Consider the following 60,948-nt stretch of genomic DNA (forward strand, 5'->3'; position numbering starts at 1 on the left):
TGCAGCTTACAGAATCTTAATTCCCCAGCCATGGCAGGGAAAGCACTGAGTCTTAACCACTGGACCTCCAGAGAAGTCCTGGGAATGAAACTTTTTCAAGGAAGATTTCCTGGATTGGAAAAGCAAGAAAGAGACAAGTGAGCAAGAGAAACTGAAACAACCATAAACAAAACTGAGAAATGGGTGACATCTGCTTGTGGTGACCCCCTTTCAAGCCCAAGTCATTACTTCTCTAATTTAGGTTTTTGCTGATACACACACACAGGCACCCATATTGTCTGCCAGTGCTCTAGAACCTTCCCCTCTCTTGTTCTCATCACTAAAACTCACTTGTTCTATATGTTCTAGACTCTTGGAAACCAATCGGGCCCTAATTTACTAACCTGGGGCGAGATGTTAACAGTCTGCTAATAGCTTCTTGTTTTCTCCCTGCACAGCACTTTTGTGCACCTTAACTTACAAGAGAGGCTGGCTTGTAAAAACTACCGGTCTGGGTGGAAGGGAGGGGGCAGAAGCAGGAAAGTGTTTGGGCAAAGAAAACTTTCCCATTTTGCACAGGCAACTGCTTACTTAGCCCTTGGATGGAGTGAATCTTGCAGAAGAAAAGGAAAATGAAGTGAAATAGGCTGGTCCTTCCCAATAAACAACTTTGATGCCCTCAAAGTGCTAGTGAAAGTGAAAGTGTTAGTGGCTTAGTGAGTACAACTCTTTGCAACCCCATGGACTGGAGCCCACCAGCTCCTCTGTCCATGGGATTTCCCAGGCAAGAATACTGGAGTCAGTCGCCATTCCCTTCTCCAGGGGATCTTCCTGACCCAGGGACTGAACCTGTATGTCCTGCTTTGAAGATAGATTCTTTATTCTCTGCGCCACCACAACCACAGTATACACCTCAAAGTTGCAGCCATCTCCTTTCCAATTCACACTCATTATCACTCTCACTGACATTACCGTTTCTGATCCTCTATCTTTTTAGGCTTTCCCAACCCTTGCTTGGGCTTTCTGGGTAGCTCAGCTGGTAAAGAATCTGCCTGCAATGCAGGAGACCTGGGTTCAGTCCCTGGGTTGGGAAGATCCCCTGGAGGAGGGCATGGCAAGCCACTCCAGTATTCCTCCCTGGAGAATTCCCATGGACAGAGGAGCCTGGTGGATTACAGTTCACGGGGTCACAAAGAGTCAGACATGACTGAGCGACTAAGCACAGAACAGCAGCGAGCCCTGCTTGCCTCAGATCCAGAGTCTGTTGCCACCTGCATTTGCCACCTACTTGTTTTTAGATAAAAGAACTGCCCACTGCTTACCTAGCATGACGTTAGGTACTGATGGGTTGCTTTCCAGGCCAGCCTTAAATGAATGGCAGGGAAAATGGTGTGCTAAGGCAGAAATGTGTTGGTAAAGTTTTAACTGATGGCTTAGATGGTCAAGAATCCACCTGCAATGCAGGAGACCCAGGTTTGATACCTGCGTTGGGAAAATCCCCTGGAGAAGAAATGGCTGCCCACTCCAGTATTCTTGCCTGGAGAATTCCATGGACAGAGGTGTCTGGCAGGCTACAGTCCATGGGGTCCCACAGAATCGGACATGACTGGGCACTAACACTCTAAAGTTTTAACAATCAGCTCTCTGAGGGAGGGGGAGGAGAGGAGGGCGATCCTTAATTTGTAGCATTTGCCTATTTCTATGTTGTAAACACACCCACTATGACCAATTTTAAGTTACCAAGGGGATGCAGAACAGAACACCATTATTTAACATTTCCACTATACAAATACAACAGATGTGAATTACCTCAAGAGCACAGATGATGATGTGATAAAAATAATTAGGACGTCATGTTCTACAATATTTATCTTTATTAAAATTTATTTAATTGCAGCTTTATATCATGTGGTTTTTTAAAAATGGCTTTAACAACTGACTTGAAAAATTCCTGAAAATGTAACCATCAACTTTCACCAGTATGAGCCAATTCTGGCACATCAGTGAAAGAACCCCGGAAGTCACTCCTTTTCATCATGCACATGTCTCCTTCCCACTTGTCTACCACAAAGGATTGGAAACAAACCGTTTGCAATGTACTCCTTTGATCTGAACTCTGCCTTTAGTGTACTAAAATGAGCAAGACCAGGAATAAGGACACAAGTTCTAATCCCAGTCTTAACATGAATTGGCTGTGACCTTGACCTCTTTGGATTCCAAGCTCCTTATCCATAGAAGAAGGGGCTTAGACAATTGGTGTTCTTAAATGACTCTTTCAGACACATTTGTGTGTGTGTGTGAGAGAGAGAGTGTTTACAACTCTATTGAGGTGCAATTCATATACAATAAACTAGATATATTTTAAAGAGTATAATTTGATGAGTTTTGTCTGAAATAATCACCACAAATAAGAGAAAGAGAACATCCATCACACCCAGCTGTTCTCTTGTGCACCCTTATGAATCCCTGCCTCTCAACCGTCACTAGGTACCAGTAATCTTTTGTCACTATAGAATACTTTGAATTTTCTATAATTTTATAAAAATGGAATCATACAGTATATATGTATTATGCTTTTTTTTCTGCTTACTTTGGATTAAATTTGATCTTCTTTTTCTAGTTGTTACAGAATCTGAGGTTATTGATTTAAGAGCTTTTCTAAAATAATGGTTCAGTGCTATAAACTTCCTTCTAAGTACTGCATTAGCTATATCCCACAAATTTGTATGTCTGTTTTCACTTTCATTCTTTTTAAAACACTAACTTCCCTTGAGACTCACTCTTGAGCCATGGATTATTTACACGTGTGTAAATTTTTCCAAATATTTGGAAGATTTTCCATACATCTTGCTTTACTGATTTTTAATTTAACTCCATTGTGGTCAGAGAATACATTTTATATGACTTAAATCCTTTAATATTGAGAGTTGTTATATGCTCCAGATATGGTAAATATTCAATGTGCATTTAGAAAGAATGTTTTCTATTGCTGTTGGGTTGAGTGTTGTACAGGTGTCAATTAAGTCAAATATATCGCTATTCAAATTTTCTATTTTCTTTTTAGTCTATTCATTATTGATAATGGCACCCCACTCCAGTACTCTTGCCTGGAAAATCCCATGGACGGAGGAGCCTGGTAGGCTGCAGTCCATGGGGTTGCTAAGAGTCGGACACAGCTGAGCAACTTCACTTTCACTTTTCACTTTGATGCATTGGAGAAGGAAATGGCAACCCACTCCAGTGTTCTTGCCTGGAGAATCCCAGGGATGGGGGAGCCTGGTGGGCTGCCGTCTATGGGGTCGCATAGAGTCGGAAATGACTGAAGTGACTCAGCAGCATTATTCATAAAATTATGGATTTGTCTCTCCTTATTAAGTCAGTTTTTCTTCATGTATTTTGAATTTGTTATTAAAATGCACATATATTTAGGGTTATTATGTTCTTATGATCAATTAGCCACTTTATTATGAAATAGCCCTCTTTATCTCTTTACATTCTTTCCTTTGCAATCTTTCTCTGATAATGTCATTCTAGCTTTTTAAAAATTAGAATTAACATAGTGTATCTTACTCTAGCTTGTATGTTTAACCTATTTGTGTTTTTATATTTAAAGTGGACTATCTATGAGCAGCATATGTCTGAGTCTTTTTTTCCATTCTACCAGTCTCAGCCTTTAATTTGGGTTGCTATAAAACCACTGACTTTAATATGACTCCTGATACAGTTCTGTTCAAAACTGCCATCTTGCTACTTTTTATTTGTCCCAACTCTGCCTGTTATCCAATGCGTAGAAATGGTTGTTTCCCATAATTTGCCCACTTTTGGAGTTGTTCATGTGAGAGAGCAAATCCATTCATTGTTACTTCATTATTGCTGGAAGTCAAAGTCCTCTATGTTATGTTTTTCATACTGATTTGTTATTTATATTTGGGTATTTGTTATTATATATGGATATTAATCTTATCTTTGTATGTGTACCAAATATGTTCCTCCAGTTTATCAATATTCTTTCAACGCTCTTTATGGTGATTTTTCCATGAAGCAATTTTTAATTTTGATTATCAAATATTTATCTTCCTTTGGGTTTTTATGTCATGTTTATAGATGCCCTATATTATCTTCTAAATTGTCACAGTTTAAAAGGAGAAAAATAACTTCTCAGTATGAATGAGTTTTATTTTTAACACCAAGTTTATTAATTATAAAAGTAATACATGCACATAGTAAAAATCTAGTAAAACAGACTACTAAAGATGAAAACGAAAAGTTCCTTTCCTATTCTCCCAATGCCCCTGCTTGCCAACTTCCTCTTGCCAGAAGTAACTCTTTTTAGAAATTTCTCATATATATCCTTCCTTACACACTCTGGACACATACATACATACGTATACTTATCCTTTTTGTACTCAAACAGGATACACACGTTAGTGCATGTGCACACACACACACAGGATTGTGCAAATTTTTCATTTAACATTGTATTTTTGAGTTCGTAATGTGACTGAGATTTATCAGATAGACTGACAGCGGGACCAGCGCAATCACAGAACATGGTAGGGAAGGCGCACGGTAAAAGGCAGATTCATCTCTGCAAACCCAACACTCAGCAAAAAACGCCTGACACATAATAAATCCTCAATAAATGTGTTAAACAACCGAAAGGAAAGAAGAACTTGAGAAAACTGGAAACAAATTGCTATCTTGACCATTCTCAGGCCAGACTGGGTCTCGTAACTGAGAGTTACCACCTCCAAGGGCAGCAGGGAACAGTACCCAATGACAGATGAGAACACGGAGTGGCTAGACCTCTTGTCTGCAATCACTTTCCACTGTGTGTCTCTCTCCCCACTAGATTTACCACCTTCAGCACACACATTTAGTTCAAACGCACAGTTCACACTAACTACACAGCAAGAAAATCTGGGAGCTCAAAGACTACACATGTCAGCTATATTACAGGTACAGGCTCATACAAACAGCTACCATTAATCAGTACCTACTGTGGGGTAGGTACTAGGCTGGAAACAACAGCGCTGCAAGGTTAATGTCAATCTACTCCCATTTTATAGATTAGAAAGCTTAAGGCTCCAAGAATCCCAGTGACTTATTCAGGGTCACACAGCTAGCAAGCAGCCTCCAGAGACAGCTCTACACCTTAATCAGGTAAGCCTACTTTTCTGTCAGTCTCACAGACTCTGTGATATTTTCCTTGCCTGGCATTCCCTTTCTCCATTTGTCTCATCTGGTGTTTTGTGGAAGCCAGGCAGAGATAGAAACATGTGGTTGTGGATCCATCCTAGGCTATGGAATATGTTGTGAAGGATGAGAGGTGTCAGTCGTAAGCAACCATGAAGAAGGACACACATGTGGGGTAGGTCTTGAAAGTTCAGAAGGAGGATGGAAACTGGGTACTGGAGAACACCTTCAGAAGCCTAAGATATGAATATCATGGCAGCGCAAGAAACTCTAACACAAATATTCTCCTCTTCCTAAGTGCTTTTGGTGAGCTACTTATGAACATGGCCCTTTTGTCTGCAGTCTCACAGCTGCCGGTCAGTATAATCCTTTCATTCTCAAGGCCCACATTAAGTCTTACCACCATGAAGCCTTTCCCTATTAATCCACTCATTCCTCTTACTTTCTTTTGTGAATTACAGTTTTACTTAAAATCAGCACCATAATATATAACATGTGTGTGTTTGTACACCCTCTTGTCCTTGAATCATTTCAGGTATTTTGTCTCTTTCGGTGGACTCCTTCATGGTTGGTTTTTTTTTTTTTTTCTATTGTTTCCCTGTCTGGTGTAAGTTTTGGGAATCCTGGTTGAAGGCTAGTCCCAACTCTCCCACTAATGAGCTGTGTGACTTGGAGCTCATCACACCCTCTCTGAGCCTTATTTTCCCACCTGAGGTTTTTGTAAAAACAGTAAATATTGTAACACAATATACTGATGTAAGGAATTATTGCTGAAGAGATTTCAACTAAGGTGCTTCCTTTCATCTGTTACATTCTATTTAGTGGATGGTTCTACATAAGGAATAGCAATCACTACTGCTTGTTTCACACTAGCATCCTCAGCAAAGGTTCCGAGCAAGAATACTGCACACCTGTTACAGATGGTGCCAGAGAGAGAGGAGGTCTCTATGCAGCTGATTCAGGGACTCTCCTTGGAAACTACCAGGTGATTCCAGGCTTGCTCACGTTTAAAGCTCCTATTTTTCTGAATGTTTCTTCGTGTAAATGATCTGTGTCAACGCTATGAAAAACAAAAAGAATCTTGTGTCAAGTCAAGCCGACAGACGCCTTTAGTACCTTTCTTAGTCTTTTAAGGATAAGATTCCCACTCACACTTGTGGCACATCACCACTCAGTCACTTCGCCCACCCTGGTATCTGCCTCCTCCCTTAGTCTTAACTCCTTTTCTTAGACTGAGAAAAGAAAATTCTTAACTTCCTCCTGAACTCGCACTTCTATCCCTCGCTTGCCTTTGCTGAAGGTCCTGTATCTATAACCTCTCTATGAGCTCTTTTCTCTCAGCCTACAAACTGGCCTATCCTTTAAAAAAAAAAAAAGAGAGAGACAAAAAGGAGAACTACTCCACCCTCTGCCAGCAGCTATGACCCGACATTTCCTCTCCTACTCACAAAAATCTTGAGAAACCAGTCTCCACTCCTTCTCTACTTCCTTATCTCCCATCTTCTCAAGGCACTGCAAGCTGATTTCCAACCCCATCACAGCACTAAAAGAGCCCTTAACAAGGTCATCTATGGCCTCTTAATTGCTAAATCCAAAGGACACTTTTCAGTACTCATCATTTTGCATTTGATACTGCTGAGCAATTCTTCCTTGAAACTCACTTTTACCAAAGCTTCCAGGACACCTTTCTCTCTTGGTTTTCTCTATGGGTTTTCCTTTCCAAGTGGTGGTTGCTTAGTCACTAAGTCATGTCCGACTCTTTCGACCCCATGGACTGTTTCCTTTCCATACTCACCTCTTAGAAGTTGGTACTGTCCAGGGCTAATTCCCCAGGGATGTTTCTCAGCAGTGCTTCTCTTCTCAATGTCTCTAGAGGAATCTCATCCACTGATATGGCTTCAGCTGTCACCTCCAGGGAACAATCCTATACCCAACTGCCTACCTACTAGAAAACTCCCCACGATATCCTACAGGTAATTCAAACTCCACAGGTGTATCCCCGATCAAAACCTACTGACTGTAAAAGAAGGTATAAACTCTTTCAAGTGTGTAGTGAGTTACAGATTTTAGTTTTTAATGGATAGAAGCTAATTTTTATCTAGCAAAGGCAAATGAGTAGCTCTGCTAGTTATGCAATTGTAGGGTAAGTAAACATTTAATGCCATGAAGTGTAACAAGATGTTTAGAATTTTTTGAATGACTTAGCAAAAGCTGTCTTACCTCCTGACATGTACAACTCACTGCTGGAGGAGAAGTAGGCCAATATGCTTAGGAATCCTGGAGGTCTCCTGAGACTAATGAGACCACCTACTCCGAACCCCTTCTTTCCAAATTTAGAATTAAGAACATGTGTCAGGGTGATTTGGGGGGCCTTTATCCAAGGCCCAGTGCCTAAGAAAGGCACCAAGGCACCAAAAATAAAATATCTTGAAGAAAGAAGAGGGCGTAAGTGAGGCTCCTGCCTCAACTCATGGGCTTACATTTTTGCTAGCAAGGACTGGCTTCACACATACATACCTGTGGCTGATGCAAGGAGCTCTTCTAGACCCAGATCTTCTGACACATATGGTATTTTAGAGAACAATGACTGCACATTTGGGTGAAGACTAAAATATATGTAAGCTAGGAGTCCAGATATATAACACTGCAGGGCTGGGAGGGATCCACACCAGTCAGAGCATCACTGTCCAGTCACCAAGCTTCTGTGGGATTGGGAAGATCAGTCCTCAAGATGAGCGCCATGTGGCAGTAAGAAAGAGAACCAGAAGTGGACTGATTTTCCAACCAGCTTTGGGAGCAAAAGTGGCTCCATTTTCAGGACCAGTTTTGGAAAGGTGAGGGAAGGCCCTTAAATGTACTACACTCAGATATGTGAGAAAGAAGAGTGACAGCTGAATCTGTACTCAGAATCCTGTAAACACATCTTACTAATCACACATGGAATACAAAGCCTTGCTTATACCCTCAGTTTCATTTCTTGACACATTCTGCTTTGCACTTTATGTTCCCATAATAGCAAACTTCCTAGACATTTCCCACCTGTATTCCTATCAAGTACTATAAAATATGTTGTTTATTCTCCACCTTTGCTCATGCTAGCTCCTGAGTATAGACTTACCCTTCTCCAAAGTTACCCCCATTTCCCTGGCTATAGTCCTGAGCCTCCTGAGCTGGGTGAGTTGTCCCCCGCCACGGTTCCCTTCAGTTCAGTTCAGTTCAGTCGCTCAGTCGTGTCCGACTCTTTGCGACCCCATGAATCGCAGCATGCCAGGCCTCCCTGTCCATCACCATCTCCCGGAGTTCACCCAGATCCACGTCCATCGAGTCTGTGATGCCATCCAGCCATCTCATCCTGGGTTGTCCCCTTCTCCTCCTGCCCCCAATCTCTCCCAGCATCACAGTCTTTTCCAATGAGTCAACTCTTCGCATGAGATGGCCAAAGTACTGTAGCTTCAGCTTTAGCATCATTCCTTCCAAAGAAATTCCAGGGCTGATCTCCTTCAGAACGGACTGGTTGGATCTCCTTGCAGTCCAAGGGACTCTCAAGAGTCTTCTCCAACACCACAATTCAAAAGCATCAATTCTTCGGCACTCAGCCTTCTTCACAGTCCAACTCTCACATCCATACATGACCACAGGAAAACCCATAGCCTTGACTAGATGGACCTTAGTGGGCAAAGTAATGTCTCTGCTTTTGCATATGCTATCTAGGTTGGTCATAACTTTTCTTCTAAGGAGTAAGCATCTTTTAATTTCATGGCTGCAGTCACCATCTGCAGTGATTTTGGAGCCCCCAAAAAATAAAGTCTGACACTGTTTCTACTGTTTCCCCGTCTATTTCCCATGAAGTGATGGGACCAGATGCCATGATCTCCGTTTTCTGAATGTTGAGCTTTAACCCAACTTTTTCACTCTCCTCTTTCACTTGCATCAAGAGGCTTTTTAGCTCCTCTTCACTTTCTGCCATAAGGGTGGTGTCATCTGCATATCTGAGGTTATTGATATTTCTCCCGGCAATCTTGATTCCAGCTTGTGTTTCTTCCAGTCAGGCGTTTCTCATGATGTACTCTGCATAGAAGTTAAATAAGATCTTGTAATTACCCTATTGCATTCATCACTTCATGTGTCTGTCTCTACCACTAAGTCTACGGTCCCAGAAGAGTACAAATCGAGTCTCAAGTTATTCATTCTTGTCTCCTAGCACCTGGCACATTTGCCTAGCACATAGTAGATATTCAGCAAATGCTTGCAGAATGAGTGAAGGTAAGCATGGTAACTCTGAGGCCACAACCTCTTTTTTTCCCCTCGATCTTCTGAATGTCTAGACACCTAGTCTATATTGAACACATCATTAACTGTTTCCTTGCCTTGCCCTCAGATGCTCAAAATTAATAACTGGCTTCCTGTATGTTTTTACTAAATGCAAAGGACTGAGCTAAAAATGTTTACAGGGGAAAATACAATGAGAAATAAATTCAGACCTCACACTCAAGCAGTTCTTAGAAAGCAAACTGCTTCATTCAGCTTTTACCATTTCCAGACAGGACTCCCCTTTAAAGAGGCTCTCCTGGACTTATCCCCTATCTAGCCTACCACATTAAATGATCAAGTTTTCCTCTCACCTTACTTGGGTAAGTATATATTTCTACTGATTTCAGTGTTGTCTGTCTATATACACTCTAATGTTTAAAATTTGAGGTCAGTGTATGGTGTCTATTCTGTGAACGTGTATCCTTTCTTTTGTATTTTGAGCTATTACTGCACACTGCTATCAACTTATAATAGATTGACAAGTTATAAGGGTTTGAAGGTTGGCCTGAAAACACAGTGGAAGTAGATTGGTTAAGACAAAGGGTGAGAGAGACAGGAAACAGTGCAATAATCTACAATTAAAAAAATAAATAATAGCATGTACCATCTCAAAATAATTTATCCATGATATCATTTAGGACCTTTGCTGAAGCTTACATACTATAGAGTGCTACCACATTAAATTACTTTAAAGAAACATTAAGATTGATTGTTGAGTTTATTTCAAATTGCTGACAATATAGACTCCAGTCACCTTTTTTTCAGAGAAAGACATCATGGAGGTCCCTAAACCCCTGAGGTTTATTATGTTGTGAATAAATACTCTGGAGTCAAATAGACTTCACTTTGCTAGTAGAGAACTAGCTTCTGTTTCAGCCAAACTTGCAATCAGGGCTTTATGCTGTTTTCATTTATGTTTCAATCCATCAAATTGGCTTTGGAATGTGGAATTTTTGCACTCAGCCGTTATTTTCCATTATGTGTTCCAGTTCTGAATGACAGAAATAAATGGCCATTTGGCCACTGGTTAGCTGCCAAAAGAGAATAGCTATATCCTAATTAAGAATTACTTTGTGTGTTATGCCAGCCTGCTGAGCTGGCAGATGGACACTGACCTGAAAGGGTGATGACCTCCACTTTCTATAATTATAATTCTGTAATAGCTTCATATCCCTGCATCTTAAAGGCTCTCAACATGTAAACCACAAGCCCTCTATCAGGTATTAGAAGAAGGGAAAGGGTCTAATATTTATGGAGTATATCCTATGTGCCAGGGTTGCACATTCATAATTAATGTCTTGCTTCATCCAATCTCCATGCTAACACCAGGTAGTCAGGTACTACTCATGTTGGCCCCATTTTATAGATAAGGATGCTAAAGTTCAGGAAGGTAAAGTAATAATGGTCACATAGCTAGTAGATGCCAGATCTAGTACATAAGCCAGACCTAGCAGAATGTGGATTTGCTGCTCTTTTTCCTACACTCTGTTTCTTTTCTTAGCAATGACATCTAGGACTATCTGTTCTTTACCTCTCTCCTTGCCTGTGTCCAGGGAAAAGGCCTATTTCACTTACCTCGATATTTTGCCTAGGCATGGTCTGTCCTTAGTTCTTTTCTCACTGCAACGGCTATGACCAAACCAGAACGCCTGTCCTGACCCCCTCTCTCCCACTTCCCCCACCACTATAACTTACTCGAATGTTTGTAGTTTACATATGGGATGAAGCAGTGCATCACACAGCATTTGAACTCCAAAACCTTTAAGGTGATTTCCACTGAAGTCTAGCAATGTTAGGTTCTCATTTCTGCTGAGGACAGAGGTGAGGGCTCCACAGCATGCACCTGTGAAATGGCATTCTGCTAGCCTATGGGGAATTGGGGATTCAAGAAAGAAATCTGTTTACCCCAAGTTTCATAATGACCTTCCATTTCATACACAGCTGGAACAAGAGCCCAGCGAACAAGGAGTCTCTGTGAACTTACCACAACGTCTGTAGCTTGCAGGAGGGGTGTTTCAGCCCTTCACAGAGCAGCTGCATGCTTTCATCCCCTAAGGCACTGGCACTGAGTTCAAGGACTCTCAGGTGTCCACTGGTGTACAGTGAATTGCATGAATGCTGACAACACTCTCCAGTTAGGTGACAAGTCCACAGTCTGCCAGGAAGTAAGATAGATAAGGCTGGCATAATTTCATCAGGATTGGGTTACTTTAGATATTGGGTTTACCCGCTAGAAAAATACATTAGAAAATCAGTTTGTCATGTAAAAAAAAAAATCCGTTGGGCCAGGGCCAAGCAGAAATTGTGGAGAGAGGAAGATTTATTCCCCCTAAATTATCGAGTCATCATGTTTCGTTGGAGATTGTATCACCAGGCCAGAAAAAAAATCATTTAATTTGGGGAGCTGCTCAAACATCAAGGAACTCTGCCTGTGGCTCTTGTCCACGATACTTACACCAGATCCTTTAACTGACAGTCAGGCTGTTTTAATCCTTCACACAGCAATTTCAGTCCCAAATCTTCAATTTTGTTATTAATTAGAAGCAGCCTTGTCAGGCTCCAGGTAGAGCTTAGGACTTGGGTGAGGGACTCACAACAAAGTGGAGAGAGGGAACATTCAGAAAGCCTGCAGGTATGGGGACGCCAACGTTGCTGTTACCCATGGCAGGAGTCCTGCTGAACCTCAAATGCAATGCCCATGAGAAGGACAAGGATGAGCAGACACTTACACAAGATTCTTGGTTATACCATTCACATGACACAGACCTTCACAGAGATGCTGTACTCCTGTGTCCTCAGGGAATTGGCAAACACAAACAGCTCTTTTAAAGTCTGACTCACTTGCAAGAAAGAAAAGAGATAGACACAGCTTCCATCTGTCAGGTAACATGTGTTCAAGCTACCCAGAGACAAAAAAGAAAAATCAGCCACTGCTGTCATTGAACTTCCTGGGAATGTTTTCCCAGCCTTCTCATTTAGCTAAGTCCTAGTTATCCTTCAAGTTCTAGCTCCTGGCCCACCACCTACACAGTGTCCTCCTGAGGGCTCCAGCCCACAGTGACCTTCTCTCTTTCCCTGGGCTCATCTGACATTTCTGAATGATTCTACAGCATTAGGCACTTGATTACACATTCAACTGTGTTGCTCTGTTTCATATCTATGTGTCTTTAAGGGCAGTCTTGTCACTTGCTATCCTCTTGATAAATCCATTCACGTCTAGCCCAGTGTTGGACACATAGTAGTATTCTTTATAGAGTTAATGTTTAATTAGCATCACTCCTGTAAACACACAGGATGGTTGTATACTGGAGAGAGCATGGGATATGGATAAGATAGATTTTAGAGTCACATCTTGACTATACCACTTTTGTACAGAACAGTCTTTTGGACTCTGTGGGAGAGGGCGAGGGTGGGATGATTTGGGAGAATGGCATTGAAACATGTATAATATTGTATATGAAACGAATCACCAGTCCAGGTTCAATGCATGATACAGGATGTTTGGGGCTGGTGCACTGGGATGACCCAGAGGGGTGGAATGGGGAGGGAGGTGGGAGGGAGGTTCAGGATGGGGAACACGTGTACACCTGTGGCGGATTCATGTTGATGTATGGCAAAACCAATACAATACTGTGAGGTAATTAGCCTCCAATTAAAATAAATAAATTTATATTTTAAAATATTTATTTATTTATTTTTGGCTGTGCTGGGTCTTTGTTGCTGCATGAGGGCTTTCTCTAGTTGCAGACAGTAGGGGGATACTCTCTAGTTGCAGTGCACGGGCTTCTCATTGTAGTAACCTCTCTTGTTGTGGAGCATGGGCTCTAGAGCACTCGGGTTTCAGTAGCTGTGTCACACAGGCTTAGTTTCCCACTGTATGTGGGATCTTCCTGGACCAGGGATAGAACCTGTGTCCCTGCATTGCAAGGCAGATTCTTAACCACTGGACCAACCAAGGAAGTCCCTGACTACACTAATTTTTAGTGGTGTGATGCTGGACAAGTCACTTTCCCCCCCTAATCCTCAAAGTTTCCTCATCTGTACAATGAGGCTAAGAAAACCCACCTTATATAGTTATTTCAAGGAATGAATTATGTGAAATAACTTCTGGCAAGCACCAAGCATAGATCCTGCCACAGAACAGGCATTCAAAAACTTCAGTAGTTGTTAAGATGACAGCAGATAGTTCTAAAAACTTACTCTTGCTTCTCCACCTTACAGTTCGAATGTCTGAGACCCTCACGGAGAAACTTCACCCCTGTGTCCCCCAGGAGATTTTCACTCAGGTCCAGCTCAGTGAAGTATGGATTGCAAATGAGAACAGAGGCAAGATATCTGCCAATAGTCTCTGAGCTTCCAAGGAGAAAACTAGCAGACAACCTGGAAAAAAAGAAAGACACAGAATTGGCCACTCATTCTCTACCTGCAAAACATCATGAGAAAAGATAATAAGGTCCACCTATATGAGACCCCCATCCTTGAATATGTCACAGCCCCCTTTTACCTATGACAGGGATTTGTACATTGACCCCACAACACTGTATGCCCCAGTGAGAACTCAATAAATGTTGACTGCCACCAAAAAGAAAAGAATTGGAAGGAAATAGCAAATGACCTAATCTCATTTTAATTCCCAGCATGAATTTTATCACTCTCATATCTTCTTTCAAATTACAGCAGAAAGTGCTATAATCATCCTTAATACAGTCAAAAGATCTTTCCTTTCCTCTTATCTATAAGTTCATTACTAATTAATAATTTGCCATCCTTAGAGAGACATCAGCATCATCCATATAATATTTCTTCTTGGACACAAAAAGTGGTTTTTACTGACTTTCCTGTGTTCTCGATCTTTGTCTCTCCATATTAAGCAGTCCAATTCCTTAAACTGTTTCCCATCAACTTTCTCTGCTATCACTTTCAAGAATTTCTATGATATACACTACAACATCTGAGTCCTCAATTTTTCTCTTGAGTTACCAGGCTCCAAACACAATCTTGAAGAGGGCTCATAAAGACATCATGTATACATATTTTCCCAATTTAGAAATTTTAAATAGAAGTATTTTAAATAAAAAATTAATTTCAAAGTGGATTTAGAAAGGTTTAATGCTTAAGAGCTTTTACAATAGAAAACGCCAAATATACATTGTGATTGTTAATTTTATGTTATCAAGTTGCCTGTCAAGGTACCCAGATTTTTGGCCAAACATTATTCTAAAAGTTTCTGTGAAGGTACTTTTTAAATGAGATTAACATTCAAATCAAGATTAACATTTAAAACACGACCAGGAGCTGACTGTGGCTCAGATCATGAACACCTTATTACCAAATTCAGACTTAAATTGAAGAAAGTAGGGAAAACCGCTAGACCATTCAGGTATGACCTAAATCAAATCCCTTATGATTATACAGTGGAAGTGAGAAATAGATTTAAGGGCCTAGATCTGATAGACAGAGTGCCTGATGAACTATGGAATGAGGTTCGTGACATTGTACAGGAGACAGGGATCAAGACCATCCCCATGGAAAAGAAATGTAAAAAAGCAAAATGGCTGTCTGGGGAGGCCTTACAAATAGCTGTGAAAAGGAGAGAAGTGAAAAGAAAAGGAGAAAAGGAAAGATACAAGCATCTGAATGCAGAGTTCCAAAGAATATCAAGGAGAGATGAGAAAGCCTTCTTCAGTGATCAATGCAAAGAAACAGAGGAAAGCAACAGAATGGGAAAGACTAGAGATCTCTTCAAGAAAATTAGAGATACCAAGGGAACATTTCATGCAAAGATGGACTCGATAAAGGACAGAAATGGTCTGGACCTAACAGAAGCAGAAGATATAAAGAAGAGGTGGCAAGAATACACAGAAGAACTGTACAAGAAAGATCTTCACGACCCAGATGATCACGATGGTGTGATCACTCATCTAGAGCCAGACATCCTGGAATGTGAAGTCAAGTGGGCGTTAGAAAGCATCACTATGAACAAAGCTTGTGGAGGTGATGAAATTCCAGTTGAGCTATTTCAAATCCTGAAAGATGATGCTGTGAAAATGCTGCACTCAATATGCCAGCAAATTTCGAAAACTCAGCAGTGGCCACAGGACTGGAAAAGGTCAGTTTTCATTCCAATCCCAAAGAAAGGCCATGCAAAAGAATGCTCAAACACCACACAGTTGCACTCATCTCACACGCTAGTAAAGTAATGCTCAAAATTCTCCAAGCCAGGCTTCAGCAATAGGTGAACCGTGAACTTCCTGATGTTCAAGCTGGTTTTAGAAAAGGCAGAGGAACCAGAGATCAAATTGCCAACATCTGCTGGATCATGGAAAAAGCAAGAGAGTTCCAGAAAAACATCTATTTCTGCTTTATTGACTATGCCAAAGCCTTTGACTGTGTGGATTACAATAAACTGTGGAAAATTCTGAGAGAGATGGGAATACAGACCACCTGACCTGCCTCTTGAGAAATCTGTATGCAGGTCAGGAAGTAACAGTTAGAACTGGACATGGAACAACAGACTGGTTCCAAATAGGAAAAGGAGTGCGTCAAGGCTGTATATTGTCACCCTGCTTATTTAACTTCTATGCAGAGTACATCATGAGAAATGCTGGATTGGAAGAAACACAAGCTGGAATCAAGATTGCCGGGAGAAATAGCAATAACCTCAGATATGCAGATGACAACACCCTTATGGCAGAAAGTGAAGAGGAACTAAGAAGCCTCTTGAAGAAAGTGAAAGAGGAGAGTGAAAAAGTTGGTTTAAAGCTCAACATTCAGAAAACGAAGATCATGGCATCTGGTCCCACCACTTCATGGGAAATAGATGGGGAAACAGTGGAAACAGTGTCAGACTTTATGTTTTTGGGCTCCAAAATCACTGCAGACGGTGACTGCAGCCATGAAATTAAAAGACGCTTACTCCTTGGAAGAAAAGTTATGACCAACCTAGACAGCATATTCAAAAGCAGAGATATTACTTTGCCAACTAAGGTCTGTCTAGTCAAGGCTATGGTTTTTCCAGTAGTCATGTATGGATGTGAGAGTTGGACTGTGAAGAAGGCTGAGCGCCGAAAAATTGATGCTTTTGAACTGTGGTGTTGGAGAAGACTCTTGAGAGTCCCTTGGACTGCAAGGAGATCCAACCAGTCCATTCTGAAGGAGATCAGCCCTGGGACTTCTTTGGAGGGAATGATGCTAAAGCTGAAGCTCCAGTACTTTGGCCACCTCATGTGAAGTGTTGACTCATTGGAAAAGACTCCTGATGCTGGGAGGGAATGGGGGCAGGAGGAGAAGGGGACGCCAGAGGATGAGATGGCTGGATGGCATCACTGACTCGATGGACATGAGTCTGAGTGAACTCCGGGAGACGGTAATGGACAGGGAGGCCTGGCATGCTGCGATTCATGGGGTCACAAAGAGTCGGACACGACTGAGCAACTGAACTGAACTGAACATTTAAATCAGCACACTTTGAGCAATTTACCCTCCATAATGTGGGTGAGGCTCATCCAATCAGTTGAAAGTTTAATAGAAAAGACTGACCTCCTCGGAAGAGAAAATTCTGCCAGGAGACAGCACTAGCTCTCCTGTGTCTCCAGTCTGCTGGCCTAGCCTACAGATACTGAACCTGCCAGCTGCCATAATCTGAGAGAGCACCAATTGCTTAAAATAAATCTCTCTATATGTTTATTCACATTTTACCTCTCTGTTTCTTTGAAGAACCCTAATTAGTCAGGGTTCTTCAGAAAAGAAGATATATATATGGTAAATCTTTTACCAGAGTCATTACATGGACTTTGGGCTTCCCAGGTGGCACTAGTGGTAAAGAATGTACTTGCCAATGCAGGAGATGTAAGACGTGGGTTTGATCCCTAGGTTGGGAAGATCACCTGGAGAAGGTCATGGCAACCCATTCTAGTATTCTTGCCTGGAGAATCCCACGGACAGACGAGCTTGGTGGGCTACAGTCCACAGGGTTGCAAAGAGTCAGACATTACAGAGGTGACTTACCACACATGCATGTGGACTGTGAGGTCAGACACATCTGGGTTTCCTATTGTGTCTCTGTCATGTTATTTAGCCTTATACTATTGGGTTTCTATTGGGTTTCTCATCTGCTAAAATGGGGACAGTAACCTGAATCTTGCAAAGCTGTTGTACACATTAAAGGAAATCAAAGCACTCAGCACAATGCTTAGCACAAAGGAATTGCTCAGTGAGTTTTCATTATTGACATTAACGTCATTGCTACTTTCACTGTTCTTCCTCTCCATGACTCCTTGAAATGTGTTTTGATTATACAACATCCATCTTGAGCTGCACTTTATAAATTTTTTCTTGCAGTATGAAAACTAATAGTGACAACTTACTTGAGCTTCTGTACTTTGCAATTTGGATCTTTTAAGCATTCACGGAGCAATTTCAAAGCCAATGCTTCCAGTTTTGTTCCACTAAATTCCAGCTCAGTGAGCCACTGATTGGTGCTGTGAACAGTTGCTAGTGCACCACAAGAAGCAGGTACAACCTTTAGAGAACATAATAATGACCTCATTACTTTATTCATGCTCTCCCCCAAAACAAAAGAAACTGACCAAAAAATTTACATGAACACAAACAACAAATTCTCCTGCTCTCAGTTACCTCAATGTCTATAAGATACAGTTTGGCTGTTTTAATCCTTCACACAGAAACTTCATTCCAGAATCTTCCAGGGTGTTTTCTACAAATCCCAAATCTGTCAGATACCGGTTGGTTTCAAACACTAAGGCAAGGTCTCTTCCATAAGAGGCTTGAGGTGGCAGAAAATCAGTCTGTGTGGAGAAAAAGCATTTCAGAGGAGAAAATAGAACTCTCTATGAAGGTACTTGTTTGCCTCATTACTGACGTAATGAATTATTTCAATTCATTCAGCAATTAATTTATTAGGTGCTAACCACTGTGCAAGATGTGAAAACACAGAAATAATTAAGATGCAGCCTAGATTCTGCCCTCAAGGAATGCCCAGTTAATAGGGAAAATTTTTAGAAAATCATGAATTATAATACAGTGTGGAAAGTACTGCATGTGGTACGCACAAGGCACCATGGAGACACAGAAAAGTGGCACAATCCAGCCTAGCCTGTGGGAAGGGGTTGGAGGATCAAGAAATACTTATAAGAGGCACGAACACTTTAGTTCTGCTTGAAAGGGTAATAAAGACTGAACAGGAATTAGGTGGATGAGGAGAATGGGAGTGGGGAGAGCAGGTGACGCTGAGGAACAACCTGTTCATAAAGCAGCCTGTGCAAAAGCCAGGAGGCAAGAGAGGGGAGGCTTCAGTTGAGAAACTGTCAGTTACTTGCTATGGGCTACTTTATAACACTGGAAGATAATATCAAACTGTTAACAATGGTGATCTTCCAGGTAGGAGGGAAGGGTTGGATTATATAGGGAAACATTTACTTTCTAGTATTTAAATGATCAGAAATTATCAGAAATAAACAGTTTAAGAAATGTGAAAAACATAATACGTTTATTATAAATAAATTTTACAATAGAGAAAAATAGAGAATAAATTTTTTTGAGAAAGTACTGTATCCTTACCACCCAAAAATAACCACTGTTAAAACTTTGGTATGTAACTTCGCAGACTTTAAATGCATGCATACATATAAGACACTTGCTCGGACACGACTGAGTGACTTCACTTTCACTTTCTATATGCTTCCACTCCTTTCTCCAAGATCATAGAAACATATGCATGCGCACACGCTCCTGCGCATGTGCGCGCATGCTCCCGCGCACACAGAGGATTTGCACATTTTACAAAAATATAGTGAAGTCGCTTAGTCATGTCTGACTCTTTGCAACCCCATGTACTGTAGCCTACCAGGCTCCTCTGTCCATGGGATTTTCCAGGCAAGAGTACTGGAGTGGGTTGCCATTTCCTTCTCCAGAGGATCTTCCCGACCCAGGGATCGTACCTGGGTCTCCCGCATTGCAGGCAGATGCTTTGCTGTCTGAGCCACTGGGGAAGTACCTATTTACAAAAATGGGACCAGAGAAAACATTACTACTTTACATACATTTTGTCATTCAGTCCTCAGGCCGATAGATAAAAACTGAGACAGTCACAGCACATTATATAGTAAGTGGTAAAGTAGCACTCAACCTGAGAGCTGGCAAGTTTATCTTGTAGGCTTGGAAATACCATCAGAAGCTAACAGAGACAGAGTCGGGTCCTTATGACAGGGTACGGCAAGAGACAAACCTGGTGCACAATGGCTGCAAGCAGGGCCGGGGGGAGGGGGTGGGGGAACGGTGGTGGTGGCAGTGGTGGCAGAGGTGGTACACGCTGGAAGTAAACAAATTTAAGACACGAGCATGTTTTGGGAATGGATATGGCCAGAGACATTACTTTGCCAACAAAGGTCCATCTAGTCAAGGCTATGGTTTTTCCAGTGGTCATGTGTGGATGTGAGAGTTGGACTGTGAAGAAAGCTGAGCGCCGAAGAATTGATGCTTTTGAACTGTGGTGTTGGAGAAGACTCTTGAGAGACCCTTGGACTGCAAGGAGATCCAACCAGTCCATTCTGAAGGAGATCAGCCCTGGGATTTCTTTTGGAAGGAATGATGCTAAAGCTGAAACTCCAGTACTTTGGCCACCTCATGCGAAGAGTTGACTCACTGGAAAAGACCTCTGACGCTGGGAGGGAATGAGGGCAGGAGGAGAAGGGGACGCCAGAGGATGAGATGGCTGGATGGCATCACAGACTCGATGGACGTGAGTCTGAGTGAACTCCGGGAGATGGTGATGGACAGGGAGGCCTGGCGTGCTGCGATTCATGGGGTCCCAAAGAATCGGACACGACTGAGCGACTGAACTGAATTGAACTGAGGCGATGGGGAATGAGGCGGTAGTCAGGTTCCACTTCCTGCCTCCAGGGGGCAACCGAGGCCACTGAGAGATGGGGGCTATTTCCTGTTCCAGAATATTCCATCTCTAGAAGGGTCCGGCCCCTGAGTGGGACAAACCATTATGATGGGGGGTTGAGAATTTTGGTATTTGATTACAAGCGCTTCATGTTCTTGGTTCTGAGTCTTTTCTGACCACTCCTATTTCTTCCCACCTTCAAACACTTGCAATACTGCAGGAGGTTCCCTTATGTCTGGGGGAGGGGAGAAAATCTTCTACACGCACCCCCCTCACCCTCGCAGTTTCCGGGAGTTGGAACATTCCCGAGGTAAAAACCTCGAAGGGTAGGCCGGAGCTTTTCTTTCCTTGGTGCCTTCGAGGAGAGAGAGGTACCTTTTGGGTGTGGTAGACGGTTTTGTTTGGCCTGTACTCTCACTGGTCAGGAGGTGAGGTTTGGTGGGAGGCGTCCTGGGGCAGGGCAAAGGGTCTTTAGGAGGGTGTACCATGTTGGGGGAGGCAAGCAGAGAAGAGGAGATTCATGGGGTGGGGGAGGGGAGGAGATTCATGGGGTGGGGGAGGGGAGGGGGATTGATTCATTCATCCCCACAGAGCCAGCCAAGCCCCAAAGGCACTCAGTCGTCATGGCCTTGAAATCTGAGGACGTCAGTAGTGGGTTCCGGCATGGCAAAGTGATGGCTTTCATCAATGAGAGGATGTCCAGGCACGCGAAAGGCCCTGAGTTCTACCTTGAGAATCTTTCTCTGTCCTGGGAGAAGGTGGAAGACAAGCTCAGGGCCATCCTGGAGGACCGCCTGGTGCCCAGCCAGGCCAAAGAGGCCTGTGCCTGGAGCAGCCTGGCCCTGGGCGTGCGCTTCGCCTACAAGCAGAGCCAGTTACACAGGCATAGGGTGCAGTGGCTGCATGACTTCGCCGGACTGCACAGGTCGGCAGCTCAGGCGCTGGCCTCAGACCTGACGTTGCTCGCGGCACAGCATGAGGTGGAACGCAAGGAGGCGGCCTTCCGGCTGCAGTTGACCCAGGCCAGCCTAGCGGAAGTGCAGAAAGAGCGGGACCTCCTGAAGTGGAAGATCTTCAAGGCCGTGAGATTATCGTCGCCTGCCCCGCGCGCCCCTGCCCCCCCACACGCGCCCCTGCCCCCCCCCGCGCGCCCCTGCCCCCCCCGCGCGCCCCTGCCCCCCCCCGCGCGCCCCTGCCCCCCCCCGCGCGCCCCTGCCCCCCCCGCGCGCCCCTGCCCGACCCCGCCCCCCCCCGCGCGCCCCTGCCCGACCCCGCCCCCCCCCGCGCGCCCCTGCCCGACCCCGCCCCCCCCGCGCACCCCTGCCCGACCCCGCCCCCCCGCGACTCCCCGCTCCGCGCCCCCCCCAGCTCCTCGGCCCCCCCCCCCCGCTCTGCGCGCCCCCCGCCCCCGCCCATTCCGTCCTGCTGCCCCGCCCCCCGCTTCACCCCTCCCCTGCCCCCCGCCCCCCCCCTCTCCCCCCCCCCCCCCGCCCCATGTCAGGGCAGGTCGCAACTCTGCTCACTTCCTTCCAGGAGCTGCGGTCTTCCCAGGCGGCACCAGTCACAGAGGGGCCAAGCCGGGCCCCTGCCGGTGGGGCTGGAACAGAAGGAACAAGTGAAGAGGAGGAAGAGACAGGGGCCACTGCTACTACTGCTGCAGCTTCTGAAGCCACAGGAGGAGGAAGACAGGATGATGCAGAGGGGGCGGAAGCTGCCAAGGGGGCAGAAGATCTGAGTGCAGACCTTATGCAGCTTCTTGGAGTTGTAGACCAGAAAAATTACACTTCTGGCGGGCAGAGGGAGGGAGATTTTGGGTCAGTGGAAACAGCCATGTATTCTTTCTCTGGGATGCTCAAGCCCGAGGCAACAGTCTCACCTGAACCCCTTCCTGTCCAGCTCCCTGCCTCATTCACATACTCATACTCATGCCCCTTATCCCCCTTCCCGGATGCACCAACACCATCCCCACACACATCTCCACCACAAGCACTGTTCAGAGCAGGAGCTTCATCTCAGACATCTCCCCACTGGGGATCCTCTGATTTTAGCTTGTGGTCTGATGGAGGGATCCAGGGAATAGACCCTCAAGGAGGAGACAGGAACGACTCTGATCCCCTTCAGCAGCTTAGACTTCCAGTATTTCACAGGCCTGGGAATTGGGATTGCCCTTGGTGTAAATCTGTTAATTTTTCACTGAGGGGAAATTGTTTCCACTGTGGAAAGTGTATCTGACTACAGAGCCCTCAAGTGAATTCAGAAATGTGAAACAACAAAAATATATTCAGCGGGGGGAAAGGTGGGGGAGGGGACTGTGTGGTGTGGAGTCAGGGGAAGAGAGGGAGAATGAGGTTAGGGGAGGAGGGTAGGAGTTGAGGAGGGTGTAGACAGTCTACACCCTCCCCAACTCCTACCCCATTTCCCACCCTCGTTGACCCCCTTTGTGTTCCAGGGGCTTCCCTGGTGGTGCAGACAGGAAGGGATCTGCCTGCAATGCAGGAGACCCTGGATCAATCCCCTGGGTCAGGAAGATCCTCTGGAGAAGGAAATGGCAATCTACTCCAGTATTCTTGCCTAGAGAATTCTTTGGACAGAGGAGCCTGGCAGGCTACAGTCCATAGAGTCACAAAAAAGTCACACACGACTGAGCAAGTATCCACACCGCAGAACTGCTGCAGCTTCTGTTTGTATTTCTTTTCCCAACCAGAGTATCTGTTGGACCTGGGCAGCCAGTATATAACACTCCCACTTCCTACCCCCACCCCCACACTAAGCTGTAGATGATTGGACCAGGAATGGACATTTGACCAATCCTGAGCCAAACAGTTTCACATGGGACATGTGACCCATCCTGAACCAAATATTCTGAGAATCTGAACAGAGGCAGATTCCATAGTCCAGATGATGTTGGGAAGTGAAGCAGTGGGTCACTGGGAGTTGGGGTCAAGGTCAGAGTCATGAACACCAAGGCCACAGCTGAGACCTGGCCCTGGCTGTGGGGGAACAGAACTGTGCTTTACAGAGGCCAGGTGTCTTAGAGAATGACATTGTGAGGGCCCAGGAAGCAGAGAGGCACAGACAAGCAGAGAAGAGTTGATCCTGTGACCCCAGAGATGGAGAGTGACAGCCTGACCACTTTTCCACTTCCTGCAGTTTTGCTGAGTGAAAATCCACAGCAATCCTCTGTTCTTTAAGCTAACTTGAACAAATTCTTGTTCTGGGCAACCAGATTTTTGCCAAGCCAGAAATTTATACCAGAAGAGAAGTTGCCAATTGTAAACCATCAAAGATGTTGGAACTGACTGGTGAGGTGCATCAGGGAGTGATGGGTAGTGGGGCTTCCTGCATCCCAAGGCTCCAGGAATGAATTGGACAAGCAGCTCATTCATGTTCTGAGAGAGTTACATGAGAAACAATTAAAGCAGGCCTGAGGTTAACCCTGGGCTTACAACAGGGCAGAGATTCACCTCCTAAGGGAATCCCTCAGGGCTTTGTACAGAGGACGCCAGCACCAGCTGCAAACAAGGACAGTTCTCGTTGTTCAGCCTCATGATAGGAGAATCCTCCCCAGTCCCCACTTGGGGACAGGCAGATCTGAACAGGGAACTTGTACCACTTCCAAGGTGAGTCAGCAACTGATAGTGCCTGGAGGGTTTGCTGGTCTAGACCACTGAACAAAGGATGCCATCCTGAGATTTTTCTCCCCCCATCACCAGATTACAGTGGGAGGGGAGTCTGGCTACAAAGCTCCTAGTAAATTCAGAAATGTGTAATAGAACATACCTGATGGGAAATCAGTTTCCAGAGGGAGGGGGTAGAAGGGGGAGGATGGTGTGCATCTCCCCATCTGATGCCTATAAGCTGTGTTACTGCTACTGCTAAGTCATTTCAGTCCTGTCCGACACTGTGCGACCCCATAGACGGCAGCCCACCAGGCTCCCCCATCCCTGGGATTCTCCAGGCAAGAACGCTGGAGTGGGTTGCCATTTCCTTCTCCAATGCATCAAAGTGAAAAGTGAAAGTGAAGTCGCTCAGTTGTATCTGACTCTTAGTGACCCCATGTACTGCAGCCTACCAGGCTCCTCCATCCATGGGATTTTCCAGGCAAGAGCACTGGAGTGGGGTGCCATTGCCTTCTCCAATAAGCTGTGTTGAGGGGAGCTAAATGTATGTTTTAGCCCACAGATGGAAGGATGGATCGAACTGAGACAAATGGACATCGCCTTGGACATCGCCTGGGGACTGTTGACCTAGATACTGAAGCTGTGGTAACCTGGGACACCCCTGCAGTAACTGGATGTGACTTTGGGCTATATCTGGTTAGAGCACATGTTAACAGTCATCAGGATTAGAGGCAAGATCTCTATCTTCCACTTGTCAGAAATTTCTCTGGGCTTGTTTATATCTTAGGCACTGTTTCCAAACCTCAGAACTCTTTGACATTTGAAGTTAGATAATTCTTGTTTCAAGAGGCTGTCCAATATACTAGGATGTTTGGCACAATATTTGGCACAATCCCTGGCCTCTACCTACTAGATGTCAGTAGCACCTCACCCCCACCAAAACAACTCTTGACAACCAAAAATATCTTTATATGTTGCCACATGTCCACTGGACGGCAAAACTGCACTGATTGGGAACCATGGAGGCAATGAAATACTTGGGAGTAGTTGAAACAGGGGGAAGAAAGTTGCAAGGGGTGGGACGCTAAGAGAGGAAAAGTGTTCATTGGGTCTGGCCATGTCTGATCTTTAAGCCAGTCTGGCTGGGGGGTGGGCAGAAGCCCAACTGCAAGGACTGAGGAGTGAGCAGAAGTGAGGAAGTGCAGTTACTGAGGGGGGGGGGGGTGGTTCTTCAAGGACCCTTGACTGTGAGGTAGATCCTGCATACTGTATTGGAGGCATGTCCACTGTACTATTCAATGAAAAAATATGAGTGTCATTGTGTTTTTGTGTGTGAAATAAAACTTCCATTAACTTCTGTGTGTGTGTATGCTATGTATATTACAGATTTATGTGTGCCTTATGCTATAGATTTATATTTGAATATGCAAAAGAAAGCTGTCTGGGAAGACATTTAGCAAACAAGCTATTAACTAGGGAGGGTGGTAGGATCAGGATTAGAAGATGGGAGGCAGAAGTAGGTATATGGAGTTGGGTGGGGTATGGGGCAGTAGGGTGAAGAGCCTTTATATTTTTATATACTTTTGTGTTGTATGAAGTAAAATAAATGCTCACAAAAGTACAAAAAATAAAAAGTGAATTTACTGGCTTGGGTGGGTTTGGAAAGGCCACCTCTTCCTCTGGGACAAGAGGGAAGGAAAGCAGACACTAATCTGTGTGGGGGGTAGGTGGGGAACCCAAGTGGCTCCTATTTGTGTGTTTACGATGTGGACAGACTAGACAAGGGGACCTGAGAGTGAATAAGAACATAAGGGCAGGGTGTGGGGTGGGTGCTTCTGAGCAACTGCACTTGGGGAATAACTGAGGAGGAGGGTGGGAGTGAGGAATGGAGGGAGAGAAAAGGACCAAAGGGAAGACTGGGAGTCTGGAAGGAAAAGGTGGGGGATGGAGTAAGGCAGGTCCAGAAGGGGCACCAGACACAAACCTCTAGGTATTACAGCCTGACACCCACTTGCTACAGCAAAAAGTAACACATACAAAAGGGGAAGAGGCAGGAACGGTTGGCAGAGATCTCTGCCTGACTCCCTACCCCTTCTAGGCTTGTAGCGTATCTTTTCATTTGCTGCTGTGCTATGAAGAAGCTCAATGCCAGTTATACTTTGTTTTCAAGTCCAGTCAGATGGGAGTACCTGCAAATACCTAAGAGTTTAAAGCAAGGTCCAACTTACTTCAGGTCTTTGATTTTACAGTATGGATTATGCAGTGGTTGGCAAAGCAAGTGTAGTGGACAGATTGGCAAATTGTGCAGCTGGAAGGTCCTAAAAGATGCGAAAGCAAAAATAACTTAAAATTATTAAAGCAAAATTTTAAGTAACAGGCTTATTTTGGCATGTCATCTTAGTACTAACTTACAAAAACCTTAGGAATTAATACCCCATTTTGCAGATAAGGAATCAAGGCACAAAAAGTAATTTGCCCAAAGTCAAATAGGAACAGAATGAAGTTAAGTATTCAGGTTTGTCTGACTCCAAAGTCATGGTGCTGTGTCCCAGGCACTGAGGTAAGCACTTTACGCACAGTTTATTTTATCTTGTCCTTAATCCAATGACAGGTATTGTAATCAGCATTTTGCAGATGCTCCGAGAGGTCAAGTGACTTGCTTAAGCTATCTGTACACTATTACTGATTCTTGGCTGTCAGTACTCAGAAGAATTCATGACAATAATTGAGAGCTAGGAACGTTTGATACAGTTGACCATTGAACAATGTGGGGATCAAGGGCACCACACCCCTGCAGCTGAAAATCCACATAAAACTTTCCAGTGAGCCCTTCTTATCCCTCCATATTGGAGGTTCTGCATCTGAGAATTCAACCAGCCTCAATCCTGTAGTACACATTTATTGAGAAAAATCTGTGCAGTTCAAATCTTTGTTGTTCAAGGACCAACTGCAGTACACTCTCACTTAGTCAACATGCCTTGAAGAAGAGGTTTTTGTGGGCTTTTGGTGTTTTATTTGATTAAATTTTGGAAAGAATTTAAGCCCTCTGATAAAGGTAATGGGTTGAGGGGTGGGGACTCCATCTAAGGCTGATTTTCTGGAAACATCAAATGAACAAAACCCCCTTTTTGTTTCCATCAGTGCTTACTGTATACTGTGTGTATTGTGCTCAGTGTATATTGTCCATTATTTTACTTTATAATAGTTGGATTGAAGCTGTCATGAATTCATGAAGACACGGTAGCCAAGGTCTTTCATAATTCCAAGTCCAGGTAACTTCTCCTACCCCTTCCTTTCTGGTCCCAAACACAAACTCTTGCTGCACCTCCCTTCCCCCCTCACTTCCCACTAACACACATACCCCATGCTCAATTCCATCTCTATGCTACTGCCCACTGAGGAACTAACAATTAGCAAAAAAAAGACTCAGGTTAACTCATTTTTCAAGTTGAGCCTTCTGCCCACTGTCATCCTTCTCAACGTCCCCTACCCTTCACCTGATCCCACAACTAGAAGAGAGGCACTGTCCATATTAACCTGAGTATTGAAAACAGACTTGATCAGTGGCATTTTTCTTGAGTCAGTCAGTAGAGCTGTACTTTGCAGTATACAGAGTACATATTGTGTAAGTGGTTTACCTAAGCCTCTTTGAACTCCAGCTCTCAACTCTCCACATAGGTGTCCTTTTGGCAGAAAGAACTCAGGCTTCATAGCAATATACACAGGAGTGCCTTATAGCAATATATACAGAGTAAGCTCTGTCCCTTACCAACCTGGAGCTCTTTGAGGCCTCAGTGATGAAATACATGTAGAGAAGAGTGAGGACCAATTCAACTTTAAGTTTACAACCTTTTCCAAAATAGTCATCAACACCAAAATAGCAGAGTACTCAATTATAATCTTAATGATTTATATGCTCATAACCTTTTATAATTATATAACACCTTCACAAAGAGACAGTGAAGACTAATAGACACACACTTACAGTGGCTAGCCCAGTGCCTGGCACGTAGTAAGTACTCAAAAATGTCAGCTTTCCCTCAGTGTCTGCCTAGGCCAGTGTTCAATATGCGATACTCAATAAATCCTAAAAATAAATAAATAAATAAATCCTTATTGACTGACATACAGTATGAAAAGCAAAGATAATTCATTTTATTTATTGACAATGCTAGAAACGATCATGTGCCTGAATACTTGAAATAAACAAGAAGGCCAATCATTTCTGTAGGCCAAGACACTGGTGAAAAGACAGTAATATACTCACTGATTGTCAACATTGGTGGCATGAACGCTAGGCTCAACCTTCCTCTTCAAATCCAAGTAGGTGCTGACACTTCAGAGACACTGACAGGTGACTATGACTGCTTTTCACACTGAATGACACAGCCAGAATGTCCATTTTTGTATACATAAGTTGAAGCAATATAATTGACCTTAAATCATTAATTATCCTTTTTGCATATTCTTGAGTCTCATACAGTGAAACAAGTCTATTGGCTCAATCTGTAACCTATAAGGTTTATCTTTTATTTCTTTCTCAGTCCACTTCAGTAACTCTTCTCAAAGTCCTGGAGACACTTTTTTCCCAAAAGTTGTTTGCACAGCCTTTTCCTTTCCTTTATGTAAGAGGCCAAATAAGAATTGTATTGTTAATGATGAAAACCCTTTTTCATCCTGTTGGAAGATTTCTTGCCATGTTTTCCCCGATCAAAAAACATCCAGCTGCTGTCATTCTTCAGGGTGTAGAACACAGAAGTCAGGAATTCTTGGAGACTGAAGTGAAGGAAAGTGTAAACACTGACAACTCCTTCAACTTTTTTTCAAAAAGTGATTGAGAAAAGTGCAATTGGTATCATATACTCCTAGCCTATGTCTTCTGAGGTCACTGACTTCAAATAGGACCTGCTGGTTCTGTAGTCCTTCTGCAGCCAAAGAGCAAAGGCCCCACCGGCAAATTTGTCCCTTCCACACCGAGATACCTGTAAGGGTGTTGAGACACTTGGAAAAGTCAAACAAGATACGTATCAGTCATGGTCTGACGTGACCTCGTAAGAGTCCTGCCTCCATCTTCCTGTGTCTCATCCAGGAGGTGGTGGGACGAGAAGACATAATGTCAAGGCCTTCATTTTCTCGCAGATCATAAAGGACTCTCGTAGCTGCATTAGCACCTGAAAACTGACTCAAGAAATATGCTCTTTTTTCAACATCTGTAAACCACAGGATCTCTGGATAGGTTGCTTTAACAGAGAGTGAAGCTTCTTCATGGTCGTAGGCCAGGCAGTTATCAGGAGGAAGGATTCAGGGAACAGTTTTGTCTTCATGATACTGTGTAAGAGAGTCTCTACTGGCTTCCTTTCCAGGGGATTGGTACTAAGATCCTCTTCCTGGTCACTGACAGAGTACTGAAGCTCAGGAAATCCGTCAAGAATGAACAAACTTCTGTGGATATATGAGAATAATGTCCATGATTGGTCCACCTGTATCTTGAAAAGTGTTATTGATCAGGTCAGTACCACTAAGGTTAGCCATCTCTCTGCAGTTGACATAAATGAGATAGTCAAATCTGCCTGGAGTAACCACTCCACTGCCCAGTCAAACATGAACTTATGTACCACAGCTGTTTTCCCAATCCCAGCACATCCCCAAAGCACCACAGTCTGGGATGAGATAGAACCCTCTTCATCAAGATCAAACACATGTTCCATCTCAATAAACTTACCATGTTGAGGAATTTCGCATGGTGGCTTTTCTGTTATATAGTGTTTTTCTTACAACAAGCAGTCCTGTCTCTATATGTTTACCACGATGATAACATCTATCAACTCCTATTTTTAGGTATTTTTCTTTTAGATGTTTTCTAAATACTTCCCGGTAATCTAATAAGGTGACACCAAGAGTTAGTAATCACAGAATCCTAGACAATAATACAAATAACAACTATAACTAATACTACCATCACCTCCATCTCCACTCAGATGTTTCAAAAGCTCCTCAAACTTCATGCATCTGAGCTCTTGATTTCCATTCCACTTCCCACTACCCCATCTCCAGAAAAAACAACAACAACAACAACAACAACAAACCTCCTCAGACATCTCGTCTTGGTTAAATGGTGCCACCCAATTTCTCATAAAAATGTCAGGAGTCATTTCTTTTTTCCTCTTGAATCCTCCATATCCAATAAGCAAGGCCTAGCATTCATATCTCCAAAACAAGCCTCCAACCCATTTATTTATCACCACATCCTCAAATACCACCCAAGTACAAGGCACTATATCAACTCTTTTCTAAACCGGTGAAACAGCCTCCTACTCATCTACTGTTGCCATCAAGAGCGCCTCTCCACACAAGCAGCCAACATGATCTAAAAATATCAATCACATCATGCCCTGGCCCAAAACTTTTAAAGAGCTTTTCATTGCACTTGATATTAAACCCCAAATCCTTACCTTATACGACAGCCTGGGCCCTATCTATCTTTGTTCCCTAGCTTTGTTTTATATCACTCTCATTCTCAGTTTCTATACTAAAGCCATACTGACTTACTTTTGAGTGAAGTGAAGTCGCTCAGTCATGTCCAACTCTTTGTGACCCCATGGACTGTAGCCTCCCAGGCTCCTCTGTCCATGGGATTTTCCAGGCAAGAATACTGGAGTGGGTTGCCATTTCCTTCTCCAGGGGATCTTCCCAACCCACGGATTGAACCCGGGTCTCCTGCACTGCAGGCAGACGCTTTCCCGTCTGAGCCACCAGGGAAGGAAGCCCTGATGGCTTAGAGGGTAAAGCGTCTGTCTGCAGTGCAGGAGACCTGGGTCTCCTGGCTTACTTTTAGTTTCTCATAAATGCCATGTTCTTTCCCACTTCAGGGCCTTTCCACCAGCTATTCTCTCCACCTGGAAAATACTTTTTTCTACTCTTCCCATGGAGATCCCCTTCTCATCCTTCAGATCTTAAACATTACTTGCTAGGAGAGGACTTCTCTGACCACCCAGTTTAAAGCAGATCCTCTCTACTATACCCTTTCCCAAGACTCTGTTTTCCCTTTGTAGCACTTATCACAATTTACAATTGTTTTGTTTCCTTTTTTTTTTGTTATCTGTCCTTCCCACTAATCTACATGAAAACAGGGATCTTATCTGTCTTCTTCATCATAGTATCCTAAGTACCTAGCTGGTACCTGGAACATGGTAGACACTAAATTAATATTTATTGAAAATGGCTATAAATGCTTGCTTTTGAATTATAAAACAAGCTGTTTATTATGCCTAACCTGTGTCAGATACTACACTAGGCCCTTTACATATATTTTAAATTTAATTATCATAATAATCCCATGAATTAGATATTATCCACATTTTACAGTTGAAGAAACTGAAAACTTATAACCAGGGTTATACGTTCATGGGTGTGCAATCAGTGCTTAGGCTTTGTGCTCAGAGGATCCATACTTTCTGTAATGCACTGCTGTTCCTATCTTGAAATTTTTAATAATTTTTGAACAAGGAATCCTGCCTTTTCATTTTGCACCATACCCCACAAATATGTATCCAGTTCTGCTTATAGCACTGGGTAACTTGTCCAAGATTCATAAGCAAGTAAATGGCAGAGACTTAAATTAAGACTCAGGTTTGTCTGAGGCCATGGCCTATGTGCTTAAATACTATACCACACAGCTTTTAACTTTCTGCAACTAAAAATAAATAACCCAAGGAGTCGGTTATCAAGCTCTAACTTCTATTAAGTAAATATCCAAGCTAGCATTTTCCAAATAAGCTTTTCATGGAACATTTGCAAGATATTAATAGGAGAGCTATGAAAAAGTTGTCCTGTGGTCAAATAAGGTAAGGCAAATGCACCTTCTATTCCATTTTTTCGTTTCTCAGTGCATATTAGCATATGAAAGGCTCTGAGCAAATCAATGGTTAAAAAAAGTAGGCTGTTTGACTTTTGTTTAATCCATATTTTCTAGACTTAAATGACTATGGAACCCTTTTTTAAAAGCAAAATTATTAACTTCTGGAGAATAGTGTTCTGTAGATTTCAGGTTGGGGAATACTGATATAAAGTGTTCTCAAACTTTTCCTATAAAATTTCATAAATAGATTAGGCTTTTAGGTCTCTGCTGCAATTACAAGCATACCTTGGAGATATCGTGGGTTTAGTTCCAGACCACTGCAGTAAAGTGCATATTGCAATAAAGCAAGTCACACAAATTTTTTGGTTTCCCAGAGCATATAAAAGTCATACTAACTATACTGTAGCCTATTAGGTGCACAATAGCATTATATCTAAAAATAATGTACATACCTTAATTAAAAAATACCTTATTGCAAAAAAATGCTAATTATCATCTGACAATACAGGGTTGCCACAAATCTTCAGTTTGTAAAGAACCATAATATCTGTGAAGTACTGCTACTGCTAAGTCGCTTCCATCGTGTCCGACTCTTTGCGACCCCATGGACTGCAGCCTACCAGGCTCCTCCATCCATGGGATTTTCCAGGCAAGATTACTGAAGTGGGGTGCCATTGCCTTCTCTGAAGTACAATAAAGTGAAATGCAATAAAACAAAGGATGCCTTTATTCAACTCTGGCATCCTAGTATGAAAGCAGCCATAGGCAATATGTAAATGAACGAGCATGGCTGGCTCCAGTAAAACCTTACTTATAAAGCAGGCAGCTAGCTGGATTTGGCCCACTAGCTGTAATTTGTTTACTCTATCTAGATCATTCCAGAAGCAGACTGGTTTATTCTATCCATAATGTCCCGTATATCTGTTGCTTTGGCCATCATCAGAGGTCTTCCTAGGATTTGAATACTTATTCTAGAGGATATAAAAGTCCTATTTGCTATGACAGTTTGGGACTTCATGAACATTATATATTTAAAAAAAAAAACACTGTTTGTTGCCCAGCGAATATGGGGGAAGATATGGAGGAGAAGTGAGGATGAGTGGGGTTCACAGGAGGCACTATTCCCCAAACAGTAAAAAGTAAAACAGAACAGACATCTACCTGTAAGCTTCTTCCATGAAAATGAAGCCAGAGAACTTGAAGCAGCTGTGGGAGGAACAGTTGGGGTTAACAGTATCCCAAATACACCTTCATACAAAAACATGAAATACACACAAATTTAGCCACACCGTTATAGCCACTCATGCTGTTCCCCAACTAGAAATACAACAAAGCCACCTCATGTCTATTCTAACTGATTAAAAAGCTATTTTATAGCTAATGTCCAACATAAAGTAAACCTAAGATCTTTCCACACAATCATGAATATACTTAGGGTGTAAACATTTCTATTTATATGACAAATAAGGAAATCTTTAGGCGTGAACTTAAAGGGGCATTCATTATTTGAAGTGACTGTTTCTGGTGTTTTGTTTTCCATTGAACATTAACTTATTGCTTCTGTTGGAACTCTTGTTGAGCTTAACTTGTTAACGAGAAAGAATAAGGCATTGCTGATATTAGTTCAACAGAAATATACAACCACCTACATTCAAATGCATACACACACACACACACACACACACATTCCTATGGGCTTTTAGTATTTGCACACCTTTGTAGGTAAGGGTGAGACACAGATGGGAGGTGTGACTAGGTGGGTGGGAGGAAGTGGAGTCTGGAGAGGCAGATATTAGAAAGTCACAGAACTGGGCATCAAGTGAGTGGTCTGTTGAAGATAACAAGTTTCTATTCACCATAACTAAACATTTCTTGGAGTTCAGGAATCAGCCACAAGGGGAAGGACTTCAGCAATCTTCACTCTTTACTCTTTTGTGCTCTCTCCTGTGAAAATCTGTGATTACAGTAAAAGGAGAGACTTAGAGTCTTTTATGATTATAAATGCTTTGGGGACTAAGGAAAACAGTATAAACAACAAAAACTTTCTGGGTTTTTTTCCCCTCATTTTGGGAAACACAAAAATTGCAGAGAGATTATAATGGGTAAATTCTATATCCATGTAATAACTTAAATACACATACCTCTACACATACAACACAATTTTAAAGATTCAGAAAAATCCCAAAGTCCATGAGAAGAAGTAGGGGGAAGAGAATGAAGATTATACCCTCTCTCATCTCATTTGGTTATTCACCTTTCTGTTCATACAATAAACTCCAGGTGCAAGCAGATCCCATATCTTTTCATTTCTTTCAACAGTACATCCTGGCAAATCAAGAAAACTGGAACCCAAAACAGAAATGATAACTGTAAGGCCTGATGGAAGCCCAGAGTGCAAAAGTAACTCAAGAAAGACTACTCAAAGCATTACAGAGCTGGGGAAATGAGAAGGCCTAATAAACAAGTAGAGAGCTAGGGTGGGATTAGGAGATCACATGAAGACAGACCAAAATTAACAGTCTTCAATTTGAAGACAAAAAAAACACAAAACACTAAACAGAAGATAGACTGTCTACACACTTTTGAAGAGTACAAATATGAGGAATGTCAAATTGAGCTCTAAAATACATTACCAAGGGAAGGATATGGTTTAGGGAGTATACCTCTGATGTCTGTGGTCAAGATAAGGATGACTGTGTCCTTCTATAACACAGCCAACTTGGTACCATTGGTAAAGGGAGAATTCTAAGACCACAGATTAGAATACTGTGATATAAGAGAAACACTCTAGAGAGTTAGGAGATCCAAGCCCTAGTTTCATTTCTGTAACTACCTACCTCTATGGTCCTTAAGATTCTTCTACTTTCTGAATCTATTATTTTCAATATGGTGGAGAGAATGTTAGCCCAGGTTTCTTTCCAGGGTGAACATTGCAAGATCAGTTGTCTAAATCCCAGTTGCACGTTAGAATTACCTTCACACCACCTTCCTGAAATTTTTTGTTGCAATGTTACTTACCCATTTCTAATTCACTTGATGGTTTTCTCATGTATTAGGCTTATTGTTCATTTACAGTCTTTCCCCCTTGAATTGAATTATTGGCCCCAATTCTCAGCCTTTGCCATGAATTCGGCAGGTCTGCACAAAAGAAGTGAAACGTTTTCCCACCTCTTATCTTTGAGCTCAGCTCTGAAACTTGCTTTGGGTAATAGCTTGTACACAGATGTGACTCAAGTAGGGGCTTGGAATATGCTTGCACAGCTGTACATGCTCTCTCTTGTGATTCTGCCACTGGCATGATACAAGCCATGAGAGAAACAAACCATTGGCCCAAGAATGAGAAATACATGCAGTACAGCCACCCTAGTTTACTCACAGTCCTGCAGCAAGACAGACAGTTAGCTTAGCCCAAATCAGAGATGCCCAACAGAACTCTGCCTAATCAGCTAAATTCCAGCTGACCTCCAGAACGGTAAGAATAAATGCTTAATAAATTCTTAACTTTTCATGCCACAGAGATTTTGTGGTTATTGTTATATATTGTTGTGGCAATAGCTGACTGATATACATCTTGTTAGAAAGTAAATGCCTAGAAAGTGTTTGGCATACAGAAAACATCCATTACATGGTTATTGAATAAATGAGTAAAATCTTAAAAAAAAAAAAAAAAAAAAAAACAAGCACACAGGTAGTGTGCTTACCTGATCAATTAAATCAGAATCTTTGATGATGAAGTTTGGCATCAATTTTTTTAAGTTCCCAAGGTGAATCTAACACATAACCAGGGAAGAGAGCCACTTTTTTAAGATTTAGTTATTTTTGATACAGTATATTTGTGAAACACATAGGATTTGGAATCAAATAGATGTTTTCAGGCCCTGACTCTACCACCTACTATGTGACCACCATGGAATTAACATTTCTAAATCCCAGATTCTCAACTATTAAACAGAGATAACGACAGTTTATAACAACATGCAATCACAACCTTTCTTAAAAGGCTATTATGAGGATTAAATGAAGTTTGTATATGAAGTATTCAGTACATGACATGGTACATAGTAAGGGCTCAATAATTCTAAACTATAGCTAATGATGGTATTGCTGTATCATTTGATAGAGAGTAAAAATGTCTGAACTCTGACAGGCTTTACTTAAATTCCATTTCCATTGCTTTCTAGCAACATGACTTTGAGTAAAATTACTCAAACACCTGAGACTACAGTAACCTACCTGTAAAACGGTGGTGGTTTAGTTGCTAAGTCGTGTCCGACTCTTGTGACCCCATGGACTGTAGCCTGCCAGGCTCCTCTGTCCGTGGGATTTTCCAGGCAAGAATACTGGAATGAGGTGCCATTTTCTTCTCCCGGGGGATCTTCCCAACCCAGGGATTGAACCCAGGCCTCGTGTGCTGCAGGTGGTCTTCTGCATGTCAGGCAGATTCTTTACTGATTGAGCCACCAGGGAAGCCATCTGTAAAATATGGTGATAATAATAACTACTTCATTGTTTTGTTGTGAGAATTAAATAAGGTGACACACATAGTATTTCTTAGAACAGGACCAAGTGCAACATAAATAGTAAATGTTAGAGAAAGGTAAGTTGGCATTTATTATAACTGACATAAAGAAGTTTAACCCTTTAACCTCTGAGCCACCAGGGAAGCATAAAGAAGTTACATTCTATTAAAACCTCCACATAACTAGTTCTTATGAGACAGAATGTTTCCAGCACAGTTACATTCCCACATTCTGGATTCAGTTCTCAGTCACTGGGAATACCATGTCCTCTAAAAAGCAGAAAAAAATTCTCTAGTTAAAATTACTCCAGTAAGCACCCCTGCCCTCAGATAATGGAACTGGAGAGGTACATGGTCACTCACTTTCATTTTAGGCAATCTCTAAGATGCCCATGACTTCAATTATCCTTACAACTCCTAACTTGTTCATTTCAGTCCAGCTTTCTTCTCTCGGATCCAGATTTATTCACCTTTAAAGGCCTAATCAAGCCACTTGGATGTTGACACCTCTCTCTGTCTTATCTCTTTTGGTAACTACTGCTTGGTTTGTCCAGCATTCTTTCACTGACCTTGGTTTTGAAAAGATATCCCATATCTCTTAATGGAATAATCAGATTCTCTGTGCCTAAATTTTAAAACCTGAATGGGGACTATACAGATTGAGTTTCCACTACCCAAATGCCCCAAGCTTCCTCAGTTCCTGACCCTCCCTGAGGCATCATTTTGGAACACTTCATGTAGTTTGAAGCAACTCCAGTATCTTTCCCAAAATCCCTATTTTTGCTCAGGTTAAGTTATTCAGAATCAATTTCTGTTGCCTGCAACTAAAGAACTCTGACATAGAAATTATACCAGAGACATGAACAACAAATGATCAGAAAGAGAAATTAAGAAAACAATCCCATTCACAGTCACATCAGAAAGAATAAAATGCCTGGACAGAAAAGGACGGAAAAGACCTGTACTCAGAAAATTATATACACTAATGAAAGAAACTGAAGATGACACAAAGAGATGGAAAGACATACTGTGCTCACTGATTGGAAAAATTTATATTGTTAAAATGACCATATTATCCAAGGCAATCTACAGATTCAGTGCAATCTCTATCAAAATACCAATGGCATTTTTACAGAAAAAAATTCTAAAATTTGTGTGGAAACACAAAAGATCCCAAATAACTAAAATAATCTTGAGAAAGAAGAACAAAACATAAACTATCATGCTTCTTGATCTGAAACTATACTACAAAGCCACAGTAATCAAAATGGTATAGTACTGGCACAAAAACAGACATATATATCAATGGAACAACATAGAGTACCTAGAAATGAACCCTCATTTATATGGGGTATATACAACAAAAGGAGGCAAGAACATACAATGGGGCAAAGATAGCCTCTTTGATAAATGGTGTTGGGAAAACTGGACAACTAATGCAAAAGAATCAAACTGGACTATTTCCTCACACCATATTAAAAAATGACTCAAAATGGACTGAAGACTTAAATGTAAGACCTGAAGCCATAAAATTTCTAGAAGAAAACATTGGCAGTATACTCTTTGACATCAGTCTTACCAATATTTTTCTGGATAGGTCTAGTAAGGCAAAAGAAACAAATGCAAGAATAAACAAATGGGACTACATCAAACTAAAAAGCTTTTGCACAGCAAAGGAAGCTATTAAGAAAAAGAAAGGCCATCTGATGAATAGGAGAATTTATTTGCAAACAGTATATGTTATAGGGGGTTAATATTCAAAATATACAAAGAACGCATAAAATTCAACATCAAAATCAAACAACCCAATTAAAAATTGGCAGAAGACCTGAATAAACATTTTCCCAAAGAAGACATATGGATGGCCAATAGGAACATGAAAAGAACATGAAAAGATGATTAGAATTGCTAATCATCAGAGAAATGCAAATAAAAGCCACAATGAGATACCACCTCACACCTGTCAGAATGGCTATTATCAAAAAGAGGAACAAGTGTTGGCAAGAATATGGAGAAAAGGGAAATGTATAGAAACATCAAATCACTCTGTTGGATACAAGGAACTGATATAGTGTTGTAGGTTAATTATATTTCAAAAACAAACAAACTCCTAGAAAAGAGATCAGATTTATGACCAGATTTGTCGGGAGAGGGTATTAGATGAAGGCAGTCAAAATGTACAAACTCCCAGTTATAAATTAAGTATTAGGGATGTAATATACATCATGGTGAAGATAATTAATATTGCTGTGTGAAAGTTGTTAAGAGTAAATCCTAAGAGTTCTCATTACCAAGAAAAAAAATTTTTCTATTTCTTTTATGTTGTACTGATATGAGACAATGTATTTATTTCATGATGTATGTAAGTCAAATCACTATGATATGTCAATTATATCACAATAAAACTGCAAAAAACAAAGTTGAAAAAAGAGAAATTATACCAGAGAGTGAGTTACAGTCAACAGTCCTATAGGGAACTATGGGAGTGTTTTGTAACTGGTTATTAGATTCAGTTAGAGTGAAACGCTGTGAGATGGCCCAAATTCCATGATCAGTGGAACGGAATGGAAAGTAGTACCCATTGTACTAGGGGCTTCACAAGAATATATGGAATCTTTATTCTAAGTACCAAAATGTGCCCTCTTCAAGAAGACAAATCAAAGTAAGATGTCTCCTTCAGGCAACTGAATTACAAAATGGTAAAATGGTGCTGCTTCCTTTGAGATGGAGGAGCACCAAGCTAGGGAACAAAAGTTAGATAGCAGGGTATGGACTAATTTCAGTCCCCCACCACACCCTTGGTTGTGTGCCTTTTCAGTCAACAAACTGAAGCTTTTCATGGTGATTTGACATGTTATGCATGCTACCAAAAAATAGGAGAAAGAAATGCTACAAATTTAAATCTCACCTCCAGGCCTAAAATGAGTCTCTGTGGATTTCTTTTATTGAGATAGAATTCATATATCATAAAATTCACCCTTTTAAAGTATACAATTCAATGCTTTGCAGTACATTCACAAAGTTCTGTAACCATCACCATTATCCAATTCCAGAACATTTTCATGACCCCAAAAAGAAATGCTGTACCCATTAAGCAGACACTTCCCATTCTCCCTTCTCCCTGCCCCTGGGAACCACAATTCTATTTTATGTCTCTAAGGATCTGCCTATGATGGACATTTCATATAAATGGACTCATACAATACATGACCTTTTGTGTCTGGTTTCCTTTACTTAGCATAATGTTTTCAAGGTTCATCCATGTTGCAACATGTATCAGTCCTTCATTCCTTTTTTTATGACTGAATAATCATCTATTTCACATCCATTGGAATGGTAATACTTAAAAAAATGAAAACTGGCAAGGATGTGGAAAAAATTAGAACCCTCTTACATTGCCAGTGGGAATGTAAAATGGTGCAGCCACTATGGAAAAGTTCAGCAGTTCCTCAATAAGTTAAAGATAGCATTACCATGTGACCCAGCAATTCTACTCCTGTGTGTGCTAAGTTGCTTCAGTCATGTCTGACTCTTTGTGATCTATGGACTGTAGCCTGCCAGGCTTCTCTGTCCATGGGATTCTCCAGGCAAGAATACTGGAAGAGGTTGCCATGCCCACCTCCAGGGGATCTTCTTGACCCAGGGATCGAACCCACATCTCTTATGTCTCCTGCATTGACAGGCAGATTCTTTAGTACTAGCACCACCTGGGAATTAATACATAAGCAAAACAACTGAAAACAGGTATTTAAACAAAAAGTTCTACAAGAATATTCACAACACCACTATACATAATAGCAAAAAGATGGAAGCAACACCAATCCCCATCAACTGATGAACTGAATGAACAAAATGTGATACTATCCAGTGGAATACTGGATAGTCATAAATGGAATAGTCAATAATGGAATACTATCCAGTCATAAAAAGGAACAAAGTACTGATATGTGCTACAACATGGATTAGTTTTGAAAACATTATGCTATGTGAAGGAAGTCAGACATAAAATGGCGCATATTTCATGACACCATTTATAAGAAATGTACATAATAGGCAAATTCATACAGACAAAGCAAATTAGTGGTTGCCAAGGGTTCAGGGAAAAGAGGAAGCGGTAAGGGTTAGGAATTTCTGTCTGAAGTGTTGGAAACATTCTGCAATTAGATAGTGGTGATGGTTACAGAGCTTTGTGAGTATATCGAAAATAGCTAAATTGTACACTTTAAAATAAAAGAGTGGATTTTATGATATGTGGATAAAATCAATCAATATCAATTTAATAAAATCAATAAACAAAACATGTGGTAATCATTTTTTAATACACCCACTATGTTGTACACCTAAAACTAAAACAGTGTTGTATGTCAATTATACCTCAATTAAACTAGAAAAAAAAATTGTAAAAGTAGAAAAAGTCATTTAAAAATACAATTATAGAAGAAAAATGAGAAAGTAGAAACAACACAAATGTCCATCAAAGGATGAGTAGATAAACAAAATGTGATATATACATACAACAGATTATTCAGCTTTTAAAGGGAAGGAAATTCTAAAACATGCTACATGGATAAAATCTGAATACATTATGCAAAGTGAAATAAGCAACACACAAAAGAGAAAATATTGTATGATTCTATTTACATGAAGCACATAGAACAGTCAAATTCATAGAGTCAGAAAGTATAATAGTGATCACCAGGGTCTGGGGGGAGAGGGAATAGGGAGTTATTGTTTAATGGGTATAGAGTTTCAGTTTAGGAAGATGCAAAAATTTTGAAGATGGCTAGTGGTGATGGTTGGATAACAATGTAATGTACTTAATGCCACTGAATTGCACTTAAAAGTGACTAAAGTGACAAATTTTATGTTATGTATACTTTACAACAATAAAAAAAGAAAATGGGCAAAATATTTAACAGAGCTTTCACAAAGGAAGATATACAAATGATCAATAGCACATGAAAAGATGCTCAACATCCTTAGTCACTAATGAAATACAAATAAAAATATAAATATAAATAAACACTACAATGAGGTTCATACTCACCATAATGGTTAGTATTTAAAAAACTGACACTACCAAATGCTACTGAGGATGTTGGTAGGACAGTAAAATGGTACAAACAAATGGCAGTTTCACATAAAACAAAATATATCCCTATTTTCAGTCATAAAAAAACATGAAATCTTGCTATTTGTGACAACACACATGGAACTTGAGGGCATTATGTTAACTGAAATAAGCCAGACAGGGAAAGACAAATACCATATGACTCACTTATACACGGAGTCTTAAAAAAGAAAACCAACTCAAAGACAGAAAACAGATGGGTGGTTTCCAGAGGCTGAAAGTGGGGAGTGGGCAAAGTGGGTGAAGGGAGTGAAAAGATACAAACTGCTAGTTATAAAACAGCTAAGTCATTGGAATCATGGGAAGGTAATAACAGCATGGTGACTATAGTTAGTATTATATGTTTAAAAGTTGCTAACAGAGTAGATCTTAAAAGTTCTCATCATAAGAAAAAAAATTCTGTAACCATGTAGGGTGATGGATATTAACTAGACTTATTGTGATAATCAATTAACAATATGCACAAATATCAAACAGTTACTTTGTATGTCTGAAATTAATATAATATTATATATCAGTTATACTGCAATTTAAAAATAATTATTGATACAGAAAGCAAATAACAAACAAGAGTAGATCAATAAAAGGAAGTGATAGTTCTTTGAAAAAACAAGAGTGAACAAATTTTTAGCAAGTGTGATTTCAAAAATAAAGCCATTTAAATTAACATAAAAAATGAAAGAGAACCAAACTACAAAAACGAGAAATTAAAAAATTATCCAAAAACTACTATGTATAATCCTTCTAGCAATTCTAAAAATCTAGGTTAAATGGATAATTTACAAGAAAATAAACAATCAAAATTGGCCTAAGAAATAGAAAACATGAAAAGGCCAATTGATCATGGAAGAATGTGAAATGATAATACTCTACCTCAAAAGTCACTGGCCCTAAAAACTTTTGTGAACTGGCTCCAAAAAGTTCTGTGATAGAGTCTGACCACACCAGCAAGGAATAGATTAACCAAACGTTATACAAAATTTTCCATAGCAAAGTAAAAGAAGGGAAATGACACCATACAGCTATCAATTCAGTTCAGTTCAGTCGCTCAGTCGTGTCCGACTCTGAGACCCCATGAATCGCATCTCGCAAGGCCTCCCTGTCCATCACCAACTCCCAGAGTTCACTCAGACTCACGTCCATCGAGTCGGTGATGCCATCCAGCCATCTCATCCTCGGTCGTCCCCTTCTCCTCCTGCCCTCAATCCCTCCCAGCATCAGAGTCTTTTCCAATGAGTCAACCCTTCACATGAGGTGACCCAAGTATTGGAGTTTCAGCTTTAGCATCATTCCTTCCAATGAACACCCAGGAACTGATCGCCTTCAGAATGAACTGGTTGGATCTCCTTGCAGTCCAAGGGACTCTCAAGAGTCTTCTCCAACACCACAGTTCAAAAGCATCAATTCTTTGGCACTCAGCTTTCTTCACAGTTCAACTCTCACATCCATACATGACTACTGGAAAAACCATAGCCTTGACTAGATGGACCTTTGTTGGCAAAGGAATGCCTCTGCTTTTGAATATACAATCTAGGTTGGTCATAACTTTCCTTCCAAAGAGTAAGTCTTTTAATTTCATGGCTGTAATCACCTTCTGCAGTGATTTTGGAGCCTCCAAAAATAAAGTCTGGCATTGTTTCCAATGTTTCTCCACCTATTTCCCATGAAGTGATGGGACCAGATGCCATGATCTTCGTTTTCTAAATGTTGAGCTTTAAGTCAACTTTTTCACTCTCCTCTTTCACTTTCATCAAGAAGCTTTTTAGTTCCTCTTCACTTTCTGCCATAAGGGTGGTATCATCTGAATATCTGAGGTTATTATTGATATCTCTCCCAGCAATCTTGATTCCAGCTTGTGTTTCTTCCAGCCTAGCATTTCTCATGATGTACTCTGCATATAAGTTCAATAAGCAGGGTGACAATAGACAACCTTGACGTACTCCTCTTCCTATTTGGAACCACTCTGTTCTTCCATGTCCAGTTCTGACTGTTGCTTCCTGACCTACATACAGATTTCTCAAGAGGCAGGTCAGGTGGTCTGGTATTCCCATCTCTTTCAGAATTTTCCACAGTTTATTGTGATCCACACAGTCAAAGGCTTTGGCATGGTTAATAAAGCAGATTTTTCTCTGAAACTCTCTTGCTTTTTCCATGATCCAGCAGATGTTGGCAATTTGATCTCTGGTTCCTCTGCCTTTTCTAAAACCAGCTTGAACATCAGGAAGTTCACGGTTCACATATTGCTGTAGCCTGGTTTGGAGAATTTTTAGCATTACTTTACTAGCGTGTGAGATGAGTGCAGTTGTGTGGTAGTTTGAGCATTCTTTGGCATTGCCTTTCTTTGGGATTGGAATGAAAACGGACCTTTTCCAGTCCTGTGGCCACTGCTGAGTTTTCGAAATTTGCTGGCATATTGAGTGCAGCACTTTCACAGCATCATCTTTCAGGATTTGAAACAGCTCAACTGGAATTTCATCACCTCCACTAGCTTTGTTCATAGTGATGCTTTCTAAGGCCCACTTGACTTCACATTCCAGGATGTCTGGATTTAGGTGAGTAATCACACCATCGTGATTATCTGGGTTGTGAAGATCTTTTTGTACATTTCTTCTGTGTATTCTTGCCACCTCTTCTTACTATCTTCTGCTTCTGTTAGGTCCAGACCATTTCTGTCCTTTATCGAGCCCATCTGTGCATGAAATGTTCCCTTGGTATCTCTAATTTTCTTGAAGAGATCTCTAGTCTTTCCCATTCTGTTGTTTTCCTCTATTTCTTTGCATTGATCGCTGAAGGCGGCTTTCTTATCTCTCCTTGCTATTCTTTGGATCTCTGCACTCAGATGCTTATATCTTTCCTTTTCTCCTTTGCTTTTCACTTCTCTTCTCAGCTATTTGTAAGGCCTCCCCAGACAGCCATTTTGCTTTTTTGCATTTCTTTTTCGTGGGGATGGTCTTGATCCCTGTCTCCTGTACAATGTCACGAACCTCAGTCCATAGTTTATCAGGCACTCTATCTATCAGATCTAGGCCCTTTAATTTATTTCTCACTTCCACTGTATAATCATAAAGGATTTGATTTAGGTTATATCTGAATGGTCTAGTGGTTTTCCCCACTATCTTCAATTTAAGTCTGAATTTGGCAATAAGGAGTTCATGATCTGACCCACAGTCAGCTCCTCGTCTTCTTTTTGCTGGCTGTATAGAGCTTCTCCATCTTTGGCTGCAAAGAATATAATCAATCAGATTTCAGTGTCAACCATCTGGTGATGTCCATGTGTAAGAGTCTTCGCTTGTGTTGTTGGAAGAGGGTGTTTTCTATGACCAGTGCTTTCTCTTGGCAAAACTCTTGCCCTGCTTCATTTCGTACTCCAAGACCAAATTTGCCTGTTACTCCAGGTGTTTCTTGACTTCCTACTTTTGCATTCCAGTCCCTTAGAATGAAAAGGACATCTTTTCTGGGTGTTAGTTCTAAAAGGTCTTGTAGGTCTTCATAGAACCATTCAACTTCAGCTTCTTCAGTGTTACTGGTTGGGGCATAGACTTGGATTACTGTGATATTGAATGGTTTGCCTTGGAAACGAACAGAGATCATTCTGTCATTTTTGAGATTGCATCCAAGTACTGCATTTCAGACTCTTGTTGACCATGATGGCTACTCCATTTCTTCTAAGGGATTCCTGCCTACAGTAGTAGCTATAATGGTCATCTGAGTTAAATTCATCCATTCCAGTCCATTTTTGTTCACTGATTTTATTTTTTTTTTTCTCTTTTTTTTTTTTTGATTTTTTTTTTAATTTTTTAAATTTTAAAATCTTTAATTCTTACATGTATTCCCAAACATGAACCCCCCTCCCACCTCCCTCCCCATAACATCTTTCTGGGTCATCCCATGCACCAGCCCCAAGCATGCTGCATCCTGCGTCAGACATAGACTGGCGATTCAATTCACATGATAGTATACATGTTAGAATGGCATTCTCCCAAATCATTCCACCCTCTCCCTCTCCCTCTGAGTCCAAAAGTCCGTTATACACATCTGTGTCTCTTTCCCTGTCTTGCATACAGGGTCGTCATTGCCATCTTCCTAAATTCCATATATATGTGTTAGTATACTGTATTGGTGTTTTTCTTTCTGGCTTACTTCACTCTGTATAATCGGCTCCAGTTTCATCCATCTCAACAGAACTGATTCAAATGAATTCTTTTTAACGGCTGAGTAATACTCCATTGTGTATATGTACCAAAGCTTTCTTATCCATTCATCTGCTGATGGACATCTAGGTTGTTTCCATGTCCTGGCTATTATAAACAGTGCTGCGATGAACATTGGGGTACATGTGTCTCTTTCAATTCTGGTTTCCTCGGTGTGTTCACTGATTTTAGACTGTCAATGTTCACTCTTGCCATCTCCTGTTTGACCACTTCCAATTTCCCTTGATTCATGGACCTGACATTCCAGGTTCCTATGCAACACTGCTCTTTACAGCATCGGACCTTGCTTCTATCACCAGTCACATCCACAGCTGGGTATTGTTTTTGCTTTGGCTCCATCCCTTCATTCTTTCTGGAGTTATTTCTCCACTGATCTCCAGTAGCATATTGGGCACCTACCGACCTGGGGCGTTCCTCTTTCAGTATCCTATCATCTTGCCTTTTCATACTGTTCATGGAGTTCTCAAGGCAAGAATACTGAAGTGGTTTGCCATTCCCTTCTCCAGTGGACTACATTCTGTCAGACCTCTCCACCATGACCCACCCATCTTGAGTGGCCCCACACGGCATGGCTTAGTTTCACTGAGTTAGACAATGGCTGTAGTCCTAGTGTGATTAGATTCACTAGTTTTCTGTGATTATGGTTTCAGTGTGTCTGCCCTCTCATGGTCTCTTGCAACACCTACCGTCTTATTTGCATTTCTCTTACCTTGGACGTGGTGTATCTCATCACGGCTGCTCCAGAAAGCGCAGGTGCTGCTCCTGACCTTGAACGTGGAGTAGCTCCTCTCGGCCCTCCTGTGCCCGCCCAGCCACTGCTCCTTGGACCTGGGGTAGCTCCTCCCGGCTGACTGTGATTTCCGGCGGGGTGTAGCTCCTCCTGGTGCCGCCCCTGGCCTCGGACATGGGATAGCTCCTCCCGGCCTCCGCCCCTAGCCTCGGGCGGGGGATAGCTCCTCCCGGCCACTGCCCCTGACCTCTGGCGGGGGGTAGCTCCTCCCGGCTGACCCTGAACTGCAACGCGGGGTAGCTCCTCCTGGCTGCCTCCAGACCTTGGGCGGGGGTTAGCTCCTCCCGGTACCACCGCTGACCTGCAGCATGGGGTAGCCCTCCTGGCCGCCACCCCTGGCCTCGGGCGGGGGGTAACTCCTCTCGGCCGCAGCCCCTGACCTCGGGTGTGGGGTAGCTCCTCCCGGTCTCCACCCCTGACCTCGGGCAGGTGGTAGCTCCTCCTGAGCACTGCCCCTAACCTCGGGCAGGGGGTAGCTCCTCACGGACGCCACCCCTGACCTCGGGCAGGGGGTAGTTCCTCCCAGCCGCCTACCCTGACCTCGGATGTGGGGTAGCTCCTCCCGGCCTCCGCCCCTGACCTCCGGCGGAGGGTAGATCCTCCGGGCTACCCGAGACTTCAGGCGTGGCATGGCTCCTCCCGGCCACTGCCCCTAGCCTCGGGTGGCAGGTAGCTCCTCCCAGCCGCCACCCCTGGCCTCAGACGTGGGGTAGCTCCTCCTGGTATCACCCCTGACCTGCAGAGTGGGGTGGCTCATCCTGGCCACCCCCCAACCTCGGGCATGGGGTAGCTCCTCCCAGCGGCCGCCCCTGACCTCGGTTAGGGGGTAGCTCCTCCCGGGCACCGCCCCTGACCTCGGGCATGGGGTAGCTCCTCCCGGCCACTGCTCCTAGCCTCGGGCAGAGGGTAGCTCCTCCCGGCTACCACCCCTGACCTGCGGCGGGGGGTAGCTCCTCCCGGCCGCTGCCCCTAACCTCGGGCATGGGGTAGCACCTCCTGGCCGCCGCCCTGGCCTCGGACGTGGGATAGCTCCTCTCGGGCGCCACTCCTGGCCTCGGGCTGGGGGTAGCTCCTCTTGGCCGCCGCCCCTGGCCTCAGGCGGGGGGCAGCTCCTCCAGGCAGCCCCTGAGCTCAGGCGTAGGGTGGCTCGTCCCAGCCGGCCGCCCCTGGCCTCGGGCATGGGGTAGCTCCTCCCGGTCTCCGCCCCTGGCCTCGGGCAGGGGGTAGCTCCTCCCGGGTACCCGAGACTTTGAGCGTGGCGTAGCTCCTCCCGGCCACCGCCCCTGGGCTCGGATGTGGGGTAGCTCCTCCTGGTACCACCACTGACCTGTGGCGTGGGGTAGCTCTCCCAGCCACTGCCCCTAATCTCGGGCAGGGGGTAGCTCCTCCCGGGCTCCGCCCCTGACCTCGGGTGGGGGGCAGCTCCTCCCGGTACCACCCCTGACCTGCGGCGTGGGGTAGCTCCTCCCGGCCATCTCCCCTGACCTTGGACGTGGGGTAGCTCCTCCCGGCTACCACCTCTGACCTGCCATGTTGGGGAGCTCCTCCCGGCTACCACCCCTGACCTTGGGTGTGGGGTAGCTCCTCCCGGCTACCACCCCTGACCTCGGGCAGGTGGTAGCTCCTCCCAGGCGCCTACCCTGACCTCGGATGTGGGGTAGCTCCTCCCGGCCTCCGCCCCTGACCTCCGGCGGGGGGGGTAGATCCTCTGGGCTACCCGAGACTTCAGGCGTGGCGTGGCTCCTCCCGGCCACTGCCCCTAGCCTCGGGCGGGGGTTAGCTCCTCCCAGCCGCCGCCCCTGGCCTCAGACGTGGGGTAGCTCCTCCTGGTATCACCCCTGACCTGCAGAGTGGGGTGGCTCATCCCGGCCACCCCCCAACCTCGGGCATGGGGTAGCACCTCCTGGCCGCCGCCCTGGCCTCGGACGTGGGATAGCTCCTCTCGGGTGCCACTCCTGGCCTCGGGCATGGGGTAGCTCCTCCAGGCAGCCCCTGAGCTCAGGCGTAGGGTGGCTCGTCCCAGCCGGCCGCCCCTGGACTCGGGCATGGGGTAGCTCCTCCCAGCCGCGCCTGACCTCGGGGGTAGGGTAGCTCCTCCCGGCTACCACCCCTGACCTGTGGTGGGGGGAGCTCCTCCCAGCCACTGCCCCAAACCTCAGGCGTGGGGTATCTCCTCCCGGCTGCTGCCCCTGACCTCGGGCGGGTTGTAGCTCCTCCCGGCTACAACCCCTGACCTCGGGCGTCGGGTAGCTCCTCCCAGCCACCTCCCGTGACCTTGGACATGGGGTAGCTCCTCCCGGCTACCACCTCTGACCTGCGGTGTGGGGGAGCTCCTCCCGGCTACCACCCCTGACCTCAGATGTGGGGTAGCTCCTCTCGGCCGCCCTTGACCTCGGGCGTAGGGTAGCTCCTCCCGGACGCTGCCCCTGGCCTCGGACATGGGGTAGCTCCTCCCAGCCGCTGCCCCTGACCTGGGGCGGGGGGTAGCTCCTCCTGGCCGCCGCCCCTGACCTCGGGCGGTGGTTAGATCCTCCCGGCTACCCGAGACTTTCAGCGTGGCATAGCTCCTCCCGGCTGCCACCCCTGGGCTTGGACGTGGGGTAGCTCCTCCTGGTACCACCCCTGACCTACAGCGTGGGGTAGCTCCTCCCGGCCGCCACCCCTAACCTCGGGCGGGGGGTAGCTCCTCCAGGCCGCCTCACCTGACCTCGGATGTGGGGTAGCTCCTCCCAGCCGCTGCCCCTGACCTCGGGCAGGGCGTAGGTCCTCCCGGCCGCTGCCCCTGACCTCGGGCAGGGGGTAGCTCCTCCAAGCCGCCTCCCCTGACCTCAGATGTGGGGTAGCTCCTCCCGGCCGCCACCTCTGGCCTCGGGCATGGGGTAGCTCCTCCTGGCTGCCCCTGACCTCGGGCGTAGGGTAGCTCCTGTTGGCTGCCCCTGACCTCGGGTGTAGGGTAGCTCCACCTGGCCGCAGCCCCTGGGTTCGAACGTGGGGTAGCTCCTCCCGGTACCACCCCTGACCTGCGGCGTGGGGTAGCTCCTCCCGGCCGCGCCCCTGGCCTCGGGCACTGGGTAGCTCCTCCTGGCTGCCGCCCCTGACCTCGGGCGGGGTTAGCTCCTTCCGGCCACCGCCCGTGACCTCGGACATGGGGTAGCTCCTCCTGGCTACCACTCCTGACCTCGGGCAGTCGGTAGCTCCTCCCGGCCGCCCCTGACCTCAGGCCGGGGGTAGCTCTTACTGGCCGCCGCCCGTGATCTCGGGCGAGGGATAGCTCCCCTCGTCTATGCTTCTGCGCAGTCCGTTGCAGCTGCCCATACAACTATAGACTAGTATAATCTTGATACCAAAAACTGACAAAGGTAAAGGAAAGAGATAACAAGGTAAGGGAAAGAAATTATAGGTCCATCTCACTTATGAACCTAGATATAAAAATACATAACCTTAATACCATAATCAAGGTCATTATTTTTACAGAGGTCATTATTTTTTACAGAGATGCTGATCACATTTTTGCTAGAACAATTCTTCATTTAGTATCCCTGATCCCTATTGACTAAATGCCAGCAGGAGTCCTCACACACACATTAATAAACTATAAAAACTGAAAACACGTCTAGACATTTCCAAATGTCCCCTAAAGCAGTGGTTCAGCTTCAGGCTGAGGATCAATACTATAGGCAATCTCACTTATGAACACAGATACAAAACCGCTAATACAAGATTAGTCCCTCAAACCCCACAGTACATTAAAAAGAAAAAAAAAACACACACACATCATGCTCTCATCTAAGTTAATACTAGGAAAGCAGGAAGTATAACCTTTATAGATCTGTCACTGTGAAACAGGACACCAACTCCTTACTTGGAAAATTGGCAATTACAGGGAGAATTAAGCATTTATCTTGTCTTTCATATAGGAACTGTATTTTAGGCTCACCAAATAGCCCCAGTAGAGAAGGGATAGTTCTTCTTACAGAGGTATACTAGCTAATACATTCAGAAAGAATAATAGAAATAGAAAATCATTATTATGAAATCTTTTACAAAATAATTGACTTAGATAGCAGTTATGGATGGTAAAACCATTAGGTAAAAGGATGATGGAGAACTTTACAATGACGGGATCAGATTAACACCACTTCAATTTACCATCCAAGTTATCTTATATACCCTTAACTAGCTCAACAGTAAATAATCCACCTACAGTGCAAGAGACCTAGGTTCAACCCTGGATTGGGAAGATCCCCTGAAGGAGGGCATGACAACCCACTCCAGTATTCTTGCCTTGAGAATTCCCTGGACAGAGGAGCCTAGTGGGCTATAATCCATAGGGTCGCAGAGTCAGACACAACTGAAGCAACTTAGCACAGCACAGTTCAGTTCAGTTCAGTCAGTCAGTCATGTCTGACTCTTTGCGACCCCATGAATCGCAGCACGCCAGGCCTCCCTGTCCATCACCAAATCCCAGAGTTCACTCAGACTCACGTCCATCGAGTCCGTGATGCCATCCAGCCATCTCATCCTCTGTCATTTCCTTCTCCTCCTGCCCCCAATCCCTCCCAGCATCAGAGTCTTTTCCAATGAGTCAACTCTTCCCATGAGGTGGCCAAAGTACTGGAGTTTCAGCTTTAGCACCATTCCTTCCAAAGAAATCCCAGGGCTGATCTCCTTTAGAATGGACTGGTTGGATCTCCTTGCAGTCCAAGAGACTCTCAAGAGTCTTCTCCAACACCACAGTTCAAAAGCATCAATTCTTCAGTGCTCAGCTTTCTTCACAGTCCAACTCTCACATCCATACATGACTACTGGAAAACCATAGCCTTGACTAGATGGACCTTAGTCAGCAAAGTAATGTCTCTGCTTTTGAATATGCTGTCTAGGTTGGTCATAACTTTCCTTCCAAGGAGTAAGCGTCTTTTAATTTCATGGCTGCAGTCACCATCTGCAGTGATTTTAGAGCCCCCCAAAATAAAGTCTGACACTGTTTCCACTGTTTAAAGCATCGGACCTTGCTTCTATCACCAGTCACATCCACAGCTGGGTATTGTTTTTGCTTTGGCTCCAACCCTTCATTCTTTCTGGAGTTATTTCTCCACTGATCTCCAGTAGCATATTGGGCACCTACCGACCTGGGGAGTTCCTCTTTCAGTATCCTATCATTTTGCCTTTTCCTACTGTTCATGGGGTTCTCAAGGCAAGAATACTGAAGTGGTTTGCCATTCCCTTCTCCAGTGGACCACATTCTGTCAGACCTCTCCACCATGACCCGCCCGTCTTGGGTTGCCCCGCGGGCATGGCTTAGTTTCATTGAGTTAGACAAGGCTGTGATCCTACCCTTAATTACAAAATGAAAGAAGAAAATTCTATTAATAGTAGTAACAAAAGCTATAAAGTATCTAGAAATAGCACAAACAAGATATGTTCAAGACATTTATGGAGAAAATGATACATTATTAAAGAATTTAAAATCTGAATAAATAGAAGGCCACGCCATATTTATTCATATCTCATTAATGTAAAGATGCCAATTCTCCCCAGCTAAAGCTGGAAATTCAATAAACGCCAATAAAATTCTTTATGGGTATGATAATCGGACTCTAAAACTCATATTAAAATGTAAATATGCAAGAATAACACAAAATTGGATAACAAAGATGACTTTCCATGTCAGACGTCAAACATTATAAAACTACAGAAATTTAAACTGTGACATGAACGCAACTATAAATAAATGGATCAGCAGAATCAAATAAAGAATCCTGAAAGAAACTTAGATATACATAAGAATCTAGTATTGATTAATGGCAGCATTTAAAAGTAAGTAGAGAAAGAAAAGAGGGAGGCAGGTGGAAGGATATAGATTGCAGCACATTTTGTATTAGCACAAAACTTGGAAATAACCATGTCAATGGGGAAATGGCTACACGAATTATAGCATATCTATTCTGTGGAATACTCTGAAACTGTAAAAAAGAACAAGTTAGATTTACATGTAATAAAATGAAAAGTTCTCACACATAATGGTGGGTGAAAAGTAGCAAGTAGCAGAACAATACATATAAGCATGATATAATTTATATTTTTAAATAATAACACTAAATAATACTATATATTCTCTGCATGTGTGTGTGTGTGTGTGTGTGTGTGTGTGTGTGTGTAGCAGATAAACAGAAAGAGGTCTGGAAGAAGTTAAGTCCAACAGTAAATAGGGACAGGGAGAATCAGGGAGGAAATCAAAGACGACCAAAGGAGGCTTTAGCCTTCCCTGTAACATTCTAATCCGCTAAAAGAAAAAATGTGTTTGTGTGTTGTGTAATTAAGTCAATAAATAAGAGATTTAAAAGCTATATATGTGATATCAATGAATTATATATGGTATAAGGACTTATTTATTCATATAATTGCATAGAAAGGTGATTGTAAGGATACTCACCAAACTGTTGACAGTTTTCTCTTTGTTTCATCTTTTATGGTGGGGGGGGTGGTGATGACAACTATAAAGGGAGCAGAAAAAGCAAGTTTCAAGATTTACCATCTCTATACTTGTGTACTGTTTTAATCTTTTACCTTGAAAATAAATATTATTGAGTAATTAAAAAATAAAGACATGGAAATAATTAAAGACACACTGTTAGGTGGGAAAAGCTAATTGCTATATTATATATATAATATTATATATAATTTTATATATGGAATAATGTATACTTCTATTGTATTATATATGTATACATGTGTGCTAAGTCAATTCAGTCATGTCCAACTCTTTGCAACCCTATGGACTGTAGCCCATCAGGCTCCCCTGCCGTGGGGTTCTCCAGGCAAGAATACTGGATTGGGTTGCCATGCCCTCTTCCAGGGGATCTTCCTGATCTGGGGATCAAAACCATATCTCTTATGTCTCCTACATTGGAAGGTGGGTTCTTTACCTTTACACCACCAGGCAAGCCCATAAATGTGTATCTATATATTCTAATGCACAAAAACAAAAATTGCACTTTCACAATTTATATAATTGTGCTGTTTATTTTATTACAATGAGCATATGGTTATGCATTATTTAAGAAACACTATGGTAATCATTTCTCAAAATATGCATATATCAAATTAACATGTTGTACATCTTAAACTGTACAATGTTACGTATTAATTATATCTCAGTAAAACTGAGGTGTGGAAGAAACAGAAATATAGATAAATCTAACCATGCCATTAACCTAATCAAAACCCTTTGCTGCTGCTGCTGCTGCTGAGTCCTTTCAGTCGTGTCTGACTCTGTGCGACCCCAGAGACTGCAGCCCACCAGGCTCCCCCATCCCTGGGATTCTCCAGGCAAGAACACTGGAGTGGGTTGCCATTTCCTTCTCCAATGCATGAAAGTGAAAAGTGAAAGTGAAGATGCTCAGTCCTATCCGACTCTTAGCGACCCCATGGACTGCAGCCTACCAGGCTCCTCTGTCCATGGGATTTTCCAGGCAAGAGTACTGGAGTGGGTTGCCATTACAAAACCCTTTAAGTAGGAGTATTCCCACGGTTCCTAAGATAAAGTTCAAAATAATTAAGGAAGCCTGTCATCCAGCCTCAGTTCCCAATACTCTACCCCTTGCTTAATATGCTCTAATCACAGGAGACACCGTTCAGTACTTCAAGTCCCTTGTACATGTTCTAGTTTCAGGTCTCTGCACATGTTATTTCTTCTACGTGGAACACTTCCTCCATTCATCCCTCCTCTACCTCCTTCTACTTCGGCTGATCCTTTAGTTCTCATCACTTCTTCAGGAGAACCTTCTCTGACATTCAAGTCAGAGTCAGGTCCTCCTATTATAATTACTTATAGAACCCTTATTTTTCCTTCCCAGCTCTTATCTTAATTTGCAGTTTTCTACTTATAGATGAGATTTTTAATGTCAGTTATCACTACCAGACTGAAGCTTCATGAGAGCAGGACTCTTGTCTGTCTTGTTGTATCTTAACATTTAGTAAGAGCTCAGTAAATATTTGTGAAATAAGTGACTCCTCCCTGTTAATCAAGGTGGACTTTAGCTTGGCATTAGTTCCATTTTCCTCTCCATTCCAAAGTATGTCATCAGATAAGCAACTTCAGTGACTATAGATGACTCACCCAACACCCTGGCCTCACTGTCCATCGATCTCCTCTACTTCTGCAACCTCTGACTACATGCCACTTCACCTGCCATTTCTAGCCATTACTGCCTTAGACCACCTAAAAAACATGGAGCTGCCTAACTTCAGAATTCCTGAACTCCACTAACCCAATCTCTAGCTACAACCCTTTACCTCTACTACTTCTTGGTTCTCAAAATATTTAGTCCTCATTCTCATCAAGATCTCCCATCCTTTGATTTCTCCTGTTCTTCAGCTCATTACCACCTCATTGCTTAACTCCCTATTCAGTCTAGATGCCATGGTACCTCACTTTAAACACTCTTCTTAGCAGCCTTACTGCTCTAATCCACTTTAATCTGCCATTTCCCAAGCTACTGAGTTACTAAGGGCCACTCTACATACATTACTTTTGGAACTTCTCAAAACATCAGTGTGAGGTAGAGACCACAATTATCTCCTTTTACAGATAAGGAAAAGGATTCTTAAAGAAGTGAAGCATTAGTAACTTGTCAAAGGTCACACAAGAAGTGACGGGAGCAGATTGGAGTTGGGATCTGAAGGAGATCTGTCTGACACCAAAGTTTGTGCTCCCAAGCAGTAGGTTCCTTTGTTGCTCAGAGGGAATGATAACTCTGAGTGCAACAAGGAGAAAGAACAGGAGGGAAGCAGGCCAAGAGAGAAAGCCTGGAGACCAAGCCAGCAATCCAAGTGAGAGTTCACAGTGGACTAAGGCTTATCTCTCAGAACACAGCAAAGAATTCAAACTAAAGGCCCACTTACTTCAGGCGTGTGTCTTTACAGGATGGATCTGGTGGGCTTTGGCTGAAGATGGCACAACTAGATGTGCCTAGAAGAGATGAAAAAGAGAATCAGCAGTTTAATACATTCTTTAAGAATATAATTTCTATTTTAATTTATCAGCTCCTGCCCCAGACGTGCTGGTCAGCTCCCTGGTCTTGCTCAGATCAGAGCATGGGGCTTAGCAGTGCGTCCTCGTCACACCCCCAGCAGTCTCCATGGCCTGGGTGTCCTATGGGGAGTACGACTAAGGTTGGCCCTTGGTTGGGCAAGTGACTAGGAGAGCAGCAGATCTGGGTTCTGATTCCATCTTTGAAAGTGAAAGTCACTCAGTCCTGTCAGACTCTTTGTGACTCCCATGGTCAATACAGTCCTGGAATTCTCCAGGCCAGAATACTAAAGTGGGTAGCCTTTCCCTTCTCCAGGGGATCTTCCCAACCCAGCGATCCAACCCAGGTCTCCTGGATTGCAGGCGGATTCTTTACCAGCGGAACTACCAGAGAAGCTGTGAATCAGTTTCTCTAATCTTTTTGTGCCTTGCTTTCCTCATTAGTAAAATGGGAGAGTGGCTCACACCGTGGTTGGAAGTATGAATAATACTATAACAAATTCCTAGCATTTAAGGTATGATGGCATTCATTAAATGCTTCCGTGTGCTGAGAATTTATTACAGTAGTCTTATTTACACTTCCAACCATGGTGTGAGCTACTCTCCCATTTTGCAAACAAGGAAAGTGAGGCACAGAAAGATTACAGAAATTGACTCACAGCCCAGTTAGTTGATGGTGAAGAAGGAATTAGAACCTATATCCGCTGCCCTCCTTGTCACTTACCCAACCAAGGGCCAACCTTAGAGTCGTACTCCCCAGGCCATGGAGACCGCTGGGAGTGCAAGGATGCGACAAGGACGCACTGCTAAGCCCCATGCTCTGACCTGACCAAGACTAGGGAGCTGACCAGCACGGCAGCAGCCGGAGCCCGGATCTGGGCTCTCCTGGGGCCGGTTGCGAGGCAGCGTGCACCAGCTGGATAGGGAACACCATGGGCCCCGGAGCGGCAGCACCCCAGGGAGTGACCTCCACCTCATAAACCCACTCTGAGGGTGCCACGTCCCAGAGGCACTGTGATCTGGTCTTGAAGCCACCCAGCCTAGGACTGGCCCACAGAGAAAGGAGGCAACAGCTCGGTCACCTATTCCATTGCTCAATCACAAGCCCCAGTGGTGAATACCTAAGTCACCTATTTGGATTTTCTTCCAGCTTTCAGCCATAGTGTGGGGTCTACGGATGACCATCCATGGGCCCAGGAAGCACCACGTGCTTTTGTTCGTTTTCGTTACTTTTTTTCCTTCTGAGGAGAGGGTCAAAAATTTTCCTCAGATTTTCAAACGGGTCATGTCCACCCTCCCCGCCCCGCCAAACCCAACTCACTTCAAAAAAACAAAAAAGAATGCTGGTCGGAAGCTGCCAGCCAGAGCTCCTCTGCCATCTTTTACCTCAGTCCGCACGCTGGAGGTGTGGCTCTCCATCGCCCGCGTCCCTCCGCACTCCTTTCCTTTCTGCCCACCTCCCCACACACCTACATTCACACAACCCACACGCACGCACCTCCCCCACCCAGACCCCCCCCCCATGCACTCACCGCCTACACGTGCCTCCCCACGCACGCGCCGCACGCACGCGTTACAGTTCTCCAAACACACTCCCCCAAAATTGCCACATGCACGCGCGTCCCCTCCGAGTCCCTCCGCACACAGGCGCGTTCCACTCCTGCGCCTCAGAACCTCGTCTCCACATGCACCGCCTAGGGAGCCTCTCCCCTCTCTCCTTTCTCGGGCGGGCCTGGGCGGACTGGCGGCCCGACCCTCCCCGCTCCTCAGCTTCTCGGGCAGTGAGGTCCCTCCCAGGCGCGCTGAGCTCACCCCGCCTGAGCACGTGGCCGGCCAGTCCCACTGGGCCGTGGCATCTCTGCTCGCGTCCCAGGAAGCACCGGGCGGGGTGTGGCACCTCCCAAGCTCCGCCACCAGAGCCTTCGGACAGCGGAGAAAGCGGCCGCTCGGTCGGAGGGAACCCCCTCGATTTCCCGTCCTTCCGAACGGAGTGGGCGGTAGGGGCTACTGGGTGCGGCCGGAGGCGTTGCCCGTCCTCACTGAGAAAAATGCTCACCTAGTTCCCAAAGCCAGTTTGCCCTTCTTCTCCTTCCAGCCAGAGGGAAGGGAGAGCCAACGTCTTTGGGTCGGAGAAGGGGAAATGACTGAGAGAGGAGGCGGCTCAGAGAGTGGGGCCGGTCTGGGAAGGGGGGAGCATTGGGGAGCCGGAGGGAAAGGGGAGGGGAAAAAAGGATGGAAAACTGCGGTAATGGGTGGTGTTGATGGGGTCTAGCACAGTCCTGGGAATCCTGCCAGGTCAACCCCGAATCCAGAAGCCACTCGGCTGGATCTTTTCCTATGTGCTAACCCCTTTACCCTGCGCCAAAGGCATCCAGAGCCAAGACTCTTGCTAGCAACTACCGGGCATCACGGAATCTTCTGGGGGTCTGGGCAAGGGCAGAGGTATTAACTCTTCCTGTCCTTCGGAGCCGGTACTAGTCTTTAGCTCATAGTGTTAGGCAGAATTTAAATGAGTTACTACATCTCAAGTGCTTATAATACCATCAGGGACACTGTAGGCAATCAGTGATGGCTCCTGTTATTAACAAAGGTGTTCATTTGTTGGTGGTTTGTCTCACCTCTATACTGTAAGCCTCATCAGGGCAAAAACTGTATTTTCTTCATCACTGAACTCCAGCATCTGACACAAAGAAGCTATCAATAAATTATTTCTTGAGTTAATAAAAGAGTGATTGAATGATAACTTGGACTAGTGGGTATGCCAAGACTCTTCTCTGCCACGTCAGAGGTACATTTGTGCAAGTTTGAGGAAGAAGGGCTATGATTGGGAAAGGTGGCACATAGGACCCCTGTTGGTTACTCTATCAAGTGACCTGCTCTGCCCTCTGTCTTTGGCAGTTTGCTACATGGACAACTGAATGACTGTCAGAAAGCTGACCTGAAATTTGAAACAGAGCTGTGCCTTGCTAGAGCAGTATTTGCATCTTGTACAGTTAGTAAAGAAGGAAGGGGGAGAGGGCTGACATGGAAAGTTCAGAAATAATGGTGGTAAATGTTAAGTGAGGGAGTTTGGCAGGGGAGCTCTGAATGAAGTGACAGAGACCCGCCCCCCACTCTATACAGAGTTCAGAGCAGATGGTGGTCCTAAAGGAACAGTAATGTTATCCACCTTTCTGTTCTAGTCATAGGGTTCCTGATGATCTGACTTCATGTCCCAACATTTTTGGGGTATGTATGCATATTAGGCTCCTCCACTGCATTCACTAAACTTGAATTTATGGAAATTAATCCTGTTAGAACTAGTGTGCATGTGTGAAGGGACCTTAGACATTACTTATACATTTAACAGTTGAAAAACTAAGAGCCAGAAATAGATAGCAAAGGACTTGGGTTTGGGGATTCTCTGGCCTTGGTACTGAATCTTTCAGGGCCTGGATTTGCTGTGTATCCCATTATTCCTTTAACTCCTCCCCCCATTCCATCATAAATCCCAAAGATGCTGAATGAAAGGACATAAATTGGAGGTCAGCAGAAAGGAGGGAGAAAGGAAGCTCCTCAACAGACTCTAACTTTACTTCCTTTTGTTCCCACCGGGGAAGGTACCTGAGCCTTCAGCCAACCACTGTACAACAGCTCCACCCTGGAAACTGGTATCCACATAAACCCAGCAAGCAAAAGTTTGAACCATAGCTAATCTGAGTTTCAGCAAAATGCCTGTGATCCTTCCAGAGCATTGGAAGCTTGCAGAAAGATGCTTCAGGGCCATCTCCCACTCACCTCTGTATCTCTTCTCTTCCCTGGAATGATAAAAGACAGTTTCTCATCACCTACCACCTGCTGGAAAAACCATAGCCTTGAGTAGATGGACCTTTGTTGGCAAAGTAACATCTCTGCTTTTTAATACGCTATCTAGGTTGGTCATAACTTTCCTTCCAAGGAGTAAGCATCTTTTAATTTCATGGCTGCAATCACCATCTGTAGTGATTCTGGAGCCCCCAAAATTAAAGTCTGACACTGTTTCCACTGTTTTCCCATCTATTTCCCATGAAGTGATGGGACCAGATGCCATGATCTTCGTTTTCTGAATGTTGAGTTTTAAGCCAACTTTTTCACTCTCCTCTTTCACTTTCATCAAGAGGCTTTTTAGTTCCTCTTCACTTTCTGCCATAAGGGTGGTGTCATCTGCATATCTGAGGTTATTGCTATTTCTCCCAGCAATCTTGATTCCAGCTTGTGCTTCTTCCAGCCCAGCGTTTCTCATGATGTACTCTGCATAGAAGTTAAATAAGCAGGGTGACAGTACACAGCCTTGATGTACTCCTTTTCCTATTTGGAACCAGTCTTTTGTTCCATGTCCAGTTCTAACTGTTGTTTCCTGACCTGCATATAGTTTTCTCAAGAGGCAGGTCAGGTGGTCTGTATTCCCATCTCTCTCAGAATTTTCCAGAGTTTATTGTGATCCACACAGTCAAAGGCTTTGGCATAGTCAATAAATTGGAAATAGATGTTTTTCTGGAACTCTCTTACTTTGAAGAAAGCTGAGCGCCAAAGAATTGATGCTTTTGAACTGTAGTGCTAGAGAAGACTCTTGCAAGTCCCTTGGACTGCAAGGAGATTCAACCAGTCCATCCTAAATGAGACCAGTTCTGGGTGTTCATTAGAAGGACTGATGCTGAGGCTGAAACTCCAATATTTTGGCTGCCTCATGAGAAGAATTGACTCATTTGAAAAGACCTTGATGCTGGGAGGAATTGGGGGCAGGAGGAGAAGGGGACAACAGAGGATGAGATGGCTGGATAACATCACCGACTCGATGCACATGAGTTTGGGTGAACTCCACGAGTTGGTGATGGACAGGGAGGCCTGGCGTGCTGTGATTCATGGGGTCACAAAGAGTCGGACACACTGAGTGACTGAACTGAACTGAACCACCTGCTGAGATCTGATGAAATGAATCTGTCTGACTCATCACTCTCAGAAGAGAGCTACAGACTATAAAGCAAGTTAATTGCAGTCTAGAATTGGCTTCCTAGCAAAAGGATATCCAACAGCTACCTGTTGCAGTTCTCTGGCCCCTTTTGTTTCATCCTCTTTTTGGTGTGTGGGATAAGGACCACTAAGAGCAGGAGTCTTTGACTACTTTTTCTTTCACTAGCAAAGTAATAAACAGAGTTTAAACATGATTCATTGTAATGGAGTTTAAACATGATTCATCGTAACTTTATCTGCTAAGTGCCTCAGGTCTTGGACTCCCCTTGTGTACTTGCTACTTGCTGTGTTCTGGTATATTACAGCACGCTTGCTTTTCACAGAGGAAGTTGAGCTGAACAAAAAGATACATACATTGTAAAGGCTTTTTCCAACCACTGCATGCAGAAAATCAGCCCAAGTTC

At 43.7% G+C, this 60,948-nt stretch overlaps 1 protein-coding gene and 1 long non-coding RNA gene across 4 annotated transcripts; one reads left to right on the plus strand and one right to left on the minus strand.

Moving 5' to 3' along the window:
* Positions 1-4,151: 4,151 nt before the first annotated feature.
* On the minus strand, positions 4,152-57,062 carry LOC114111478 (uncharacterized). Of its 2 annotated transcripts, XR_009598801.1 has the most exons (16): positions 56,942-57,062; positions 55,429-55,495; positions 52,958-53,018; positions 36,107-36,346; positions 33,035-33,079; positions 28,283-29,457; positions 28,001-28,102; positions 26,244-26,333; positions 21,919-21,992; positions 19,446-21,423; positions 18,124-18,293; positions 17,853-18,007; positions 11,471-13,866; positions 11,182-11,352; positions 7,693-9,243; positions 4,152-6,235 (listed from the first exon to the last, which is right to left on the minus strand). It is a non-coding gene; the product is annotated as an uncharacterized LOC114111478 (long non-coding RNA). The 2 variants fall into 2 exon arrangements; XR_009598802.1 differs by lacking the exons at positions 26,244-26,333; positions 28,001-28,102; positions 28,283-29,457; ... (3 more) ...; positions 55,429-55,495; positions 56,942-57,062 and having other exon boundaries at positions 19,446-19,501; positions 21,919-22,025.
* Positions 20,991-25,374, plus strand: TEX13B (testis expressed 13B). 2 transcript variants are annotated; one of them, XR_009598800.1, is made up of 3 exons: positions 20,991-21,477; positions 21,929-24,015; positions 24,571-25,374. XR_009598800.1 is itself a non-coding variant. In XM_042242463.2 (2 exons), the coding sequence occupies exons 1-2, from the start codon at positions 21,019-21,021 to the stop codon at positions 22,625-22,627; spliced, it is 1,158 nt and encodes a 385-aa protein (XP_042098397.2). In that variant the 5' UTR covers positions 20,991-21,018; the 3' UTR covers positions 22,628-25,374. The 2 variants fall into 2 exon arrangements, 1 of the variants encoding a protein (XP_042098397.2); XM_042242463.2 differs by having other exon boundaries at positions 21,929-25,374.
* Positions 57,063-60,948: the final 3,886 nt, after the last annotated feature.

Source organism: Ovis aries, chromosome X (assembly GCF_016772045.2).
Source record: "Ovis aries strain OAR_USU_Benz2616 breed Rambouillet chromosome X, ARS-UI_Ramb_v3.0, whole genome shotgun sequence".
Lineage (NCBI taxonomy): Eukaryota > Metazoa > Chordata > Mammalia > Artiodactyla > Bovidae > Ovis > Ovis aries.

What these genes read in the sequence shown, in the direction of transcription:
- TEX13B (XM_042242463.2), top strand. Translation starts at nt 21,019, where the DNA reads ATGGCCTTGAAATCTGAGGACGTCAGTAGTGGGTTCCGGCATGGCAAA. An exon ending in AGTGGAAGATCTTCAAGGCC is followed by an intron (nt 21,478 to 21,928) that starts GTGAGATTATCG and finishes ACTTCCTTCCAG; the next exon opens with GAGCTGCGGTCTTCCCAGGC.